Below are 72,089 nucleotides of genomic sequence, written 5' to 3'. Positions count from 1 at the left end.
TTTCCCATTCTAGATAGGAAATGGAAAATTATTTTTGTGGACTTCATCACTGGGCTACCATGAGTACAAGGGAAAGATTTCATCTATGTGATAGTTGAGTGCTTGACAAAGTTTTCTCACTTTTTTGCTATTCCATCCACTTACACAACATCACATGTGGCTGATCTTTTCTTTAGAGAGATATTCAGGTTACATGCGCTACCTAGTTTCATTGTCAGTGATCAAGACAATAAATTCATGAGTACTTTTTGTTAGGAACTATTTAGGTTGTGTGGTACAGATATTACACCTAGAACTAGTTATCATCTATAGATAGATGGGTAGATAAAAATTGTGAATAAATGGGTGGAAGGATATTTGAGGAATTATGTGACTGCACAATAGAGGGCATGGATCAAATGGCTACCTATGAGAGTGTACTATTATAACACCACTAATCATATGTCCATCAAGATGACTCCATTCATGGCACTATATAGTTATGAAGCACCTAGTTTCTTGGATTTGGTTTTGGGAGATAGTAGAGTGCTCAAAGAAAAACACTTCTTGCAGGATAGTCAGGATATTTTGAGGGTGCTCAAGGAGAATATACAACAAGCCCAAAATTAGTAGAAATTGTATGCAAACTAGCACCAGATAAAGCACAATTTTGAGGTTGCGGATATGGTTTACCTATGGCTACAACCATACAGATAATCATCACTCAAGAAAAGCAAAGTAGAGAAATTGAAGCCTAGGTTTTATGGTCCTATTGGGTGTTCATTTTTCACGAGGTCAACGACAAGAATCCATAGTGTAATTCCTCTCTTGAAAAGCAAATCTTTTTAAGGATCCACTCCAAGGTTCAGTGTTTGTCTTGCGACATACCAAAATCCGCTCAGTAGAAGATAAATGTGAATGTTCCTGAGGATGCCTTTGCTAGTTCCAAAAATTCTTTTACCTTGGTATCAAGTAAAATCTATTTACTGTCTCAAAATATCACACCAAAAGAACAATATTTTTATATTTTCTATTTTTCAATGAATGCAACTCTAACAATGCAGCTACTATGAGGTCCTATTCTAACAAGGGTGGTTAGCAAAGAAAATAATGAAATTGAAAGCAAATAACATGAAATCAAATAAATTGAAAGTGAAATTCCTCAATGGACATAAGCTACAGAACACAACACATTGCGAGTTAAACCTTAGAAGAAATCAGTAGGAAACCAATGAAAATAGGAGCAACGCTTCCTAGAATCCACTCATTCAATCGTCGGTGAGAATATGTAACAAATCAAATGATGTTTCACTCTTCATCAAATTGCAAGGCCACAAAAAGTGCACTAATGCGAGACAAAAAGCTATGTAGACACAATTGGGTGATTTCTTCTCAAGCTCGTTACATCAACAAAATTCATATATCTATAGCAAACACCAGAACTAAAAGATCACACAACTAGAAACAATGCAATAAACCTTTGGTTCAATCACAATCTCATGAATAAAATTCACAAAATAATGACACATCCAGGCAAGAATAACTACACTCTGAATGCTAGCACCAAAAGCATAACTTTATTGCATAATAACGACGACCCTTTTTACATTTTACAATGGGTTATTTATAAGAAATCATCTCCTCAATTTGTGTTGAGAGTGAGAGATATCTTGATGCAATAAAATGCTTTTAAAACATTTAAAAAAACTAAATATATACAAACTGACAATCTAACTGGTGCTTAAAGGGACTCCATCCATATTTTATTCATTAATTGGATGCATGAGCCCTTTACATGTCGAAAATAATGAAAGCATGAGAGAGAAAGTAGGAGGAAGCCATTAGTTGAAGTGGAAGTGCATGGAGACACCAAAAATAGAAGCTGGCCCTTCACTAGGCATGTGTCAGAGTTAACTTGCCATTAGAATGCGCTCCCAATGCATGGAAAGTGATATTTTTGAAACTAGCAGTCAACTGTCGGCGCACTTCTAAATTGTAGAGCTACATGAAAATGTGGAGCTGTGGACCTGTAGAGCTGCGGACCTACGTACCTATAGAGCTATGGATCTACAAACCTGTGGACCTGCAGATCTGTAGACCTGTGGACCTGTGGACCTACAGACCTATGGAGCTGCGGACCTACGCAGCTCAATTCGCAAAAAAATCGAAGTTCTCAATTTTGAAAATGGTTTCTGGGTTTTTCTCAAATGAGGTTTTAGATCACTTTTTGTATATGCTCCATGCCCCTTTTTGATGATTTACACCCTCTTTATAGCCAATTAATTTCATAAACTTGCGCTCCCTGTACTTCTTCAATCAAAAAATCTGAAGGCATCTGCACTAAATCTTGCCCCCAATAGCTACATAAGATGAGGAACCTGATTTTCTTTATGTGTCAAACCTCTGTATCTTTGACCTTTGTCTTCTCTCCAGCTGTCGAATCCTTCCCAACGAGAAACCAAGTGATCCAGATTATCCAAGACGATTAAATGTTTGCAACTTTTTCATATTTTTTCACAAATTTTCTAGGCATTTTTAAATGACCTTTTTGGAGGTCTTATACTCAAAATTTCAAGTTGAAACTTTCATCAGTCCCTAAAATTGGGCAGTTGAAGGCTCATTATTTTAGGGACTGAAATTAGATCTTCAGTTCTTCTTTCCAATGGGGTAAGCAGTTCTGAATTCTAAGGCCTGAGTTAAAAGTTATGATCTCGGCAAGTTGAGGATGTAATTTTTACCTACAACATAAGCAAACATTAGTTTGTAGAGTTAACAATGCATAGCAAAAACACACTAGTGATTTAAACAAAACTGGAGGTGAATCTTGAAATCTGCCTAAGTCTGAAATCTGAAGCTCTGAAATCTGGCTAAGTCTGAAATCTTGACGCCCTAAAATTTGGCTAAGTCTGTATTTCTGAAGCCCTGAAATTTCCTAAAATCTTTACCTTATCTCCTTTCTTTTTGATTTTTTTAATGATTTTTCAATTTTTCTTTTTCTTTTTTGTGATTTTTTCAATTTTTTGATTTTTTTGTGATTTTTGAACTCAACTCTAAAATCCTTCTCTTGACTCGAATTGTGAGTCCGGGAGTCGAGAAAAATAGGGGGTCCCTATTCCTAGTTAGGAATGGGGCATGTGTTGTGGACACCACAACAAATAGCCCCGAAAAAGGGAAGAAATGACCAAGGCATTTCTTCATCAGTAAACATTTTTCCAACGTGTGTCAAACACCAATCAAATTTTGAACACCTTGAGCGTATTTCAAAGGACTTTGCAATCAAAATCTTAGAAGCTGAAACCTTCAAACTCAGTGTGTGCATTGTGTATTCATTCCCTTTGATGTGTTAGGATGCAATTAATCAGATTTTTCTGACAACTCAAAGCAATCTTCCACTCCTTTCAGCTCATTCATTGAGAATCTCTACGAAGGCTCTTTATCAATCAATTGTTTGACTAGATGAGAGAATTAGTTCAAGGGCTCTTGGCGAGATGTCATGTTCTTTTAATTTCTAGCCATCTGCATAATTGCTCCATGTCATTCAACATGTTACTTTTGATGAAACAGTATTTTTGAATAAAAGACACTTTGTTTTGCAATGTATCTTTAGCTATTTCAGATCTTTAGAATCCTTCAGACTTAACACTGTATTTTCTTTCTTTCTTTCTTCTTCCTTTTTTTTTTTTTTAGAATTATGTATCCTGACTACACTTAGACTATGTAGTCAGAACATCAGTGTCATTTCTTGGATTTGATCTCTTATGAACATCCCTTGCATTCCTCTTTTAGAACTTTTTAGGAAACTCTCACACCAAAAAATGATCTTAGTAACCTTTCAAGGAGACCCCTCCTGCTTGAACTAGTTGAAGTTTGGATCATTCCTCATCATCTTTGACTTTAATTCAACAAAACCCAAAACAATCAAATTTTAAAATTTTCAAAGTGTTGAGAGCTTGTTGGTCTATGCTTCTTATTTTCAAACTGAAAGTCCCCTAATTCCACAAGAAATGTCTGTTGCTTGGTTGGTGTAAAACACACAATCATCCAAATATTTTGACAAAGAAATACCTCCTCCTAAAATCAGGACAAAAGAGTGGTAAGTAAAATCTTGAGAAAAATCCCAAGTACACCTTACCCCTTAGGACTAACATTACTTTAAAAAAATGAACACACAACTGAAAGCAAATAGCAACACCTAACTAAAAAGACTAAAAAGACCAAGAAGAAAAAAAAAAAAAAAAAAAAAAAAAAAAACTTATTTATAGAAAAACTCAAATAATAACAATGTGGGGCTAGTTATTAGTAGATTTCTCATTATGTGCAATAGTAATGAACCACCCCATATAGTTCTCAAAAATGCTAACTTGTCTTTGTACTCAAAAAAATAAACTTTGGATAATCTTGGATCAAATTTGGGGCACAAATTACACAAAATCAGAAGTTGTGGTAACTCTTTATGGCCATGATTAGGCCACAAACAAGTTCTTTTACCTTTAGCATCATATTCAAATTTAAAATCATCAAACTGAGAGGGATAATGGAAAGATATCACCTGATGCAGCAAGTCCCCCACCATAGGGGTACACTCACACATTGTAATTTCTCCTTCTGGTGGTCTCATCTCATGGTACACCACTTCATGTGCACATGGAAACACTTTAGGTTCCGCTCTAGGCTCCCTTAGACTAGGAAACTCAATTCCCAGCCTCCCTTTCAAATTACAAGATTCATTACTATCATCAACCAAGATGTTTCCTACCTCATGTCCCATAGAATGCTGTTCAAAATCATTCTTTCCCTCCATTGGAATCTCCCAAGCTAACAAGAAATTCGAACAACTTTCTTCTGAATGGAACCCAAATGGATGGATTCTACATGAATCAGTTATTGCATGGTTTGATATATGTGTAGAATACCCACAAATAGACATTTCCTCAGTCAAACTTGAGACCAAATTGAACACTCTATCCATCTCTTCTAATGACAAATCTTGTTTTGAGGGAGATATCTTATCTTTATCTAATGGGGAATCGATATCATAGTAGATAGAAGTGGTATCTTCTTCTTGATGACTTTCTGATTCAAAAATCTCACCAACCTTAGGATCTTTTGCATTTCCATCACCTTTTGCAACTTCATGGATTTTTCGAACTTCAAAATTTCTTGTGTCCTCAAGACCTCTTGGCATATCCGCACTTATTGTGACATCAACACTTGGAAGAATTTCTTCATTGAATAGGAATGCAAACTCCTCTTGACCATCTTCGTCATTTAGTCCTCCTGCAGATTCATCATATGGTTCAAACATCATTGCACTAAACTGCAAAGGTTGTTTATCCATGATTTGGGGAGGCTGATCCAAAACGTTATTGTGCCCATACCCATTTTTACTTGGACTCATTCCAATAATACAATTATTCTTATTGTTGATGTTCCTATAAATGCTAAAATTTCCACTCTAATTTTGAGAATAATTGTTTTGGGTAGAAAGTTGTCTTGGATGATTGCCTTGGTCTCTTGAAGAATTTGACTTTATTTTGATGAGTTCATTGGATAAAAGAGACATCATCTCCTTCATGGCCTTAAGCTCTTTCTAGTTCAACGGATCCAACTACCTTCTGCTCAAAGAAAGTAGTCTTTTGAGACCCATATTCGGAATATATAATTGTTGGCATTGGAGTAGCAGTAACCTGACTTATGAATGTAATAGCCTCTTTGAAAACCTTTTCAATGGTATCAATGTCTCTAGGTGGGAGCCTTCTTAGAAAAATAGAAGTTAATGAATCCATTGTTCCAAAATAGACCTAGATGGCAGCCTCTTGTGGTATAGTGTATGGAAACTCCATTCTTTTATACATCCTATAGAAGCGATGATTAAACTATGAAATAGTCTCATGGGGATCCCTTTTAATTGAGATGAATTGATGATATAGAAGAGCTGGATCAACATAGATTTTGACTTGTTCCACAAAATTTCTCTGGAAAGAGTTTCGATCCCTTATTGATGCTAGTGGTAGATTGAGGTACCAATTGAACGCCATTTCCCCCAAAGTGTAAGGGAAAAGGCGACATACCACATCCATATGTTGAATCTAGTTTCGATTACAAATCTCTTTGAAAATTTTGATATGATCTTCTGCTGTTTGTGATTCTCCATAGATGAACTGCAAGAAAAGCTTTTCAGGATTTTTGGGCAAGTCATGTAATGGTCCAGTTAGGTTCAAAGGTGAACTTTGGGCATTAAAGAAAGACATGGTGCATAATGAGGAAAATGTGTGAAGTGGCATGTAAAGAAAAAAATGATTATGAAATGTGTAATGTGAAAGGGTGGAGTTATTGGAATCCGGTTATCACTGTGATGCTTGTGAAAGTGACTAAGTTGTAACAACTTGTGTTTATTCTAGAAAAGCGCACCTCTAGAGAAGCACAGTTTCTCAAAATAGTGCACCACAAAATTTTGTAGTTCTGTGGAGTTGCGGATCTACAGAGCTACGGACCTACGGATCTGTGGACTTGCGGACCTACGAACCTGCAGATTTGCAAATTTGTAGACCTATGGACCTGCAGAGCTGCGGATTTGCAGAGCTGCTCACTTGAATTTTTGAAAAACTCAAAAAAAATTTTGAACTTGTGCGAAGTGCAGATTATTGCAAGAGTGCAAAACTTTCGAAACTTTATCAAATCTTTCTTGTTTCCAAGAGTAGGTTCTTTGTTTTTAGGCCCTCCTTCTAGCACCACTTCTGTTGGGCATTCATTTTGCAAGAGGTCAATGACAGGAATCCATAGTGTAATTCCTCTCTTGAAAAGAAAATCCTTTTAAGGATCCACTCCAAGGTTTAGTGTTTATCTTGCGACGTACCAAAATTCACTCAGTAGAAGATAAATGTGAATGTTCACAAGGAGGCCTTTGCTGGTTCCAAAAACTCTTTTACCTTGGTATCAAGTAAAATCTGTTTGATGTCTCAAAATATCACACCAAAAGAACAATATTTTTGTATTTTCTGTTTTTCAATGATTGCAACTCTAACAATGCAGCTACTATGAGGTCCTATTCTAACAGGGGGGGTTAGCAAAAAAAATAACAAAACTGAAAGAAAATAACATGAAATCAAATAACTTGACAGTGAAATTCCTAAACGAACATTAGCTACAGAACACAACATGCTGCGAGTTAAACCTTCAAAGAAATCAGTAGGAAACCAATGAAAATAGGAGCAACGCTTCCTAGAATCCACTAATGCAATCATCAGTAAGAATCTGTAACAAATCGAATGATGTTTCACTCTTTATCAAATCACAAGGCCACAAAAAGTGCACTCATGTGAGACAAAAAGCTATGTTGACACAATCGGGGGATTTCTTCTCAAGCTCATTATGTCAACAAAATTCATATATCTGTAGCAAACACCAGAACTAAAAGATCACACAACCAGCAACAATGCAATAAACCTTTGGCTCAATCATAATCTCATGAATAAAATCCACAAAATAATGACATATCCAGGCAAGAATAACTACACTCCAAATGCTAGCACCAAAAGCATAACTTTATTGCATAATAACAACGGCCCTTTTTACATTTTACAATGGGGTATTTATAAGAAATCATCTCCTCAATTTGTGTTGAGAGTGAGAGATATCTTGATGCAATAAAATGTTGTTAAAAAATTTAAACAAACTAAATATATACAAGCTGACAATCTAACTAGTGCTTAGAGGGACTCCATCCATATTTTATTCATTAATTGGATGCATGAGCCCTTTACATGTTCAAAATAATGAAAGCATGAGATAGAAAGTAGGAGGAAGCCATCAGTTGAAGTGAAAGTGCATGGAGACACCAAAAATAGAAGCTGGCCCTTCACTATGCATGTGTTAGAGTTAACTTGCCATCCGAATGTGCTCCCAATGCATGCAAAGTGATATTTTTGAAACTCACAGTCAACTGTCGGCGCACCTCTGAATTGTAGAGCTACATGAAAATGCGGAGCTGCAGCACTGTGGACCTGCATACCTATGGAGTTGTGGAGCTATAGACCTATAGATCTATGGAGCTATGGAGCTGCGGACTTGCAGATCTACGGAGCTGCGGACCTGGGGAGCTCAATTTGCCAAAAAATCAAAGTTCTCAATTTCTAAAATAGTTCTGAGTTTTGGTCAAATGATGTTTTAGATCACTTTTTGTATATGCGCCATGCCCCTTTTTGATGATTTACACCCTCTTTATAGGCAATTACTTTCATAAACTTGGACTCCCTCTGCTTCTTCAATCGAAAAATCTCAAGGCACCTACATTGAATCTTACCCCTAATAGCTACATAAGATGAGGAACCTAATTTGCTTTATGTGTCAAACCTCCATATCTTTGACCTTTGTCTTCTCTCCACCTGTCAAATCCTTCCCGGTGAGAAACCAAGTGATCTAGATTATCTAAGACGATCAAATGTTTACAACATTTTCATATTTTTTCACAAATTTTCTAAGCATTTTTAAATGACCTTTTTGGAGGTCTTCTACTCAAAATTTCAAGTTGAAACTTTCATTGGTCCTTAAATTTGGGTAGCTGAAGGCTCACTATTTTAGGGACTGAAATTAGATCTTTAGTTCTTTCCAATGGTGTAAGTGGTTCTGAATTTTGAGGCCCAAGTTGAAAGTTATGATCCCGACAAGTTGAGGATTTAATTTTTACCTACAAAAGAAGCAAACATTAGTCAGTAGAGTTAACAATGCATAGCAAAAACACACTAGCCATTTAAACAAAAATGGAGGTGAATCTTGAAATCTGGCTAAGTTTGAAATCTAAAGCCCTAAAATTTGGCTAAGTCTGAAATCTTGAAGCCCTAAAATTTGGCTAAATCTGGATTTTTGAAGCCCTAAAATTTCTTAGAATCTTAACCTTATCTCTGGGAGGCCTGAAACCTATCTCAAAAGATTCGTCACATATATTAAAATATATCTTAAGTATAAGTTGATGTATATTCCTTATACTTAAGATATATTTTAATATATTAAGTTGACGTATATTTCCTTATACTTAAGATATATTTTAATATATTAAGTTGACACATATTTAATTCCTTATACTTAAACGATATATTTTAAACCCCTCTAATTGGCTATTCAAGCAAAATTGGAGGTGAAAGGGCAACTTGGCAAGGGCACATGGTGCTTGGGATCACAGCAGCGCGAACACACACGAGGCACCTTGATTGTGGGCATGCACACACTTACAAACTGGGTGCAACATGACATGGCGTGCACTTGCGCGAGGCACGAGTGCGAGGCAGGACGCACAGGCGTGAGGCACGACATAGTGCGACATGCATGCATGAGCATGCAGGTGAGGGCACAGTGTGCGAGCGCGTAGGCGTACAATGCATGGTGTCGCGAGTGCCCAGCGTAGCGCATTGCACTTTTTTTTCAACTCTCCTTTTTTTTTTTTTTGTGATTTTTCAATTTTTAAAATTTTTTTTGTGATTTTTTCAATTTTTTGATTTTTTTGTGATTTTTGAACTCAACTTTAAAATCCTTCTCCTAACTCCAATTGTGAGTCCGAGAGTCGAAAAAAATAGGGGGTCCCTATTCCTAGTGAGGAATGGGGCGTGTGTTGTGGACACCGCAACAGGTCCCTACAGAGTGATTCACAAGGTGGGCAAGGTTGCTTATGAGATTGAGCTTCTAGAGGGTAGTTGGGTACATAATGTGTTTCATGTGTCAAAGCTTAACAAAGCCATCAGTCAGAGAGTTGTGCCTTTAGCAGAATTACCACCATTACATGAGGAGGGAAAGCTCATATTGATTCTTGAGGCTATTCTGGATACTAGGGAAAGGACTCTATGAAGCAAGTTGATTAAAGAATATTTAGTAAAATGGAGATATCTTCTAGAGGAAGATGCTACTTAGGAGAGTGAGCAGGTGCTATAGAAAATAGGATTGAGATTGCTTGAGGACAAGGAATTTCAAGGAGGGTAGACTATAATGACCCCATCTTTTAGCCTTCATGTTCTCCAAAGTCTAAGTGGAGCATAAGAGAAAATTAAATTAGTTTCTTATAAATTCATTAAATAAATTAAAATTAAAAATTAAAAGGTGACTTTATACTTAATTAATTTAATTAATTATTGTATTACAAGAGAGAAGCTTCTATAGTGTGTATTAATTATTGGAAAGGTGGAAGCATCTAGTAATTTAATTTTTTAGAAGCACAATTAATTGTTGTATTGTAAAGGAGCATTTTTTAAGAGTGCATTAATTATAGGAAGGGGGAAGCTTCTAGCACTTGTAATTGATTAATGTTTTAGTTCCTTCCAGAAGGGTGAAGGAAAAGGATAAATATGGGTGAGAGTCTCATTGTTGAGCACCAGATATTTGTGAATGACATTTGATAAGAGCTTGGATGTGTGAATCACATATCTTTCTTTTCAATAGGAGACGTTGATCCTCTCTTGTAACATTCTAGACATCATTCCCTTGGAGTTTGGCCTTTGGAATACATTGCTTGTACTTGATTTCATCATTTTGAGAATTAATATGATTTTAGCATCGGTTCCATCTTCAGTTTGCATTAAAAAATCTATTTCAACAATTGGTTCAGTTTTTGGGCATTTCTAGGGTGCCCATTACATCATCCTATTGGGAGTGGCCTTGTTAGAGGTTTTTTGACATGCTACAATCTAGTAATGCCACCTTGTTAGAGGATTTGGAAAATAGCTATTAAGATAACTTTTTAAGGATATTTGATTCATTTCTACAATTATTAGAGTATAACAATGATATGACTTGATTGCGAATTCAACTGTATTTATTGATTTCACTTCTTTGTTCTAGCTTGAATATTTGATCCTCCTTGATCAAATTGTTCTTTTTAGCTTGGTCAACATGGATACTTTGATATCCTTCCAATTCACTCCCTTCAATTATCTTTTCAATCTCATGCTTCTTCTCATATGCAATGCTCAATTTGACCTTATATTTATATGTTTTACCTTGTCAACTCAGATTGAATACAATTTCATAAAAGTGAAATTCATCCCATGAGTCAGCTAGAACTAAGTAACAAAACTGATATAGAGAAATAATTCATTAGCTGACCCAACTCGGTCAATGCTAACTCATAAATAATTTTCCTTCAGACTTCCTTTGGTAACCGAGTGAGCTCAGTTAACACTCATTCCATGCCAACTTTTCTTTCATAACCAAGTGAGCTCGGTAGATACTGTCTTCCTAAAAACTCCATTTGGTAACTATGTGAGCTCAGTTAACAATAGCTCTAAACTTGGTTAGTACTAAAGCATTTTTCATACACTGCAACTTATTTTGACTCCTAAGTGAGATCGACATAGGCTAATTGTTTGGTATATACTTGACATTTTTGTAAGATCAAAGACAACATACAATTGAATGATTGTAATCAACAATAACTCACCAATAACTAATGCCTTCCCACTTTATTGCATTTCAAACTTCTGTGGATTGTTATTCTTCCTTTCTACAGTCATTGCACATGTCTTTCCTTGCATATCATATCTTAATTTTTTGTATCCATCTTTCATCAATTCCACAATTGTTTCTTTTCTTACATCACCTAAGAGAATTATCATTCAAAATATGTTCATACCCTATTTTGATGCTCCCATTTTGGCATGGGAAAGAAGGATGTTCTTGCATCACATATTCCATTTTACTTATATACCATAGCCAATAAAAATGCTCTGAAATATTGAATTTAATTTTTTAAAATTAGGTAAACAAGGTGTAGGAAGTTAAGCTGGTTGCTTCTCTTGGGAGATGCATCTATTTATGAAATTTCTACCTTCTCGATCAAGAATCTCACTTGAGGCTATTAGACTATGTCAAAACCATGAGGGTATATGTTAGACATGTTCCAACAATCTCCCCCTTAGTGTCACCCATGGGGGTTTGAACCTGCAACCTCACTATGATACCACTTGTAGAGAGTTGAGTTGATTGTTTCTCCCAAAATATGCATCTATTGAAGAAAGCTACCATCCAAGTTAAGGATCTTAGAGAAGGTTTTTATGCCATGTCAAAATCCCTAGGGGATATCTTGGACATGATCCAACACACAGATTCTCATCTATCCATGTCTCTACTATTGTATCTTGGGAGTATGTGTGTGTATGTGTGTGTGTGTGTGAGAGAGACCTAAAAAGTATTTGGTAGATAGCTCTTGGCATTTTCTATTGAGTTCTACAGTATTTTGCAATGGAAGAAATTCAACTTCTAAGAGATATTTCCTTCTATTTTTTATTCATTGATATTCTTATTAATACTCTTTGATAGATTTTAATTAAATATTTATTCAACAGTGTTTTCTTAAAAAGATAAATATTTTGTATATATTTTGAGGATGAACTAGAAATAGAATTCCAACACTTGGTTGGATTCTGATTTAGTGTTGGAATTCGAGTTCCACTACCTGGAATGATTTTAACCATGTCTTGCAATTTTTCCATCCTTGCATTCTGAATTGTTTATAAATCCACATTAGGATAAAAAACATTTGATGGTCAATGTGAAACTATATGTATTTTGTACCTTGAACAAGTGCCTTCTACATTTGAGACATCATCTCTTCAATATTATAGGTCATCTTGGGGGATACTGAGCAAATAACCATTTTGAGCCATCACTACCATTGTTAGTTATCTTGCTTAGGTTTCTTCACAAAATCCAAAACTATCCTTGTGCTCCATACTTGGAGGTGACTAGTACAATATTGGATTAGGATAACCTTCTCTATTCACAACAAATAACTAAGAATTTTATCACTATTGAACTCAAAATTACCACTTCCATCTTCCCAAGAATGAGAATTACATTACTATAGGATCTTACTATCTTGTTATGTGAAGATTAAATCAAGCCAAATTTTTTGTAGCATCTATAAGGTGGATATGGTATCTCATGACTAAAATAGAATTTTTCCAATATAGATAAGTAAAGCAATGCAATTTACTATATGGTTGTCATTACTAGATATTGACAACCCATGTATCAAAGTGCCTTAATTTCATGATAGCTCATATCTTGGATTAATCTAAGTCATATAAATATGAATCAACTAATCTTGTTAGTGTACTCTCTATGTCTCTAATTCACTACTATAATTATGCAATTCCTTTCTTGTGCTCGTGGCTAAATATGTAGCTTACAAGTGTAATTAACTTGTAGATTTGATGTGGTATTCCAACCATAGGCTCTTCACTCTCTCCTCTTTACATACACATAAATCAATGATAAAGATAAACTAGGGGGCTACACAATGGAAACTTTTGTTGAGTTGGGTGAATGGAAGGGAAAATAAAAGTTATAAACTATGTTCCCACCTAGATTTTCTCTAGAGTCATTCATTCATTTAGGATTCAAAAATGAATGTATATTTTCTCTCTTGTTTCACCCTTGTGATCTATGTCTCTATAGTGATACTTTTTCAATGGAATATACATACATACATACATACATACATACATACATACATACATACATACATACATACATACATACATACATACACACACACACACACACATATATATATATATATATATATATATATAGTATTATTTCTTTGATTTGTTTAGATGTCACCCTTATTGAAGATATACTACTATTTTATTATTTTTTAGTATATACAAGATTGAAAAAATGGGTAAAAATGTATTCACTAAAAAACCAAGTACATAACAAAGGCCAAAGGCCCAACACAAAGTTACAAACTCCTATCCTCAAATAGCATCTGATCAATGATCTCACAATACTCAGTGGATAACTCATCCCTACCATTAATATTTCACTTATCCACATTCTCTGAAGCCCACTTAGCCAAACAATTGGTTACTCTATTCCACTCGTGAGGAATATAGCAAAAGGAGACTGAGTCCCCCAACCTACAAAGACAAAGGATTTTTCTGGCTAAAGAAGCAAGTTTCCAACTAGCATTATCCAACCTCTGGTTGTTCAACATGTCCACAACAATCTGTGAGTCAAACTCACAAATGAAATCCTGCCATCCTAACGAGTAGCCAGGCTCAAAAGCAACCTTAATAGCTAGTGCCTCCATCAGGTTGTTAGAATGCTTCCCCTTGTAAATAGAGAGGAGAAAAACTACACCTCCCACATCACTCCTACCAATAGACCCAATACTTGCATGCCCAGGATTCCCCCGAGAAGACCCATCCGTATTGATCTTTAGGAACCCAGTCGAGGGAGGGGACCACCTCTCATCTCTACACACCTGCTGCTTCTCATGTCTTGGTCTACTGTTGGGACTTCCTCCCCCCTGCTATCCCTCTAGTTCAAATTCTTCACAGTAACTTGATCCCTAGGATCAATATTAATAGACATATCACACTTGGCACATATTGTCTCCTAAATCCTATTAAGAATAAACTTTCACAATTGGGGACTACTAAGTTTGGCATCGCCAAAAATCCTACAATTCCTTTCTAGCCAAAGGTTGCAGAGAATGAAGACTGGACCAACCAACTAGGCAACCTATAAGAAAGGAGTCTTCATAGGAGGTCTCCCTAAGCTATCCCAGAATTTGATAAGAGAATTGCCATGAAAGTAGCCATGACCCCAAGCCTACCACCATATATTCCATATCTATCTTGAGAAGGGGCAGAGAAAAAACAAGTGTGAGACACATTCCTCATTATGTAGACAAAGAAAACAAATTGAGGGGCCCTGAAAACCTCATTTGCAGAGATTCTCCCAAGTTAGACACTTCTTCTGAGCCAACACCCATAAGAAAAAGTTACACTTGGGCCACGAGAAGCTACTCCAAACTTTTTACCACTAATGCACTTCATTCTACCCATGAAGGTTCCTGTCAAGGAAAACATAGCCTTGGTCCATTGTAATTTTACCCTTAGGCCTTGGATTCCAAGCTAAGATGTCCCTCTCATTGATAGAACTACAGAACCTACCCTTAAGAACATGAGAGAGGAGAGCCCGGTCCATAACAGATCCACCCATCAGCCACTCCTAGGGTTCCTTCCAGCAAGTTATCTCAACCTGTCCAAGGCACTTAATTGTCTTAAAGTGCTCCACCTTACTCCAACCAGCATTAGAAAAGGTTTGGGAGAGAGGGATAACTTGGGGGAAGCTAGAAATAATAGGAGGATGGTCATCCCATGAGTCCTACCAAAATAGAGTTTCTGAGCCTTTGTTACAAATCCAGAAGAGCCCTTCCTTAAAAATTTGTGCACCCCTCTTGAGAATATTCCAAATACAAGAGCCTTTACCCACCAAAGGAAGCCGTGGCACCTCAGATCCATCAACACCAGGAAAGTACTTGTGGGTAAGAATCTTTGCCCATTCATGATCTTGGTTGTTACACCAATGCCAATATAATTTGCCAACCAAAGCAGTGACAACAAGATTCATCGAACGAAGTCTGAGACCCCCAACATGCTTTGGCCTACACACAGTCTCCCACTTGACTAGACTCCACTTCGAGGATAGAAGGTTGCCAGACCAAAGGAATTGCTGATATAACACATCCAAATCTCTCACAAAACTAGAAGGAGGGATTTGAACCCCACACCTATAAATGGGAAGAGACTGCACCACAGTCTTAAGCAAAACCAATCTCCCAGCGAAAGATAGCCATCTGTAAGTCTAGTGACTAACCTTACTTCTGAATTTATCTAGAATCCCCTGCCAATAATCCCTCCATTGAGTACCCAAGTATAGAGGAACCCCAAGATACATAAAGGGGAGAGAGCCAATTTGGAACCTTAGAATTCTAGCAATCCTATTCTAAATAAGCCTAGGAGTGTTAAGAAAATAGATAGAAGACTTATCATCATTAATTTTTTGACTTGAGGCTTGCAAATAGATATCCAAAGCTTTCCTAATATTAACTGCCTCGCTGATTCGAGCCTTGCCCAGAAGTCCAGTATCATCTACAAATTGGAGATGAGAAAATGAAGGGAGGTCGTTACTCTAGCTCCATCCTTGGATCAGTCCTTGCTGAACCTGAGCTTTTAAAAATTTGCCAAGCCCTTTTGCCATGATAATGAATAAGTAAGGAGATAAAGGGTCACCTTGCCAAAGTCCTTGAGAGTCACTAAATAGCTTAGAAGGTTCTCCATTAATTAGAATATAGAAAGAGGACAAGGTCACGTAGCTAAGAACCCATTCAACCCATTCCACCACAAACCCAAACTTCAAAAGAATTTTTTGTAAGAACTCCCAACTCACCCGGTCATACGCCTTAGCCATGTCAAGTTTTATAAACATGGCTTTCTCCTTAGAATTGGCCATAGAATGGACAACCTCCGTTTCTATCACAACTCCATCCAAAATTTGTCTTCCATCCACAAAGCCACCTTGTTTTGCAGAGATCAAAGGATTGAGGAATGGTTTGAGCCTCTCTGCAATCAGCTTGGTGATTATCTTATAGACCACATTACACAAAGCTATGGTCCTGAACTAATCCAATCTATCAACACCCTCCTTCTTAGGTATAAGGGCCAAGAAGGTCAAGTTCAGAGACTTCAACATCTATTTGTTCTTGTGTGATTCCTAGACCATGTCTAGAAGACCATACTTTATTACCTCTGAGAATTCTTGGAAAAATTCAATTGGAAACCCATCTAGACTAGGGGCCTTACCCTTCTTCATATTAAACACAATTTTCTCCAGTTCTGTAAGTGAGATAGGATATAATAGGGCTTTATTCATTTCAGTAGAGACAAGATGAGAGATACAATCCAAAATGTTTCACTCGTCCTATCCGAATCCGGACTCCTCCCTAGAAAAGAGGTCAGAGAAGTACTTGAGAGCTTCCCTAGAGATAACATCACAAGAATAGGTTTGAATTCCATCTAGTAATACAAGAGAGGAAAGAGATTTCCCATGCCGGCATGCCTTAACTGAGTTGTGGAAGAAAGTAGTGTTCTTATCCCCCTCCTAAAGCCAATCAATATGAGATTTTTTCTTCCAGTAAATCTCCTCTCGAAGCTCCCATTCATCTAGCTATTTAAGGGCTAGGCTCTTAGCTTCACTCATCTCAGAGCTCAACCCATGGTCCCAAATCTACTGAGTATTACTATCTGGCTTGGTTTGAGTGACGATCTTCTGATCATGTAGATAATCGAAACACTATTTGTTCCATCTCTTAAGCCTGTACTTTACATGTTGTAGTCTCTTACTGAAAGTATACATGGTTGTACCATGATTAGGCATTCCCTCGTACCACCAATTAGCCATTAGATCAGATAAAGAGGAATCCTATAACCACATCAACTAGAATTTGAAAGAGGGATTCTTGGTGATCCTGTATGAAAAGATGGAAAGCTTAATAGGCTAGTGATCCGATCTCCTCCAGTCAAGAATTTCAGAACTGGTAACCCACCTGTTGTCCATCCAATAGTAAGAAACCAAAAATCTATTAAGCCTTTCCAAGATAGCCTCTCCACCACATATCTAATTATTCCACGTAAAGACTCAATTATTTGGCTTCACATCAATGATAAATAATAAGCCAATCATATCTCTAAACAGATTAGATGATTGGTCCAACTTTGCTAACCCACCCCTTTTTTCCTCCAGGCTAATTATAGCATTGAAGTCTCTTGCCATAATCCATGGAAGAAGACCTTCCAAGGACTGAATGAATCTAATATGGGCCCATAACTAAACTTTACCTGCAAAGTTTGTTGGAGCATAAATGTTGGATAAGAAACACTTTTCACCATTCTCAAAGTTGGTGGTTGTGAAAGAGATGGATGACTGATTGGAAAACCACCATAAAGGGGAGACTTTCTGAGGGTCCTAGAAGCAAGCCACCCTTCCAGATCTATTCAAGGCACCCACCCCCTGCCAAGAGCCACAGGGCCAAATATACGTAGCACACTTAGCCAAACCATCCAAAGAAAGCTTAGTTTCCTGAATAAAAACCACATCAAGAGACTAAGACTCAATTAATCTACGAACAACCTTTTTTCTAGGGATGTCATTCAACCCCCTTACATTTCATGAAAGCACAATCATTTATGGGGTTGGGAGAAATGAATATCAATGGGACGTACCGACCCAGACTCCACCAAGTTTTCACCCATTATCTTAACTTTCTCCTGATCAACCTTCCTACCACTTTTTATTGGTTTATCAAGAGGCCCCTTTTTGAAAGACTTCTATTGAATGCCTAGAACATGAGAGGCCTTATTACCCTTAACCGGATCAGAGGCTCCTTTAGGTTTGTGAGATACAGTGGACACCTCTATTGGTCCCTGTAAACCTTGAGCTCCACCAAGATCCCCAATAACTTGAACAAGAGGAGGTCCATCATTATCCAAATGCTCACCTTGTAGGTCCCCTATACAAAGAAGCTGATCCTCCCTTTTCATATTATCTTCATGATTCTCCTATTCAATAATGGCCTCTAGGGAAATCTCAACTGGGATACCCGCCTCTTGATCCATGCTCTCAAGAGTATCAAACCTATTAAAGTGTCATTTGTCTGCCTTTCTGCCTAGGTTCTCTTCTTTCCTTTGCCTTTGTTGCGAGATTTAACCTAGGTAAATCCCTCACTGTCAACAGGTCCACTAGAAGCTTTTACCTTTCCTTTGTCCTGCCTAGGGGGAACTGGAGCATCTAGGGATGGATTCTTATATCTGGGGCATCGGCATAGTAGGTGTCCATACTCATGGAAAATTATGCATCCGAATGGGAGACTCTCATAATCCAACTGCTGGATCCAGGAAACAGAGCCCATACAAATCTCCATAGAGTCTGGCAATGGATTATTCAAATCAACTTCAACACATATACGAGCAAAAGAAATTACCTTATGATCCTGTGCCTATGTAGAGGATCCCACAAGTTTTTCGAGAAGCATCAAAATTGAGTGAAGAATATCCTCCCTCCAAAATTCCAAAAGGAAGTCTTGGCAGGAGAACCCGAACTGAAACTTGAGAGGGGATCTCCTTGGTAGAGTTAAAGCCTGTGTGCCAAGGCTTGATGAAAAGCCCCACCTGGTTAAAGAAATAAGGGCCTCCTTTAAAAGCCTTATTCCTATCCGACATGCAAGAGAATATAACCATAAAGTAATTATTAGCTACTAGTAGAATCTCCATATCTCCTTCTGGATTCCACACTCAACAGGCCCAAGTGTCCAACACTAGCAACGAAAGGTTGGGGCCCAAAAATTTGCATATAATAGCACGATTACTCCAGTACTCAACATCCTCTGAAACCTGTTTAGGTTGGACTACGAGAATAGGATGAACCTTGGCTTTCTGTAGACACCCATTAATATTTTGAAGTCGAATTTGTCCATTTGAAGAGGACTCTCCTTCCTTTGATTTGGATTTATCCTTCATACCCTTACTACTGTCCTGCATCCCAAAAACAAACTCTCCCATCTCCAAATCATCACCCGAAGGCCTGGGAGAGGCGAGCCCTAGATCTCTCATTAAGCCCAAGTCTGGGCTTGGCAAACTAGCAAGGGAAAAGGGGCAAAGCCCCCTCAACACCTACCACCGTGAGCTCAAATGCACCACACAACAAGAATGGCCCGACGCCCCACAACAAACCAACTCCCGTGGCCAAAGGCAAGCCTTGACACAACACACCCCAGCAAAAAACCTGCAAACATGATCCACAAACACCCAACGTGCCTAGCACTAGAAAGAGCATGGTGAAATACGTTTGGCTAGGGCATGCAGGCCCTAGTAGACTGAACCAATCCGTCCTACATGGTTTTCCATTCATCGGGTGACTAGTATATACAAGGTACTATTAATGCTTGTATTCTTATATTTGATATAATTTTATAGCCTGAATAATTTCCTATGAAGAAATTCCACACCTAAGAATATGAACCTAGAAAAAAATAAGATCACAATTGATAGATTGTGATCTCAGTTCAAAAGAAAAGGTCATGGAAAATGTTATTGTCATTCTAAAAAATTCAAGGGCTTAAAGAATCAAAGAATTCTAATCATAACAGCTTAGAGACATTGTGGTAACATGATCACATGAAGGGGGAAAGCATTTTCATCCTTTGGTGAATGTAGATTTTGAATAGGTAGAACATGTAGGTGTGAATTTCAAAGAAGAAGGTAATGCTCTGATAGAAGAAGATGATCTCAAGGCAAAGAACATAATTGAAGATGTTGGTATTGGCATAGTTGATAATGTGCCAGAGAACAAGATTGAAGAAGATGTTACTAGCACATCCAATAAAGACAATGATATTACTGCATCTAATGATGATGCTAAAGAGAACCTTGATATACCTATAATTGAAAAAGAATTCAAGCCCTTGTACCAAGGCTCCCAAACAATTCTTCTCTTTTTTGTACTAATTTTTGGTAAACTTCAAGGTTATGAATGGTTTATCTAGTGTACCAATCTCACATATGCTAAGGTATAGTGTCATTTTTTTCATCTTCTATGTTAGCCTACCATTAATGTTCTTTTTATTAACAATTATTTTTCCAAAGGTTGACAGGTGAGTGCTTGTTACCAATATCAAACATTTTACCTTGATCTTACCAATAATTATTGACCATTATGAAAGATATTGTAATTGAGTATCAAACAATACATGCATGTCCCAATGATCATATTATATATCATAAATAACATGAATTTGCAACACAATATCCTAATTGGCACATTAGCAGATATCAATAAGATCAAATAACCAAAAGGGTACCTCGCAAGGCTCTTTAGTGCATTCTCATTCTTCCACATTTGCAATGATTATTCAAGTGCACTAGCTTGGAACAATTTATTGATTACCATACATGAACTAGAAGTCAAGATGATATTATACAAATGTCTACAGATGGTTCTGGATTTAAGGACATAGAAGATAGGTGGCCTTATTTAAAGAAGAACCTCATAATATAAAGTTTTCTTTGGCAGTAGATGGTGTCAATCCATTTGGAGAGATGAGATCTATTTACTTGGTCTAGCCTATTTTTGTTATTAACAATAACATTCCTCCTTGTATGTCCATAAAGAGGGAGAAAATAAAGTTGGCAATTATTGTACTAGGTATTTTTCCATTTCATAGTCATCTAAATTAATTTATAAACACAGTATCAAAATGACCATAATAGTTACATTTTATTTATGTTCATTCAACTAGGTAAGTACTAAGTGAAAGATATGAATGTAACTACATATATTGATCCCTTGATTGATGTGTTGTTGGAGTTATGGAATGGGGTCACTATGTATGATATCTCTAAACCAATTAATGAAAGAAAATTTCAATTACATTCAATGTTTGTATGAACAATACATGATGCCCCTAGACTAACACTTTTTTGTGGTATGTAAAATTGTTAATGCATATTTTTGGTATATAATTTATTACTAACACATTTTCATTCTATGTCTAAGTAGCAATGGAAACTGGATTAATATGAGTGCCATTCATCTGTTATTAATGTAGTAGCAAACTGATGCCATATTTGAAGCCATAGAAAAACTAAATCTCCCACAAGATTTGCTACAAACATAAGAAGACTATATCAAAGAAAAGTGATTTTAGGCTAGAGTTAAAAATGCATGATTTACATATCTCTCTCAAGGTAATTCATGTTCTTCTTTATTTACAATAAATTTGCAAAACATCATGTAATTTTCATTGGTTTATTCTATAATATACTAAAAAGATCATTTTATTATTATTGTTGTATGTTATACCTCTATCTCTCCCACAAAACTTTGACAACATTAGTGTCAAACAAGTTATATATGATCTTAGGAAATACATGAGGTTAGAAGTGTTAGTTATTAGATTTGTTACATATAGATAGTATTTGTGTACCTTGCTCTTCTTTTTCTTTAATTTATTTATAATTTATTGTAAAGTCTCATTAATATGTTTTTGTGTGATGAATATCTTCTAGGTGGTTTTCATCTAAAGAAATTGATAAAGAAGACATAAAGCATTGGAAGAGAAAAATTCTTCAATTTTTGTGTGAAATGCAAAAGTGTCTACCTTCAAAAAATTTCAATGCACAAGAAAACTACCTCATACATCTAGTTGGGGATATTGAATTGTGTCAACTTGTATGAAGTAGGTCAATGTGGATGGCTGAGAGGCACTTGAAAGTTTTGAATGACTTAATTCGATAAAGAGTACATCCTAAGGGCTCTAGGTATACTAGACCATGGTGTAAATTAGTGAATATCTTCTCAAGTTTGCATCAAAGATCCATGTAGATGATATTTGGGATCCCAACTCCATTAACAAATTTGAAGAAGATTATTTGATGGGGAAAGGTAGATTGAGGAAAGTGAGAGGTAATTATACGATTTTATTGTAGTTAATTAATTTTTATCCATTATCAATATAAGTTGTTTCTAACTAGTCTATTTATTTTATATACTTGCTCATGAGTGGGATGCACTTCATTTGTATATTGCAAATAATCATGATTGGATGATGGTATGAATTGTACGATCTCAAAAAAATGGTCTCTCATTAATATGGGAAGGTGTTGCTTCATTGGTTAAAGAAACTCATTGTAATAGAGATTGTAATGTTATGCGAATAGTAAGTGATCTTACAAATGTTTTAAGACATTATAACATCTTGGGTCAAATTACAATGACAATTTGCAATAGTGGTATGATTTGTGGGTGATTTTTATGTTTTTTTTGCAATTGTCCCCGACATCATTGCAATAGAGACATTGAGATCCTAATTATGATGTCAACATGATTATAAAAAAACAAAAACACAACATTAATCATTCCCCATTTGTTTTGATTGATTGTGGACAGTTACATGTGAAAGAGGGTGGAGAGCTCTAAATAAGGGTGGAGACCTTTGAATGTTGGTGGAGAACTCTAAGTTCTGAATTTTGGTGGAGATTTCATTTCTATGCCCTTGTCATTGCTGCATTTTATTTTCATGCCCTTGTGATCTCTACATTTCTTTGCACTTCCCTTGGTAGAGATTAGTGGAGATCTAGGATATCATTGTTGTGCCCTTGTGATCATTGCATTTCATTTTTGTGCCCTTTCTTGTGATCTCTACATTTCATTGCCGTGCCCTTGCAATCTTCATGGTCTTGCTATGTGAATTTTTTGTCATGCCATGTGCTTTCTATGTGATTTTCTTCAAGGTGTGAAGAGGTACCTATGTAACTGTCCTTTTCTTTTCCTTCTAAATATGCATCTCTTTATATTTCCCCCAATAGGTGATTAGAGAAGCTTCTCTTTATGTATGTATATGTATATATATACACACATACACACATATGCATGTATGTATGTATAGAGAAGCTTATCTTTATGAATATGTATGTGTATATATACACACACACATATGTGTGTGTCTATGTATGTATGTAAGTATATATATATAGAGAGAGAGATGTTTTGTTAAGGTTCTTATTACATCTTTTCATAATAGAAAAATCGATCTAGTTGCATACATATTCCATAATCTAAATATTTAAACAATAGAACTCACTCAACCCCTGCTAAGTGACTTACCTCAAAATCTTGCAAACAAAAAATGCTGACTAGGAAAAATGGGAAGAGTTCGCAATAAATTTTACAAAAATGTATCATAGAAAATATTTCTAGAAAGAAATAAGCCATAACCTAGTTAAATTGGTCTAGTTATTGATTAACTAGAATGACTATAAATTCCTATAGAACTGTCATTAGATTAGGTACAATAAAATGAACAATCAGTTGCTCCCAACTAGCAAGTTTTTCTTCTGTGTAAATGCCATAGTCATGAGGCTCATTCCCATGTAGAAGCCTCTTCCGCAATGATATTACCTCTAAAATATGCAAATAATGTTGAAGTGGTTCCAAACCTTAAAATAATCTTATAAGTAATGGCAAAGAAAATGCAGATGCAATACATGTAAAAATTGTATAACTTGTAGTCCTCTAGATATTTGGACTGTAAATTCTCAAAGGCACTTGCAAGTGATTCCAATGTCATAGTACCTTCTACAACACTTTCATTGATTCTATCTAGTGCTCCCATAATATCCTCTATGTTTTCTAGTTGTTGTTTCTCCCATGGAGTCTCTTTGTAAAGACACTCCTTCTCCTTCTAGTATATTGCCACAAACTCTCTCTCATTCCTTCAATTTTGATCAATTTTTTGAATATCTACCTCTACTATATCTAAAATAAACTTTACGTTGTGTTGTAGCTTTGGCATAGGTGTTTGATCCTTGATAGCTTTCACTTCAGTATTCAAGTTTTCAAGATTGGTCAACACCCTCACTTGTGGACATCTCATTTCAAGCACTTATTGTATTGTTTCAACACCTTGTTCTTGCTTCTAAGATAATAGTTTTGCAAGTGCATTTTCTTGTAAAAATTTAATTTTGTTGAAGAATTGTAAACTCTTAGAAAGTACAATGTTGTTTCCTATTAGTAGTGATGACCTTCCCTTTAACAAAATCAAAATGAACAACCATAAATGAATCACAATTTATTACATTTCCTTCATTGTATCCATATCTTCTCTTATTTACCTAAGCTAGACAATAATTTCTATTGGTTCTCATCAACAATTAAAATAATTAGTTCTCTACCACTATCAAACTTATCAATGGGAGAAAGATAGTCCAAATAAGTAATCAATATGAAGTGGGAGTTGTGTCGATGTGGTAGATGGAGATTTAGATGTATGTATGCATGTATGTACATATGTACATATGTATATATGTATTTATTTATAAATATACATGTATAAATACATACATATATGCATACATACATTTATATATCCATCATCCACATGATGGAGATATAAATGTATGTATGTATGCATGCATTTATGTTTGTATGTATGTGTATATGTATATATATACATATTTACATATGTATATGTATATATATGTGTATATATATGTACACATACATATGTGTGTGTGTCTATGTATGCATTTATGTATATATAGAGAGAGAAATATTTTTTAAGGTGCTTATTACATCTTACCATAATAGAAAAATTTATCTAGCTACATACATATTCTAGAATCCAAATAAGAAAACAATAAAACTCACTCAACCCATGCTAAGGGACTTACCTCAAGATCTTGCACAAAAATAATGTAGACTAGGAAAAATGGCCAGAGTTCGCAAGAAATTTTACAAAAATATATCATAGAAGACATTTTTAGAAAGAAACAAGCCATAACCTAGTTAAATTGGTCCAGTTATTGATTAGCTGCGTTGACTAAAAATTCCTGTAGAGATGTCATTAGATTAGGTACAATAAAATCAACAATTAGTTGTTCCCAGCTAGTAGGACCAATATGGTTTTCCAAGGTGATAAAATTGCATATGCAGATGTATGTATATATGTATGTGCATATGTATGTATGTATGTATGTATAAATATAGAGAGATCTTGTGGATTGTAGATTATAAATAAAAAAGAAGAAGAAATGAGATTAACCATTCTCCATTTGTTTTGATCAATTGTGGAGAGTTGCACACAAAAGAGGGTGGAGAGCTCTAAATGTTGGTGGAGATCAGTGGAGATCTAGGATTTCATTGCCATGCCCTTGTGATCTCTGTATATGTATGTATGTATGTATGTATGTATTTATGTATGAATGTATGTATATATATACATATATCTATATATGTATATGTATATATATCTTTATATATACATACATAGTCAACACATATCTGTCTATGTATGTATGTATGTATGTATGTATATAGAGTGATAATTTCTAAGGTGCTTATTACATCTTCACACAACAGAAAAAATGATCCAACTACATCCATATTCAAGAATCCAAATAATAAAACAATGAAACTCATTCAACACATAACATGACCACAAATGCAATGGCAATGCCTATTGGTAAGTAGATTCCTCTTTCTCTGTCTCATTTTTCATGTGTTTATTTCACTTGAACTATTATTTCTTAGGGGTATTTCGTAATATTGGATTCATTTTATGTAGGAGGTGATGAGGAAATTCCTAGGTGTACCCATTTTAGATGTATAGGAACACTAAAGAATTTTGATGAATTTCTCATAAGCAATGAAGATGGACTTCCCCTAAGAGTAGCCCAACTTCCAGGTACTTTAAATATTGATCCTTTCTTAAAGATTTTAGATGTTAATAGGGAATTTAGATGTTGGGGGGCATAAATGAGGTTCCACCTTCACATGGTTGGACTTGATTAGTAGAGAATTTTATATTATTCTCAAAATAAAGTGAAGCTCAACATTAACCTATGATTTCATGATGACTAACTTCATGAATCTGTTGGTTTCAAGAAATGCAAAAGGAGGCTAGAGTTCAATATGCAATCTCAATTCATATGCATACAACATTAGGTGGAGATGAAAAATGTAACAGGTTTGCATTTTTGTTAGAGGTCTTTAATTAGGTATTTTAAGTTATAGACCATCACAAACATTGTAACTTTGAGTCTTATAGGAAAGGGTTATGTCCTCAACATGCAAGCAAATGAAGGCTTTTTATGTGCTGACTTGCTAAGGACATTCTCTCATTCATAGTAGCCAAATTTCTAATGTTCATGATGGTCTATAATTTTAAAAACTTAATTGACCTATTAAATAAATGTAAATATGGTGCATTTTTTCTGCTCCACCTATTGTCCATGCATATGAAACATAGTTGCATGTGCATTCTCGATTTAGAGTGGGAGAATCTTATTTTGGATGTGATAGAAAAATGATGTCACTTTTTCAAGTCTAGAACCTTTTTTTGTTATATTTTGTCACGCATATCCAGATGGATATGAATATTTTATGACACATATCATTTAAGAACATTTTTTTCTTCACATTCCAGGTTCAAATAGGTGATCATATGTTTCTAGATTACTTTCTAGTGGCTCACTTTAAAGTTTGACAAGTTACTACTATATTTATTCTTTGTAGGGAAATAGAAAAATAGGTTTATTACTTTGCATTAACATGTTGAATGAAATAAATTTTGTCAATATCCTCATTTCTAATTAAAACGCATAAGAAAGCTCTTAGTGATGAACTATTGGGTAAGGCCACGCAACTAATTCCCACTTTTCATCATGAACAATTTAGATAAAAAGTGGGAAACAAAATTTGAGGGCCTTTAGTCGAAGTGGAGGCTTTCATCAAATCCTCCACATGGCTTTTCTTAAAGCCATGTGGATGAGGCTTTGAGGGAGGCAACAGGCTTTGCTCAAAGCCTAAGCCATCCATAGGCCTACTAGGGCTTCAAACGAAGCATCAGGCTTCCTTCAAAGCTTTTATGGCTTCATTTGAAGCCTCAACAACTTCATTTGAAGCCCTTAAAACCCCTACCACTATATGAAAAATGACATTTAAAAAGCCATTTTACCATTTTACATTTCATTATCGTGGTGATGGTTTTACAGTAGTGTTTGGAACAAACTTTACGACATTTACAATTGCATTATCATTCTGGGTTTGCATTTTCAACCTCTTTTGAGCATTCAATGTACTATTTATGTTCATTTTTTTATTTTTAATGAATGTATAGTTTTTTTTAATGTTTTCTTAGTTATATTGATAAATTATTAGTAGTTTTTTTTACTATTTAGTTAGTTTTATGAATTTATTTAGCTTTTTTATGGATTCTTTGTTATTTTTAGTATATGATAATTAATTTTATGTTTATATGTTATATTTTAGTTTAAATGTTAGAAAATATTATTAAAATTGTAGTCAATGGAAGAAATAATACGTTTAGTTTGTTTAAAATGCTAGGTAGATAAACAATAAAAACGAAATTATGATTAGATTTAGAAAACTAAAAATGGGATTTGATTTAGAAAACTCATAAAATGATCTAACATGTAGAAAAGCAAGAATAGGAATAGATATAGAAAATAAAAAATGATTTAAAACTCTAGATGAATAATAATAATAAATTATCCTCAATGTCTAGAAAAACTATCTCTCTTCTCTCCTTGAACTCTCTTTCTCTCTCTCCTCTCACTTCTCTCTCCCCACTCTCTCATCTCACTTTCTCTCTCCTCACACTCTCTCCCTCTTCTTATTTTCTCTCTCATCAATTTCTCTCTCTTCTCACTTTCTCCTTACACAAGTTCTCTCCTCGCACTTTCTCCCTCTTCTTTCTTTCTCTATCTTCTTGAACTTGATTTCCTTATTTTCTCTCTCCTCATACTTTCTCTCATTGAACTCTCTCTCTCACCACTTTGTCTCTCCTCACACTCTCTCCCTCTTCTTAATTTCTCTCTCTTCTCTCTCTTCTCTCTCCTCTCACTTCTCTTTCCTTACTTTCTCTCTCCTCATACTTTCTCTCATTGAACTCTCTCTCTCTTTTCTTTCACTTTCATCACACTTTTTCTCTCCTCACACTCTCTCCCTCTTCTTACTTTCTCTCTCCTCACATTTTCTCTCTCCTTGAACTCTCTCTCCTCTCACTTCTCTCCTTTCTCTCTCTCACATCACTTTCTCCCTTCTTGTGCACTTTCTCTCTCCTCATAGTCTCTCTCTCCTTACCATCTCTCTCATCACTTTCCCTCTCCTTACCATCTCTCTCATCACACTTTCTCTTTCCTTTCAAATCTCTCTCCTCTCATTTCTCTCTCCTTTCTTTCTCTCCTTTCAAATCTCTCTCTCCTCTCACTTCTTTCTCCTTTCTCTCTCTCATCACTTTCTCTCTCTTTCCTTTCTATCTCCCTCTTCTTACTTTCTCTCCTCATATTTTCTCTCTCCTTGAACTCTCTCTCCATTTTCTCTCTCATCACTTTCTCTCTCTTCTCACTTTCTCTCTATGTAAACTCTCTCTCTCATCACCTTCTCTCATCACTTTCTCTCTCATCACACTTTCTCTCTCTCCTTACACTCTCTCTCCCTCTTCTTACTTTCTCTCTCTTCTCACTTTCTCTCTCCTCCCACTTTTCTCCTTACTCTCTCTCATTACTTTCTCTCTCCTTACTTTCTCTCTCATCACTCTCTCTTCACTTTCTCTATCTCCTCACTCTCTCCCTCTTCTTTCTTTTTCTGTCATCACTTTCTCTCGCCTCATACTTTCTCTGTCCTTGTACTCTCTCCATCTTCTTACTTTCTCTCTCCTTTCTTTCTTTCTCCTCATGCACTTTCTCTCTTTCCTCACACTCTCTCCCTCTTCTTACTTTCTCTCTTATCACTTTCATTATAGTATGTTAACATTAATTTCCCATTAACATTCTTGTAATATTAAGTTAACATTTAGTTTGCACCTTATACCCATAGATGGCATCCCATGATCAACATCAAGATTAGGGACAAAGAGAGGGTTAGGGATAGGAACATAATTAGGTACATGGATAGGATCAAGCTTAGGGATAGGGACGAGAATAGGGACATGGACAGGGACAAGGATAGGATAAGTCTCAAGTTCAAGCTCAGGCTTAGGCTCAGACTCATGCTCAGGATCAGGCTCAGGCTTAGGGACATGGACAATATTAGGCTCAAGGACAAGGACCACCTATTGGTGCATCATCTGTCCACCCTCATATCCTTGATATGTCTACTATATTTCAATTTTTGACTAGAGAGACTGCTAGACTAAGATCATGCTATTGAGAGATCTCAAGACCATCTATATAGAGGTATATGTCAGCAAATTTTGACTAGTATTGAGGAGCTTGCTGACATAGTTAGATCATAGTCTACATTTACACTATAGTTTGTAGATAGGATTTTTTTGAGCTTAGAGAAGAAATCTTGGTTGGTATATCCTTAGACTATGTTCATGTCCTAGTTTCTAAGGCGATTATTAAATGAGAGTCTTCAAATTTTATGAGGGGAAGAACAAGGTCAGGGCATATCAGGTTACTAGATGTGTTGTGTTGTAGATTGCTTGAATGATATACCCTCAATTCCTAGTAGCACATGGTCATTACCCTAATAATGACCAAATTCCATTATATTTTTCCTAGCAGTTGTATGTAGAGTTCCATTTGGGGCACAACATCAACTATATAGATATTCCAAGATAGTATAGTCAAGAACATGATAGAGTTTGTGATCATGATGTATACCATGAGTCGAATCATGTTGTTCCTCATCATCATGCATTGGTGGGATCTAGTATCCCAGTAGTAATTCCAATGATGGTTGGTACTACAAATAGAGTTTTCATTTCTTGTCAGAGGGAAGAAGTTGATTAGATAAGAAACATTGCATTTGATGCTAGGAGCATTACATTTGACACTCTAGGTAGATATCTTTTGAGTAGATCTAGTCAATGTAGATCATCTTTAGAGGCATCATCAAGTACTAAACTATCGACTAATGAGATCTATAGAGTTGCACATATTCCTACCCCATGAAATATGTGTGGCCTCACTAGAGAGCACAAACATATGGAGATGGCCTTGTATCTTTTAGATGATCTTTTACATGCATAGTCATACATTGGAGATACATGCAAGGGATGCTTTTACATAGTCTCACAAAGACAATTTTATAGAGGCCTATATTTCGAGCATCCCATGACATTCCATCAAGTTATGGACACCAAAGCACACAACACTCTACATAGGACTTTGGCATTGAGCTATCTACATAGCAATTTGGTGCTCAACAGTCTAGCATTGAGCACTCAACTCAACACTTGGCACAACAATTTGTTGTAGCTCCACCTGAGGACAACTTAGGATTTGGTCAAGGCTTTTCTATTTCTATTGATGGAGTTGATGTGCTTGATCACTAGTTATGAGATTTGAGTCACATTCATGTTCCTAGTGAGATAAGATCATACATGAACATGCTATTTCTATTTATTGACTCTATACCAATTCCATCCCAATTTGTTAACCCTTTGCACTCATCACTATTTCAAAGGATTAAGACTATTGGAGATGGAGTTTATGTTGATGACACTCTAGTACATGTCACTGATGACTCTCTTGCTCCTTAGACCTAGATACACCTCGTTTAAGTTTCATTTTTACATATTAACAAATTTCCATGTACAAGTATATAATTATCTACTCCTAATTCCAAATTAATTATATTTTTCTAGACATAGGTAGCAAAGCATGCTTCTTCCAGTGTGGGCTCTGATCGTAGTGGGAGGAGAGATGTTGTCGATGTAACACCTACTACTTTTGGGGGTGCAAATATGATGGATGTGACACCCACTAGTTCTCAAGTAATTTTTAAATAGAAATTTAAATTACTTTGGAATTCACTAAATACATGTGCACCTGTATCATTGCATTTAAATTTAAACATATGTAAATATTTGAAACTAGAAACCATATATATATACATATGTATGTATATACATACATATCTATGTATATATATACATATGTGTGTATATACATACATATGTATATATATATATATATATATATATATATATATACATATAGACATACATGTATGTATATATGTATGTATATATATATATACATACATACATACATACATATGTATGTATGTATGTATGTATATATATATATATATACACATAAATACATATATATATACATACATATATATACAGATATACATATGTATACATACATACATACATACATACGTACGTACATACATACATACATATATATATATATATATATATATATATATATATATATATATATAGATATATATATATATAGACCTAGACATGTCTAACGCATTGTTATATTTTAGTTTACAGGGCTCAATTGATACTCCATAGACACACGATCCTCATGATTCTTGATTAGAGGGTTGCTTTATTCATATGTGTCTAGAGACCTCTAGTTTAGGACACATGCACATGTTTTCTTTATTATTGATCTTATCAAGACATATACATTTATGATTTTATGTGTGTGTGTGTGCGTATTAATCTGTGCACATACATGTTTATGATTCATTTTTTATTAAACACATGATTGGTTTGAAATTATTCAATTGTCATATATGTTTTTCATTTATGGTTAGACATGCATACATGATTGGTTCAATTTATGATTTTTAATATGATATAAACATGTTTCTAGTCTATGGTCCATGTGATATACATGTATTTAGTTTAGGGTTAGATATGTGTGCATGATTGGTTCAATTTATGATTATCTAAATGTGATATGCATGTTTCTAGTTTATGGTCAATGTGATATACATGTATTTAGTTTATGGTTGGATGTACGTGATTGATGAAAATTTATATGTACACAAATAAAATTCTAAACTTCATATAAAATGAACATGTAAGTATTCAATATAAGTCCTAGTAACTTACACATGAAATGAACACATGTACACATGTCTAGACACATATAATTAACATACACTTTTATGTATGAATTGGATTAAATTAAATATCAAATATCTAAGCAAGTGAGCTAGAAATATGAAGTATTAACTATAGCAAGTTAAGGAAATATGAAATATCTCAAAAAGTTCTATAGATATCAAATATATCAAGTGGTTCCATGTGGTTGCACATGCTCATGGAGAACATTTAATTTTCTCTCTTGGTCCTGAGTATCTAATATCCACTTGTGACATTGACCTTTATGTTAAATGGATGTAGAAAAATGGACGTAGCAATAACATGGTGACTATATTGAAGAATTTTATTGTCAAGATGGTAATCAACAAATTGAATTCCATGTTTCACTAATTTTTGTTTCCTAAGATATGTTCCCTCCAAAACAACCAAACATACAGACCATGCATTTAAAATTTAATCTACTATACATATGTATGTAATAAATAAATTCATCATTTAAATATAAACATGCCTAATTTAGTTAATTTAATGCATGTAATTGTAGGAAATAACATTGCATCACTTTCTATAGGTTTAGTTAACTTCATCCTTTCTACAGTGTAAACAAAAAATAGTAACTCACTCCTACATTTCTAGGCTCAGCAATAATTGCAAAGACTTCACTTGTACACACAATTTAAATATCGTACTCATATATTTTGAGCTCTAAAATTTCTTTGTTTATATATATATATATATATATATACTCATTTAAAAAAATTTACTTACCAATTCAAACTAGTCAAAATATATGGTTATAATTAGTAGAAATCAAAGAAATGTCATCAAATTTTTTATCATCATTCAATTATTTGTATCAGTAACAACAAGTGGCACTAAATTCTATAGACCTATGTATCCACAATCTTGATTGATGCATTGATTGTAATTCTCAACAATGCAATAAAAAAAAAACATGAATGGTCACTCATGTACAATGCCCAATTGTGATGATTGGTACTCATAATAGAATGTAAGGATGTGTCTTTTGGTATCCTCTTGGAACCATACATAGTTTTGCTATCTACACCTGATGGCACATATTTAATATACAAAAAAAAAATTATAGACAAAGATATAAATTCACATGTCATGTGTGTATAGCCTAAATTAGATTTCAGAGAAAATATATATACACTGACATGTACATTTACCTGATATCTCCTAAAAGACTCTACATGGTACTATTTGACTCACTCTTGATGTTGCACCCGCTTTATTTGATGTAAAATGTGTCATGTGCATGATTTATACAAATTCCCTTATAATTCATTTGAAACTTCCATAGAGCATGTTTGATACAAGCTCCAACACCATCATGTTCACCTTTTCTACGTCCACTTTCAAGGAAACTCCATACATGTGATATGTTTTTATTACAATGATATCAACAAAGTGCATAAAATGGTTTAGATTATTTGAATTGTGTAGCACACCCATCTAACCAAACATAATTTTTATCAATACTTCTACCTCATTCTTTGATATATGCAAAAACAATCTTGAAATTTTTTTGAACATAATGAATATCATGCTCTTTATCGCCACTTATGTAAAAGTGATATTCATTTTGATGACTCATGCTTCAATTGTGCTTTGAATACCATCCAAATCTAATTGTGTATGACAATAGAACACTTGTACCATAATAGTAACTTGATCTAAAAAATAGTAGTATGATTAAATAGCCTCTTGATGAACAAATCAAATATGAAATATCTAAGCAAGTTCTACAAATATGAAATGCATAGTCAAGTGGTTCCATGTGCTCTAGACACATATAATGAGCACACACATGTATATATGAGATGGATTAAATTAAATATGAATTATGAAACATCTAAGAAAGTGATTTAGAAATATGAAGTATTAAACGTAGCAAGTCCTAGAAATATGAAATATCTAAGAAAGTTCTACAAATATGAAATCATGTCAAGTGGTTCTACATGCTCGTGGAGAACATTTAAAATTCTCTCTTGGTCCTTAGTATCTAATATCCACTTGTGACATCCACCTTTGTGTTTAACTGTGATGTAGGAGCTTTTAATGGCTTTCTAAGCAGGAGCTTTTAGTAGTTTTTTAAACGTTTTTTTCTTAGTCTTTGAAAAATTGGCTTTTATTAATAACCTTGAAATATTACTTCCAATTTCAAATTTTAGTTGGCAATTCATCTTATCTAACTTTTATGAAGCTTCATGAAAAAAATTATTTTTTTCGAGTTGTTTCAAAAATTATCAAAATGGAAAAAAAATAGTTTTATGAAAAAATTGCCAAAAATGGTAATTTTGGATTTGTATTTAAAATTTTAATTTCTCTCATTGTAGGAGGAGGAGGATTTGGAAGAATAAAAAAGAATAATTTGGAATTCTCAAATTTATTTTATACTCTTTCTGTATTATGGTTATGTTAATTATTTGAAGAATTTTGGCTGCACCATCTAGTATTAGAGCATAGAAGGTATGAGAAAAGGAGTTTTTTGTATTTGTGTAGTTGTGAGTTTATGTTTTTCTAGGTTAGGAAGAGGAACTAGTTTCCAAAAATTAAGGTAGATAAGAAAAGATCTAGTTGTGACGAAAGATGAACTCATTTGAAGAGTTAGATTTCTTCATGAAGTATTTGCATAAGAGGAAAGAAGAAAAGAAAATAAAAGAGAAAGAGAGGAAGAGGAAGGAGGAAGAGATGAGAAATTAGAGTTGAAAGAAATGGTAAGAAAATTACAAGAAAGTTGGCAACAATTAAGAAAGCTAATGGAATTAGAAGTGAAAAAATGGTACCTACCAGTCAAGAAGAAGACCACATGGCCTATTCAGAAGATTATTCAGAAGAAGAAAATGAAAGAAGAGACACAAAAAAGAAAGGAAGAGGTAGAAAATGAAATGGTGAGTATACATACAACTATTTTGACATCAACAATTGATGAAGACAAGGTATACACAATTCTAGAAGAGTCTTATTGTCATTTTAAATTACCTAAATATGATGTTTTTTCTAAGCAAGTGGAAATGCATGATGACAATAAGTTTTCTAATGAATATTTTTCATATTTATTTTTAAATGCAGTAGTTCCAAGGTTGCAAAGGTATAATGTTAATTATGGTAATGATCAATATGCTGATATATTATATGTTGAAGACATAAATGATTATGGTACAAAGGCTTATATAGAAGTAGTGGAATTTTTTATTTTAAAGGATGAGAAAATGTTGAGTAGATTGTGGGTTAAGAAAAATAAAAGGAAGAGGGATCCAGTGATAGTTGCAAAGATGAGTGATAAAATGTTGAAAAATTGGAAGACTAGTAAGAAGGAACAAACTTGCATTACTCTGAGTCAATTATATCAAGGTTTGATACAATGGAAGGAAAAGTTCTAAAAAAAAAACTTGTAGGAGCTGCATTCTTTCAACTAGAGGAGAATGATGCAAGAGCTTTTAGTGGCTTTCTAAGCAGGAGCTTTTAGTAGTTTTTTTAAAGCTTTTTCCTTAGTTTTTAGAAAGTTGGTTTTTATTAATAACCTTGAAATATTACTTCCAATTTCAAATGTTAGTTGGTATTTCATCTTATCTTACTTTTACGAAGCTTCACGAAAAAAATCAGCTTTTTTTGAGTTGTTTTAAAAATTATCAAAAGTGGCAAAAAAAAGTTTTATGAAAAAACTGCGAAAAATGGTAATTTTGGATTTGTATTTAAAATTTTAATTTCTCTCATTGTAGGAGGAAGAGGATTTGGAAGAATAATAAAGAAGAATTTGGAATTCTCAAATTTATTTTGTACTCTTTTTGTATTATGTTTATGTCAATTATTTGAGGAATTTTGGTTGCATCAAACTGGATGTAGAGAAATGGACATAGCAATAACATGGTGACTATATTGAAGCACTTTATTGTTAGATTGGTAATCAATAAAGTGAATTCCATGTTTCACTAATTTGTGTTACCTATGATATGTTCCCTCCAAAACAACTAAACCTACAGACCATGCATTTGAAATTTAATTAAATGTACACATATGTATGTAATAAATAAATTCATAATTTAAATATAAACACACATAACTTAATTTAATTTAATGCATGTAACTGTAGGGAATAACATAACAAATAATGGTGCTCAGGAAAAAGGTTGGGGTTATTCAAAAAAAAATTGGACCGTAAAAATGTTATGAGAGCCCATCTGGAAAGACAAGTTGGAAATATCCCTAACAAACTAAAGTAGTATAAGTTGGAACTCCATAAATTAATAAAGGATAGTAGGTACAGAATGGACCAATTTGTTTTTAGCTTGCATCTTGTGGTGGCTAGTTTGGGCAAGAAAATAAATGAGGATTATGTCTCCAAATACAGTTGGGGTGAGGAGTCCAAGAGGGCCAAGGAAAAGAACAAGGCAGAGTATGAGGAAAAAAATTACTAAAGCTTTTGAGATTCTTGATTCTTCCACAGTTGCTATTATCAAGAGTACTATAGAAGTAGGTAAGGAGGTGGAGAAGATCATTAAATATCTATTGTAGGTGCTGGTCATAGTTGTTGGAGTGTTGGTTGTTGGTTTGTGTAGTGTTGCTGGTTCTATTTTTAATTTTTAAGCTTTTGTTTAAAATTTAGGTTCTAAGTCCTAATAAAACCTTGGTGTGTTTTGTTTAAACTTGTGGTTTCAGGTCCTTATAAAACTGGTTTTTTTTTTTTTTTTTAATATACTCTAGGTTTTAGGTCCTTGTAAAACTTGGTAGTGCTTAAATTTGATACTTTTATTTTGTTAAAATGTTTCAGGTCCCTTCAAAACTTGGTTTTACTTTATTCTAAAACATTCCATCACTTTCTTCAAGTTCAGTTAACTTCATCTTTCAGTAGTGCAACATAATAAATAGTAATGCTCTCCTACATTTCCAGGCTCAGTAATAACCACAAAGACTTTTCTTATACACACAATTTAAATATCATAGATATATAAATTGTGAACTCTAAAATTTCTATGACTTTAATATATATATATATATATATATATATATATATATATATATATATACTTTTTAAATTTACTTACCATTTCTAACTAGTCTAGATATATGGCTATAATTAGTAGAAATCAAAGGAATATAATTAAAGTTTTCATCTTCATCTCATTATCTGTATCAGTAACAACAAGTGACACCAAAGTCCACAGACCTACATATCCAAAATCCTGATTGATGCACTTATTATAATTCTTAGCAATGCAATAACAACAAAAACATGAATAGTCTCTCATGTACAATGTCCAATTTGTGATGATTGGTACTCATAATAGAATGCAAGGATCGTGTTTTTTCTATTCTCTTGCAACAATGCATAGTTTTTCTATCCACACCTAAAGAAACATGTTTAATATATACACAAAAACCAATTAGAGACAAATATATATATTCACATTTCATGTGTGAATAATTTAAATTAGATTTAAGAGAAAAGGTATATACATGTGCATGTACATTTACCTGATATCTCCCAAAAGACTCTACATGGTACTATTTGACTCACTCTTGATGATGTGCCAGCTTCATTTGATGCAAAAGGTGTCTTGCACCATTCAACAACATCTTGTGCATTATTTATATGAACTCCCTTATAATTCATTTGATACTTTTGCAGAGTACGTTTGATACAAGCTCCAACACCATCATGTTCACCTTTGCCATGTCCACTTTCAAAGAAACTCCATATATGTGGTATATTTTCATCACAATGATATTGACAAAGTGCATAAAATGGTCAAGATAATTTGAATTGTGTAGCACACTCATTTGACCAAACATAATTTTTATTGATACTTATGCCTCTTTCTTTGATATATGCAAACAATTCTTGAAACAATGTTCTACATAATGAATATCATGTTCTTTATCATCACTTATGTAGAAGTGATATTCTTTTTTGATAACTCGTGCTTCAACTATGCTTTGAATACCATCCAAATCTAAGTGTTTATGATGATAGCACACATATACCATAATAGTAACTTGAAAAATAGTAGTTTGGTTGAATAGCCTTTTGATGAATAAAAGAATAGCTTTTTTTGCAAAGTCAACAACTGATAAAATTGTTCCAAGTGGGAAGTTGTCTCTAATTGTTTGAAATTCTTGTGCTTGCTAGTTTTCAAAATATGCATGAAAAATATTTGGTTGTATCAAGATTTGAAATTTGTCCATAAATGCTCCAATAGTCATCTCCTCTTCAACATATTATAATCCTTTCAATCCTCTCCTAGATTTAGTTTGGTTCATTACATACTTGTAACCCTTGCAAGTTATCATTTTTGTGACATCACTATCTTCATTATTCAAAGGAAAAAGAGCCTTGAATTAGAACATGTGTGACATATTCCTCTAATGCAATAGAATTGACCAACATGGTCATCTATTTTTTCACATAAAATAGATGAGATAAACTCACTTTGTCTACTAGAAAGGGCATTTTTATAACCATAAGTTTCTTCTATAAATGTTTGATAAACTTGATTGATGTAGGAGCATCTTGGGTGTCAAAAAATCTTGCATCAACCAAAAATGTTTTATTTTTAGTCCTATCTATTTTAATAAGGACTAGTAGATAGGGGGGTTACTATTTTTGTGAACTTTCTATTTATAGTAATTTTGTCATATGAGCTTGGAATGTTCTCATTTTCTACATGAAGGTTAATTTTAGAATTATAAGCCTACCATAAAAATATCATTAATCCATCTTAAGTATCAGATAAGTTATTGCATTTTTTGGTAAAATTTTTTGGAGAAAAATCTTTGAACTTAGTTTTGAAGGCCTTAGAAGCCTCAGATGAGGTCCAAAAAGTGGTTATAATAGCCCATCAGAGCAACAATTCAAGAGTTATGGCCTTCCAAAGTTGGGCTACCCAAAACATCTAAAATAATTGTCAAAGATGTATTTGGATGACTTTATATGTTTTTTTAGGGTATGTCAGCCTTAGGTATTAAGTTTGAATGTCTCGAACCTTCCTAGGTGGCATACAATTGCTTATTTAAGAAAGGCCCAAACATTGTCTCAGACAACTTTGGGTGGTAGTTCACATCTTAGTCTTGTAGATTACTGTAATGATGGAACCCATGTGGGTTAGCATGTTGTACTTGTAAATTCTATAATTCTGCATTCGTGGCAATAGTAAGAAGTCCATATTTTTGTTCTCAATTTTTTTTTTTCTCTTTGTTTTTGTAATGGGTTTATGGTATTAAGGGGAGCACAAGTCATCATTGATAGTGGAGATCAAATTGAGTATGGTAATGATAGCAACAACTTTCAAACACTTTGTTTCTCCTAATATAATATGGCTTCAATCTTTTAAATAATGTCTACCAAATCTTTATATCAAGATTTGAACTACAAAATGAGACATACATTTCATGTTGTGTTATGTCCAAGCAATGTTTTATGATGTTCATAAAGGTTAGGTCTAACCCTATGTTTGAGAGCATCTCTAGTATTTGATGAAGGACAAGTATTATAATTCCGAAATGATATTACCAAATTTTTTATTCTATCATCAATCATATCACAACAAGGAGCTCTATACATAATTTCCCAATTTCCTTCGAAAGTGCTATCATCCAAAACCATTCTTCTTTTAATATATTTTGATATGGTTTTTCTACTAAAACTAATATGTGATGAAATTGGAGATATTTGTCTACTTTGGGGTATACTACTACCAAGAATAGATTGCAAGATAACTCTTTTTGTAGTGCTTTTATCTGAGTTTTCTTCGCCATAGATCTCAAACCTTTCTTAATATTTTCAATAATATTAGTTTGCATGTTAGAAAATTTTCTCTTTTTTGATGTTGTGTCTACACCTAGAAATTTTAATGCCTCTTCTAAGTTTTTCAGTAAAAGAACACGAGCAAGTTCTTGAGTTTTTTCAAGTGTTTTCAAAACATCAAATTTACTTGTTATATCTTTTAATATCTTATTCAAACCTATTTTTTTGGAAAGAATTAATGATTTAATATGAACAAGTGATTTCAATTTATCCACATCCATTGTAAGTAAATGATCTAAATTTCTATGACTAATATTTTTGTTTACACTTGTGGCTAGTCTTATGTAATCATCCATACAAATTTGAGAAATTGATCTTGGCCCTTCTTCAAGTTCAATTGGTTCATGTCCTAGATTGTTATGTCCTAGATTGTCATGTCCTAGATTGTAATGACTCATATCTTCTTCAACATGTGTTTTCTTGACTTTTGATTATTTCTTAAGACCTACACATGCATATAAATGAATGAATTTAGAAAATTAATTATAAAATTTCAAATATATACATCCATATGAATTTAGACATGTACATACATTCTCTTCTTTTTTGATAATTTGCTAAAGTTTTCTCATGATTTCTCTATTCTGCATTAGTTGATCTATTTCTTGTAGATTTTATTTGTCTTCCTTGCTATCATCCCATGTTTTGATTTTTAAAAAATTATCATTTTTTTTTGAATTGTCAAGTTGGCTTTCAAAAAACTAACAAAATATTTCAAATTGTCTTGAGTCTTTTTCCTTTATCTTCAAAAAAAAAAATTCCTTGTAATATTTTTTGTATTGATTTAAAAAATGAGCCTACAATTGTTTTTTATATGAAACAAATTAATCTAAAAAAATATTTGGATTGACAAGGGGCTTCGAGTGAAGGCCCTTCTCCTCAAAATGACTACCAAGTGGCTTCATTAGATCCCCATGGCGCCCAAAATGGCTACATAGGGTCTTTGGTCAAAGCTCCTCAACATCCAAAGTAGCCAAGGAGCTTCATTCAAAGCCCTTGTCCACAAAAGGGTTGGCTAGGGGGTTTCAAACGAAGCCTCTTTACTGAATGGGGGGCTTCGAATGAAGCCCCCTAGGTCTACCCACGCGACCAATCTTGGAGGTTAAGAAACAACCCAAGGGGATTCAAATGAAGCCCCTCCCAAAAAGATGTAAACTGCCCTAGAGGCTTCATTCAAAGCCTCTTTTCTCGAAGACCCAAAGATAGGCCTAAAATGAAGTTGTCTTTGCTAAGAGCATCTAAAAAAGGAAATTTATAAGTTTATTCTCAATTTCTTTCAAATTTTCTTCTTTTGATGGAAAGGACCAAGTAAGCTCAAACTCTGAAACTAAGTTTGGAAATGTGTAGTCCTTTCGATAATAGTTCCAATGAATATACTTTTAGCATATATTGTGGTTATTATGACATTCTATTTTTAATTTTATTAAATATACTTTCTTTCATCATTTTAGAAACCTCCATTTGAAATCTTGGGAAAAATATAAAAGTAAAGATTTCTTTTTAAAATATGATCATCAGAGCTATGTGTATTAGCTTTCAAGAAAGTCAACAAGAATTGCATTTCAATATGTATAAATCAAGTTATATTGATTAAAGGCAACCTATGTGTAAATTATCATTTGTGTCACTTTGTCACTAAATAAAACCTATAATTTTTGACAAAATTGAACAAAACTAACAAAAATTTCTAGTTATTGATGTTACTATTCAGGCATTCAAAGAATTTTGTAATTATCCTATTTTTTTCAAAAGTTATGTTGATCAAAACCCCCATAACTTTTTGACACTATCAATTTTCATATAAAGCACTTCTCATAGGAGAGAAAAAAATAGACTTCAAATGAAATTATTATTAAAAAAAAATTGTTAGAAACTAGATAGAAAATTGTAACATCACTAGTTTACATCATCTTCAAATTCTTTACAGGTTTTTAGTAATATGCATTTGAAAATCAAGTTTTTTTTTTTTTAAATATTTACTTTAGTGTCAAATTTGGCCAAAAAATGGGAACCATTACCATGGTCTGACCCTGTCAACATGCCATTATTCTTAGGCTTATTTATATGATTTGCAATGGTAAGTTGACCATACAACTTTGTTTGGTTACATTTATGGAGCTTGAGATTACTTTCCTAGTTTGCACCATGTCTCATTATTTGAGAAACTAGAAATGAATTATACATTAGTAGCTCTTCGAGGATAATTTTTGATCAATATGAGATTTATGTGGTTTAAAATACTGCAAATATAATAATTAAGAATGAGCTTTAGACATTAAAAGCAACATTAATGTATGTTTGCTACACTTTGGTGACATCAATGTAAGGAAACTTGCAACAAAAACTATAACCATTTCCACATAACCCATAATAGATCTAAAATAAATTTTTAATTTAAATTCACATGCAAGAGAATAGACAACATACCCACAAAAATTATGATGCAAGATATACCTTAAGAAACCCTCATTGAGGGAAAACCCCATCCTCCAAAAGCATCCATCACCATGTATTATTTAGCAAAAATACCATTGTAATACAACCATAGAAGCCTTCAAAGCCTTATCCATAACCAAGCAATCCATGTTAATAAGAATGAATCCACACATCCCATGCCATGCTTCCAACCTTCACAAATGCTCCCTTGGCTAACCTATCAAGCCTTATCCTACTCTACTCTTACTTTTTCCCTTTCTGTCTTCTATCTTTTCACATACACAAACTACCATTGTGGCTACTTATATAGTAGCAAGTCCCACAAAACCACCAAGTGGTATTACATAAACCATGTGCTACCTAACCCATTGACTCCACATTTATTATTGAAAATTTAATTCTTTTCTAAAATATTAAATAATTACTTGAAATATTATCACAATGTTATAATAAAACTTATCAAGTATATCCCATGGGAATCTTTACATGTTGCACATCCATCTAGGTGCAACATTACATAATAAAATAAAATAATACAATATAACAATATTATACAATGTGTGCAACACCCATTATCTCAACAATATCCCACTTGTTGTATACATTTCATAGGGTCAATCTGTAGCCACATAAATGAACAAGGGAACAATCCCTCCTAGCACATCCACCATCATGGATCAAAGTACACCATGTGCTCCATCCTAGTACCCACAACAAAATCAAAGTATCTAGCTTCTCATACATGACTGATCTCACCTCCTATTATACCACTACCACCGAACATGCATAAACCATCCTAAGAGAAACCCACCCAACCTATCGCATTAGAAGATCATAAAATCATGTACCAACTAAAATGCCAAGTACAAAAAATTGATTCAAAGGAAATCACATGTATCCATAGTTCTCAAAATATGCATAGCTAAAATAGCACCCACAACAAATTCCAAACCCATCCAACTATCAATACCTTCAAAGGTATACCAAGTAAATGTCACATCATCAACATATCCAATCTATAATTTACAATCACAAGCCTCAAGAGAAATACCTACCACATATATACCAAGAAGCTCCCATTGCAAAAGATAATGTCAAATCTATAACCAATCCACTGGAAACATTTCAAAGAAGTTAATCCACATAGTATCAAGGGCATCCAGAATAGATAAACCAATAACCTATAGAAACAAACCTCATAGAACATATCCAACTGTCTCCCAAGCTCTCCACAACCAATAGAGAAAAGAGATAAAGGAATAACCATGCCATCTCTCACATGACATAGAAGAGCACAAACTAGTGATCAAAATTTCTAACCAATATCAAATTCAATGTAAGAAAAATTGAACATCGAGGAAGATAACTAAGACCAAAGAAAAACCATGCAAATCATAACTTGTATCATGTCCTTCTACACACACCTCTAGATGTAAATTGTACAAGTATGGTCTCCTCCATAAAACTTGAAAAAAAAAGCCACAACAATACCCAAACCATACCATATAACTAATCATGGATGTATGCGTCTCACAAGAAGATCAAACTCATAAACCATACCTAACTCAAGGAATAACCATTCCTAAACCAAGGAATATGTCCAATATAAAACCATCTCCCAAACTCAACCAGCAGAACAAGAACATATGCACATGGAGATAACCAATACTAAACCATCTTTCAACTGAACCCTCTAGAACTAACTCATATACTATAGCTCAAGATCCATATCCATGAAAGATAAGCATAAACATAATGCACCTAAGAGAAACAATAGGCTATACCTCTTAAGTAGAAAAATCACTGAGTAGACCAAGAGTGGGAAATGAGGATGCTCATCAAGATATCCAAGTATCCAACCAAGACTAATCTAAGAACAATCTCCTCTCAAGTCATATCAGGTGATTATCTCCCTTAATTCCTACTAAAACCATCAACCATCCCAACAAATACTTGTCTAATCCAAGAGAAATCAACATCTCCACTATCTCTAAGTATCCATGAGCACATGTAACCAATCAATTCATGCCAAATACAAATGCAACATACAAATATCATGAAGTATCCAAGTTATGATCAATATACTTAATACCAAGAAACTAAACCAATATCAATGTCAAAATTCTATCGATGGCTTCAGGAACATAAACATAACAACATGATCTAACCATCTTAACCAAAGAGATACATGCTCTATATGAACATACTATAACATGTCAAATCTTTAAACACGTATCAAGAGTATACCATGAAATAAAAATGAAACCATCCTCACACCAAGGATTACATGTCAAATGAAAGCATAAATCACACTTTTACCAAGAACCCTATAAGTCCTCAAGATGCAACCATCTCCACACACCATGAAGAAAACCAAATCCACATACCATGGAGTACCATCTCCACACACCATGAAGATAACCAAGAACCCCATGAGTCCTCAAGATCTAACCATCTTCACACAACATGAAGGCAACAAGTGCACCATGGAAATGTCAAAGATGCTTCTATAGCAACAAGATCTAAGAAAAACCTCCAAGATCTATAAACACTCAATAAATATATCAATGCCAAAAAAAATCCCACTCAACCGTGGTACTAATTCATATATGACATCATAAAATCCATCTCCTACATGAAGATCCTCCAAGTCTACACTCACACAACCACAATGTTAGTACCAAGTGAAACCAAGATCTGCAAACCCATAACCAAACCAAGAACTAATCCTATACTATCACAAGATCCCACTAAACCATGTATCCAAGCTATCTATGAAATCATGATGAAAAAGCATCCTTTAACCATGAGAATCAACCAATTAATCAAACCATCAAAGAACTCAAAGTGTAGATCATGAGCTCCTTAAAAGAAACTGAATAACCATGATCCTCAACCAAGAAGATATATACCACCATAACTAAATCAGCAATTCAAACCAATGAACATCAAGAATGTACCTATATATCGAATCATGTCATGCCAAAATATATGGTAGCATGATCATAAAATAGTCAACCACAATCCTCCACCATGACTATACCTGTTAACAATATCTCATCCCTTCTACATGAAGAAAAAAATTAGCAAATCATGTGACTTAGGGCATAGAAAACTCAAATACAAGACACCAATTTGTATATGCATCAATAGTGAAAGATTAATGGGCAAAGATAACCCATAACCAAGCCATAAATGCAACCTATAAGTATAGACCACTTACAATATTGCACAACTTGTAGACCCAACAAGTCATCATACATATCCAAATCCAACACTAATAACAATATCATTATGAGACCAATCTAAAATATGAACAAAGTATACAATGAAATCAAATCTTATATCTCCAAACATATAATATCATAAACTCAGAATGCTACCATACTCAATGTATATCATAAACCATTCAAAAAAATATATCACGAAATGAACCATGCCAAATCTACACAAAAAACTAAACCAATGTGTAAAGCTCTCCAAGAACTTTTCGTAGAGTACTCAAAGTTCAAAATCTGACTCTGTATGCCCAAGTTATGCCATTATCTATGATTAAAATAAATAATATATAACTTTTGGTCTCTTCAAACATTAAAAAAAATCAAAATCATAGAAACAAACCTATGTTAAGTTGTAGTTCTCTAAATTAGCTTTCCATCACCTATAAGAAGTCTAAAATCTAATATCTTGAGAGAAAGTTATGGTCATTTTACTAAGACAATCTTTTTACCATTTTTATTGCGATTTATTTTTATGAAAATTCTAACAAGATTAAATTTGATGCCCATTACAGGCTGAAACTAAAAATCTCTTTCATTTTCTCTAAACATGGACTAACTAGGGCATGTTATATATCAAAATTTATGGAAATGTCAAACCAGATCCAATGGCAAGGTTTATTTTTACCTAGGAAGTCATCTATACAAGCTTGGAAAAACTCTCATTTAAATGAAACATTTAAAAAAAACCTTTTGTCCAATAATTTCACATGCCCAAAATCTACCAATATCCCATCATAACAACAAACCCAGAAGTATCAGATCTACAATAAAAATTCATATTTCTTGCCATTTATTTTATCCTCTTATGCATTCCCAAAAATTCAAACTAGGGTAACAAAAACAAATCTAGGCTTTGATACCACTTGTAAGGAAACTTGCAACAAAAAATATAACTATTTCCACATAACCCATAATAAATCTAAAATAAATATGTAATTGAAATCCACATGCAAGAGAATAGACAACATACCAACAAAAATTGTTACAGAAGATATACCCTCGAAAACCCTCATTGAGGGAAAAACCCAGCCTCCAAAAGCATCCATCACCATGTATTATTTAGTAAAAATATCATTGCAATACAACCATAAAAGTCTTCAAAGCCAAAACCACAACCAAGTAATCCATGTGAATAAGAAGGAATCCATACATCCTATGCCATGGTTCCAACCTTCACAAATGTTCCCTTGGCTAACCTATCAAGCCTTATTCTACTTGACTCTTGATTTTTCCCTTTTTCCCTTTTTTTTCTGTTCACATATAACAACTACTATTGTGGCTACTTATATAGTAGCAAGTCCCACAAAACCACCAAGTGGTATTATATAAACCATGTGCTACCTAATCCATTGACCCCACATTTAATATTGGAAATTTAATTCCTTTTTCCAATATTAAATAATTACATGAAATATTATCACAATGTTATAATACGACGTATCAATTATATCTTAGGGGAATCTTTACATGTTGCACATCCATCTAGGTGCAAAATTACATAATAAAATAAAATAATACAATATAAAAATACTATACAATATGTACAACACCCATTATCTCAACAATTAATGTTAATTTATCTAATAGTAAATCAACACTTAGTCAGTTGGTTATATTTATACCAATCTTATCATTCATTTTGTTGTGTTAATTAAGTAATTCAATTGTTCTTGAACCAAGTAGTTAGAATATAGTGTCAATTGAGCACCTAAATCGGTTTGCATTATTTTCCAAGCTATACAATGCTTACCAAGCTTCAGAGGCAAAGTTTAGTGTAAACCAAATATAGTAGAGGCTACTAAACTATTTAGTGGAAGTGAAGAAGATAGTAGTGTTAATCAAGCTTTGTAGTTTTAACCAAGCTCTACAGTGTCTATCAAGCTCATAGTGTTAATAATGTGAATCTAGTGTTGACCAAGTTTTGTAGTGTCAATCAAGTGATGCAGAAACTATTGAGTTTCTCAGTGTTCACCAATTCACATAGTGTTGACCAAGTTCAAGCTACTTGGAAGTGATTAGTATAGATCAAGCTTTATGTTCAACCGAGTGCCAAATTTTGCTGAGTGTTGATAGTGTTTGTTGTGTATTAGAACATCAACAAGTTTTTCTTTAGAACCTGAGTTACAACAGTTGGGCGGACTTTGTGAATAATGATGAAATTGGTATTGAAGCTGACTCAAATAAGTCATGAGTTGGATTGGTATATATATAATGCATTGTATCATATTCAATTAAGTATGTAGAGAAGTATATGATGAGAAGGAGCATGAATTAAAGAAGGTTATCATGCCCAAAATGTATTGGCAAAAACACAACTACAATTTTTTTTTTATAACCTTAAGAAATTACACAAGGCCAAGAGTTTGGGATACCTATCAGTTATACAAGTATGGTTGCACAAACTTTGAATCCCCTAACTAAAGTGGTACTTTCTAGGTTGGTTGACAGTTCATCTCTAATAGGAAATGACAATCAAGGGAGTATTTCATAGATACAACATCACAATTGGGTGAAAGAGAATCAACTTCTTTTAAGTTCTCAATGTTAGTATATAATAGGGTTTATTAGTTTGCATGTTATAGCATTCAACTAGGCACGTGCTTGAATTATGCTTTCAAGGTAGGGTTGCATTAAAGGGTACAATTATTGAAGATGTAAATGTATAAATGCTATGCACTTTGATTGGGGCCATGGTTAGATCATCAAACGTAGTGAACAATGACTAGTTAACTTACATAATATGCATTATTACATTTCAATTCCCAAACTACAAGTTTTTCACCACTAAAGATCTAGACAGTTCTCCTCTCAGTCCTTAATAACTTTCTCATTAAAATACCACCTCTTATTTTATTTCCTATATAGATATCATTATTTAAAAGTAACATATAATGTGTCCTAGAAAATGCAAATTGATTCAAAGGATGAGGAGAGAGGGGGAAGGAGGAGGTCAGGGAGGTTGGCTAAGTCTCAAGCTAAGAGGAAGTTAAGGGAGGGAGTCTCATAGGAGGAGGAATCAGATTCTGAGGATTTAGGATGCCACAAAAGAAGAATGAAGGAGAAAGCTGTTAATTTTTGTAAGAGAGGTATGGAGGGGGTTGAAGAAGAGATTTCTAATTCCTACAAATCAATCTCGAGTAATGGCAAGGAGAATAAGGAGGTTTCACATGTCTCAGCAATGGTTGTGCCCAGGTATGTGGACCTAATTAAAGATCAATTCTCCAAAATGGTGGACATGATGCCTAATGTAGGTTTTAAAATGGCCACTAACCCCCTTGTTGTATAGGATTCACAGGATAGTAGGGATGGGCATCTAGGTATTTTGGATAAGGTTGGTAATGAGTTGTAGGAGAGAATTCAAGTGATGGAGGAAAGAATGGGATTGTTAACCAATTTTACGGTTAAAATCACTCATGCAAAAGCTACCACTCTATGCCTATTGAGGGAAGCTAATGGGGACCTACCTAGGGAGGACCCCAAGCTACTTTATGACATCCTAGTGGAAGACTAGGTGAATGTCCTCCTAGGGAAGAAGGAGGTCAAGAAATCTTAAGGGTTCCCCCACTTCTTTTTTTTGCATGTTGTTAATCCACTGGTTTATAGACCTTTTTAGTTTTAAGGCTGTCACGCCTTTGTTTTTGTTAGGTGACTTTTGTTGGTTAAAAAACATTTTGTTTAAAGCCTATAGATATCTTTATAATTTTAGTTTAAACTTTTGTTGCTTGTTAATAGGCATTTTTTTTAAAGCTCGTAGTTACTTTTTTCTAGCATTTTTTTTTTTTTTTTTTATATAAGCTTCAGGGGTTAGCTTTGTTCTGATGGTTTTCTGCTAGTAGTCATCAAACTTGTTTGTAATGGGTTATCCCACTTTTTTTGGTTTCTTTTATTTCAAAAACATATAATGTATTCTCATCACACAAGATCCTTGGTGCAATATAAAACATTGGTGACTAATTATTAGGCCTATAACTTAGATGGCATATATTATATCATTTAATTCCTATACTAATGATGACTAAACATGATATAAGTAAGTGTTACTCTAAACTTTGACAAATCTACATAGGAATTGATTATGTATTTAATGATTTGAATAGGTGTTTTTTTTTTGAATAATCATAATATGCTTCAATGCATTTGACATACTAAATGTATCACTAATTTTTTTGAAGAGAATCAAATTATATAATGATGATGATGATGATGATGATGTGTGTGTGTGTGTGTGTGTGTGTGTGTGTGTGTGTGTGTGTGTGTGTGTGTGTGTGTGTAAAATGTAGGATCTATATATGTTGTTAAATATTAGTATTATTTTAATAAACTAATAAATTTGTTGCAATTACTAAAATCAATACTAACTGTACTACTTTCCAAGGACTTAATTCTCTATTCCTCACACTTTTCCTAGCACCTAACCCATAGTTATTACCTAGTTAAATCTATACTCACCAAATAATTCCTAATACTAAGCCCATTCTAAATATCCTTCAACTATCCACTAAATCCCAATGTAACCAAGTAATAATAAAATAACATTTGAAATTCATATACTACACTACAAACTTTTAACTTTTTTTTTTTACTACTTTGCATGTCATTCCCCAATCCCCAAATGCCTAAGGATGTAGGAGCATCCAGAGGTATAAGGGCAATCCTGTGTCACCCAAAAAAATGTACTTAGACTTAGTTTTTGTTTCATGTGTTTTCATTTTTGGACACCCATTTGGGTCAAATAAAGGTTCCAACTCTCACAATTCCACCATCAGTGTTCATGTAAATCCCAAAAAAATAGGACTATGTAATTGAGCCATCATTTTGGTGAACTAGGAAGTGTAAATTGGCTATATGAATGTAATTGTAATTTAGAGCATTCCAAAAAAAGAATCAGGTCAAAAGGCCCCATGGTTTGAGAGTTATTGGAGTTCTTTGGGTTGTGGAGACCTCCTAAGAATGCTTCAAAGTCAGGTTAGGGGCATTAAATGACCTCAAAAAGGGCCAAAAAATGGGGGATGAGAAAAGCTATCCATAGGGCTATATAGCGTTTTGAGAGCTTTCTGAAAATGTAAACGGTTCGTCAATCGGAGCTACGGTTCAAAAGTTATGCCTCCCAGAAGTTCAGTGATCATTTCTGGATTCTTCTAAATTTGTGCCGACTTCTAACGCAACTTCTGGAACCTTCTACTTGGTCGGTGGATGCCTACTAGCACTTTCTAGAATGTACTCCTAGTCCTTAAACCTCCAAGATCTATTTAAGGAGCTTTCTGGCATTGTAAAAGGAGTTCGGAGGGGAGTTTGAGAGGAGGTACTGAAAGGAGAAATTATCTCCACATTTATGCTATTGTAATCCCTTAGGGCATGTTTTGAAGTTTATTTTCTCTGTACTAAATGTACTAGCTTATATTTCAGTTAATACAATTCCCCTTTTCTATTGTGTCCATTCTATTCTTGGGTTGTGTTCCCATCACCTAAGCACTTCGACACATGGGAGAGTGCACTACCCAAGCGCTATGTGCTTCATTCTATGCACTCAAGCCCCTATGCACTTGTGACCCTATGTACTCCTCTCACCCAAGGAAATCATATGAAATCTAAAATCCTTAAAATCTAAGGGAACATATGCATATGAGAGCTGATAGGGAGGCTGATAGGGAGGACCCACCATATCCTTGGGAAGCCCTTGTGGTGCGTAGGGAAGAGAAAGAAAACTTGTGTAGGGAGTCAAGTGACTCTTTAATCTCCCAAAAATACTATGCAAAGGTCTCCATTCTTAGGATAATAGGTTTTGATGTGTGTGTGTGTGTAATTATTTTAAAGAGCTTTCTTATATTACTTTATTTAATGTTAGGTGTATTTGCATGCTTACCTAGGATGTTACATGGGACAAAAAGGTTGCACTTTATTTTTTGAATTCATATTTTCATTTCATATTTTTTTTTCTAGAAGATCTATAGGACATGTATGTTAATTAATAAGAAATTCATAAGGAGTACACTAGGTGATTAATTTATTGCTCTATAATTGGGAGGGGAATCATTTCCCACTTCTCATACAAAATCTAGAGAGTTTGGTATGCATTTCTAGGCTTGTTTAGCTCATTTATACGTGGACTTTTGAGCTATATTTTACCATTTAGTTCATCTTTTTCTACTCACTGAGGTGTGAACATTGTAATGTATATGGCTAGATTAATACATCTTTACAATTCATTTGAACAATAAATTTCATACATGTAGTGTATTTGAAAACAAAGTCAAGTATGAACTAATAGCCCAATTGAATCTATTTAAAATTCACTAATTCAAATCATCTCTTCTACATTGAGAATTTATATGATATTTCTTATTGAGCTAATTACCTTATGGATACTTTTTTTTATGAAAAACATATATGACAATACAATCTACTCAGATTCATTTCTTGATTTGAAAAATAAATGCAATTAAGCATATAATTGATTATTTAAATGAACACACTTATAAATAGACATCACCAACAATGTTACAATTTACATCTCTTAGAACCTCCTATATTTCCATCATGCAATCCTTCATCAAAAAAAGTAAACAAGAAGGAGATCTTCCTTTTTACAACACAACACAACAAAAAAACAATTAACATTTGTCTTTACAATACATTACTTCAAGGATATGAAGGAAGGTTTCATCCTCTCCAACACATTGCACAAGACATATCCTTTTTGCTTCAACAAAGAATGGAGAACCCTATTATCTTCATGCATCCAATTAGCATAAACATACAAAAAAATAACATAAAACCAAGAACCATGGAGGCTCACCTCGCATCCCAAGCTTCTAAGAAGCCATCCACCAAGTTGGGGAAATAAGGCTCAAACAAGTTACACTCAAGCACCAACAATGCATTCAACATATGATTACAACACAATGATCCACCATTAGAATCATGAAACAATGGGTGGAGGTGGGCTCTTCAAGGAGGAGAATTCCATATACAAATACACATATACATTTGCAATCGCATAATTCCTCTTTAAGGCTATCAAAATGCATCCTCCTCAATACATCCCCTCCCATTATAACAAACAAGGCATATGGCTTCAATGGAGCCCATACTCCATGATTTTCAATGTTGATAATAACTAACCCCTTCACCCAAGGAATCTCTTCCCTCTTGGGGGTGAGTGAAGCCTTCATAGCCATTAACATTCATACACACAAAATCAAGAAAAAAATCTACAAGAGAAATCCATCACAACAATGGTGCATACCAATACTCTCAACACAAACACATGACATGAATTCTAACATAATATGAACAAAAAGAAACATCATTGAGCAAGTGCAAATGAGAGTTATAGTATGGGAACCAACCATGGTCCAAGCTAAAGGCAAAATGAAAGTTGTTGCAGAGCTCCTTCCTCCTTAGTCCTTCCTCTTTCCAAAACCTAATTGTCTCTAAACTTAGAGACCGGGTGAACACCCCACTAGTTTATCCATGTCTCCCTAAAAATGATCTCCCACTATCTATTTTGGCAAAAATATCAAGCCACTATCTCTTACAACCTTGTCCCACCCCCCCCCTCCAAGTTTTCCAATTTTAACTTAGTAGAAACATAGAAAAGAACTCATGTGATAACTCAATTTTTGAATTGGTGGAAGAATGCATTGGTAAAGAGCCCCCTTGGATAGCTAAGCATTAACATGGTCAAATTTTATTTTCATAAAAAGGACACTTTGGGACCATATAATGACCCTTTAAAACCATAGTTAAGTTTGATCTCGAATTTCTCTTTGATAGTGACTCATCCTATCCCTTGTCAAGTGGGTTTACTTAATCTTTAATAAAAGGTAATTAGTCTCAAGGTTAAATACTACCATGACCAAAACCCTAGGTGACATGTCATTAACACACAACAATCTACAAGTGTCAAGTGACACATTAAAGCACATTACACATCATCATGGCATGTTTCTAATGCATATATGAGATTAAAATTTTCACACAAATGCAAGCATACATTTACAAAATAAAATACATCACAACAAGGCTTTGAATCTTCCAAAGATTTTCCTTGGCTATACTGTGTCCACATAAGCTTGGGCCTTGTTTCCCCAATAAAATTCCATGGTTCAATTGCCTACACACTAAACTCCAACATCAGTATCCCAATGAAAAATCATATAAAATGCATGTAATAGGTACATGAAAATTTCATATTAAATAATTCTCCATAACATCATAATCAATTTTTAATTTTCTACTCATTTTCATATAACACATTTTACACATTACAATATCGGAATCTACATATCAACATCAATATCTAATCAAATGATCCAACTAAAATTTTGAACCACCTCATAGTCCATTTCCTATCATAACGATGAAATGTTGAATCTATACTATTAAATCAGCCAACACGAAATTTAGTTCTGAATACATATCTTAAGTCAAAATCACTAAAATGTAAACATCACCACTACTATCCTTTGATTCAATTAAATATAGTTTGATTACTAATAGTAACTCGTTATCATTATGAGATAATACATTATAAGGTGTATCAATTATGTCAGGTAATCAAGATGCTTGCATAATCAGATAGTTTTCAAAATAAATCATAGAATAAATCCATTTTATTAGGCCATAAAATCTATCCTAATACTACTTACACAATAATTAGCTCATTATATTACATCATATTGAGTTATATTATGTATACCCTTGTCCCCATTTTGATAACAATTTTCATCTATGACAATAAGAAATATCATAAGGGTGGGTGTTGATTCATCTTTCCATGAGAACCATCTAATTCAATTATCCTAATAGGCCATAAAATATCATGAACCCATCAACATAGTTTCTAAGTTATGACATTTTGATTCTTTATCCCATAGGGTGTTAGTCTATCAACCTAATGTAATTTCGAATAGGGTACTTAGCATAACAATAATTCAAATATATATATATATATATATATCAGTCTTAATAAGATGTTAGGCTCATTATTGACAAGGAAAATGCCAATCATGACATACCTAGATCCCAAAACCTTCTTACAATTGCTCTATCATAAGGTGTATGGTAACAATTTATAATTTTCATTCTATACATAAGAGATAGAAACATGACATCTCATCTCCTTATTCTTCCTAGCTCTAATAATATTTGTGTTGATAAGATTTATAATAGGGTACAGGAGAAGGGGGCTTACAAGTGATATAAGGGACAAAAAAGATTTATCTATCACAGTTAGCTGATCATTGCAATTCATGGAATCCCAACCAGCAAATCATGGTTGTAGATTAGAGAAGCCATTAGTTTATCCTAATAGGTGTATTAGTTGAATCCTTTTAATAGGGTATACTTAACAATCTTTTGCTAAATCTCTTAACTAAGTGTATACTTCATTGTATGTTTGTAAATCCTTTAATAAGGTGCACCTCATAGTCCTTATTGCTCCTAACAAGGAAGATCACCAAAAGGGGTCAGTTGTAATCCTTAATAGATTAAATTTATATTGCAATACTAAAGCTTGTGGGTATCATTCCCACCCTAGTTTTACTTTCTAATTGAAAGGTTTCTAGGCCACCATATCTTGTGTCAAAGTGTTATGAATGCTTTATTTCTTTCATTCTTTTAGGCATACAATTAGATCATGATATTACATGAAGGATTAATTGGTAAAGTAAGATAAAGTTTTATTGGTTCCTAATTCAGCTCTCCCTTCTCAGTAACCTTAGCTACTTTATATTTCCAACCATTGGTATTAGAGCTTTTGTTTCCAACATCAGAAGTTTAACAACTTGAGAAAAGATTAGAGACAATGGAGGCATAAAGGCTAGATAGGGCTATTGACAATAAAAAGTTGGATCTAGAATTGGCCATTTCACAACTCAAGAAATCAAAGGTGAAACTCTCTTAATAATTGAAAGGAAGAAAATATCTTGCTGTACAAATGAATGACAATATCTACACTAAAGAAAGAATTGATGGCGTATGTCTAGAAAGAAATTCAAATGAAGTTGATGAAGCAATCAAAGACCTATTAGAAAAGAATTCCAATCTTCAAGAAGAAGTTAGAAAGGTAAAAAAAGAGAAAGAAATCCAATCATTTTGATTATGTGAAGTCATGAAAGAAAAAGACAAAGCCAAAGAAGAGATAGAATAAGAGAACAATAAAATTCAACAACTATCCCTTCAGTAAGAAAAAATTATTGATCAACTCATTAATGAAAATGAAGAGCTTATGAATCTACAATTAGGGAATGAAAGACGATAGAATGATCTCAACATTGAAAAGAAAACCTATGAAAGACTGATGAAATCTTAGGAAATAATGATGAAATTGAATAGGAAAAGTCAGTATAGACACAAAGGAAAAGACGGAATATGATACATAGAAGAAGGTGAATCATCTCAGCAAGGAGCTCAAAAGAATAAAATACCTACTTTGGTCAAAACACAAACCAGTATCACCCTTTTGTGAAGGAAAAAGCTAATAAAAGTACAATTCTTCACCTTCAATGATACTAAATTGGTATTATTATTTAGAATTTGAAAATGAAGTAAACTAATGAAATGTGTAGAAATTGATCAAGTTTAGGATTATAATTTTTAACAATTATTTGTATTAAGAATTAATATATTTTCATAATTTTATAGATAATTTTTCAGTTGCTAAAAAACATTGAAAATTAGGGGTCTAGTTCCCACAACAAAACTATATGGAAATAAATTTACTTCCCTTTGATCTCAAACTATGTTATAGATGGCATATATATCTAGAACATTCAAAAATAAAAATTATCTTTAGAATTATATTTTCACTTTTATAATCATTCAAAGTTCAACTCACTTGAAATCAATAGTTTTTATCTCCCACTAGATTTTTCAAAACAAATCTATTCTAACCAAAATAAAAATTATACATTCTAGAAGATGACTCTCCCCTCTAGAACATCATATAAGTCTTAAATTTTTATAATATGTTTTACTATTTTTTTCTTTCTCAAAATTGACATCTTTTCAAGTGTTAAAATATGTGCTTGTAGAAATTTTAATTATAATATACTATATCTAATTAAAATACTATAAACTCTATATGAGAATATTCTTGACTTTAGGCTCTATAAAATGGTGTTTATAAGTTATTAAAAATATATCATAAAAAATTGTAAGAGTTATTGAAATGTCAATTTTCTAAAATAATTATATTTCTCTGGTAATTGGATACAAATGAGTATAAAACAATAATTTGATAGACATTTCTAATTGGAAAAGTGTGATACCATATATAACTTAGCCAAAATGAATTTATCTTGATCATATATTTGAACATAATTGATTTTTAGGTAGAAATCCTCAAATTTAACTGTTATAATTAGCCATTCTAAAAGGTGACACAACTTTGTAATTTTACCCACGCAATCATTGTGGTAAGTTAGCTCATACATCAAATGAGTGTTGGATTAATGGAAAAGAAAAATTCAATGGAAAGTGTTACAGTTACAATAAGCATGGTCATAGAGAAAGTGAATGTAAAGATAAACCTAAGTTTGAAGATAAATGTAAGAATTACAAGAAACAAGGACACCAATCTTTAGAGTGCAAAACCAAGTAGTGGAACCCAACAAAAAAAATTGTGAAAGTAATATTTGGATAGGATTATAATACATGGTGTAGATGTCACTACTATAGTGAATTTGGGAACATTGGAGAAAAATGTGTGAAACATCACATGAGGGAAAGAGATACTACAAAAAGGTGTTTTATTTGTATAGAACTTGGACATCTTACCAAGAACTATATGAATATAGGTAGAATTAAAGAAGAAAACAAAGCCAAAGCTGATGATATCAAAAAAAAAGAGAGAGATAGAAATGGGTACCAAAATCTCTAGAGAATGCAACCCAAGATCATGAAGTGAATGACACCCAAGTCAATGAGTTGGGTGGCTCAATCATTCTAGCTTAGTTCCCTATGGAGATCATTAGAACTATGATTCAAAAGAAGTCATCAAATATTAGTTCCAGACATTAAGAAGAAAGATCCACATCAACATTCAAGATGTACATAGATTACTGAGCATGATAAGAAGCATGAGACTTTACCAAGAAAGGTCAGGCTGCATATTGCTTTTGGTTGTAGTCACAAAGTTGGTAGTTCCTATGAAGTTTTTGTGACTCTACCTAGTTGTAGATATCTCCCAAGAATTAGAGACTAAATCAAGTGGTGAACAACCTATCATCGAGAAAGTATGAAGTATGAAGTATGAAGCATTAATGGTGATTGAAAAAGAGGAAATTCATTAAATGGAAGAAATTAATTGCATTATTTCACAAAAAAAATTCATAGCTATTTGTGAAGAGTGCATTTAGATCCCCCAAGCAATTTGAGCATTTGTTCTTGAAGATTTATCATGTTTTTAGAAACCTAATCGAGCAATGGCATCTTCAAGAAGCAAAGTCAAGAAAGGTTTTGAAATGTTGGTTCATGGAGTCAACTGCAAGGCACCAAATTTCTAGTTGAGTCTAGTAATTGCAGAAATGCTTGACCTAGTTGGTGCATAGTCTCAAATTCCACCCAAGGTATTACTCGTGCATGACATCCATTCATTCTACCATTGCTCTATTTAGGAACTTAGAAACCTAGAGATGAATTAAGTGTTTAATGAATTGTGTGTGGATAGTGCATTGAAGCATGAACATCAACATTTTGAAACCAAGGGTTTAACAAGTATTCCACATATTCCAAGAGACTTTCAGGTCAAATGGATTAGATTTATTCTAAGTCATGTTCACAATGGGTAGTTATGGTTGGACCAACCCATTCACATTATGAAGAAAATGATTCATAGAATCATTGGTCTTCCAATGCTAAATAAAACTAAGACAACCAAAAACCTAGGTCAAGTCGAATTGGCTAAGAGGACTCCTACTGAGAGGGATAGAAGAGGCATGAAGCTTAGTGGCATAAGAAAAATGGAGCTGAAGTTCATCATAAATGTGATAGCACAAAAAACTTATAGTTTTAGTTAGTTGAGGAACATTAATTAGTTGAACAATGTATCATGCATAAATCTTGATCTTGCATACAAGGTAGTGAAGAATAATTTATCCTTTGACCTTACCAAGTTGTTGTTGAACCAATTCAACAAGAAAATGGAGAGCATCAAAGTATCAAAGAATAATCCATCTAAGTTCAATTCTCTTTTGACATGTTTATTCTTCTTTGTTCAAATTTTTTTTCTCTTCCAAAGGTATAGTAGTATGGAGGAAGGATGTTCCTATTTTATTTCAAATCAATGAATATATAGCAAAAATGGGTGAGAATTTTGATCACATAATGGATAAGTAATCTGATTAATTCAAAGAGAAGATGCAAAATATGTTTAGGATACTAGGAGTCTTGTAGAAGAATGGGAGAAATTTATTTGTTTCATGGTTGACTATGACAAAGTATACATTCAGGTAGTCAAACCTAGAGTAGCATGGGTTAAGCCTCTAGATTATGAGGTTATTATTGATGCAACTAAGGATGCTATATAAGCTCTATTGAATGAACCTCTGGATCCTAAAACCACCTATTTTAGAACTTATGATGAAGAAAATGAAATAATTGAGATTTAGATCAAGTTACATTAAGCAGTAAACAAAGGAAGGAAGTGAATAGAAAAGTTAATGAAAATCTCAAAACAAGCTAGCTCTACTCTCATGTTGACAAAATGAAAAGGAGATGATATAGAGTATGATGATGAAGATGATGAGGTATAGTAATTTAAATCTAAGAAGGAAGAACTTCCCAAGAAGAAGGGTAAGGTCATCATAACCAGACCTACCAAATCTTCTCCTACTGTATTCACTAGAAGGGCAACCAAATCTAGGAAGAAGTTAAGTGAAGATAAAGCATAGTAGATTATTTTCAAAATATATGCACTTACACATAAAGAAATATTGAAGAAAATGGAAGAAGGAACTGGCATGGAATTTTTCAAAATTTTCAAATATGAGACAAGGAATGATATAGAGAAAAGGCATATTGATGATACTATTATGACTAAGTTGGGAAAACAAAACTATTCACCATATGAGCTTGCATAGAAAATTCTTGATGAGCTTATGAAGGTAGTAAACCTAGATGGGAAAGTGTATAGAAAATTGCCAAGGACATCTTTGAATAAACTTTGAGGCAACTCATGCCAAGTCTCATTGAGAAGGAAGCGAAGGAATCCTTGAAGAAAAATGAGAACAATTTTACTCTCAAGGTAAATGCTTGCATGATATTGCCTAAGGATATTGAATATGTGTTGCAGACAACTACAACTACATAGAAGAACATCTCTTAGTTGCATCAATCTAGTGACTTTTTTGTTCATGTTGATGATAAGGAAGGTGATGATGAGGAAAAAGAAGCAGAAATTAAAGATGATGAAATAGATGATGTCAATCTAGATGATGGGAGGAAGAGCACAAAGCTACTGGAGTAAGCCTTCTAGAGATACAAGGAATTGAGGAAACTGATATAGAGAAAATTGCAGTAGCAGTCATGACTTCATTTCCTCATTCTTTGAGCAAAGCATTATTGCAATTAGGCTTACAGAAATATTATACTAAGTTGGTTGTGGATACCACTACTATACCAAGCACCCAACCAAGCACCAGATCTTTTCTGCTAAGTGTTACAATGATTGATGTACCCAACAGTGCATCTTTTGAGCAATAGGCTCTTCCATCATTAGGATTAACCAAGCAACAACAAGGTATTCCTATTGTTAGTACCATTTCAACATTTTTTTCTAGTCATCAGTTTCTACAATTGTTTCTATTCCAAGTGTATCCATAGCTAGTTCACAAAAAGTTGAGAACCAGTCTCAACTAAGTACTGAAGTCTTAGAGAAAGGTAAACAAATTTTTTTTACCATTTGAAAGGAAAGGGGTAAAGAAGAGGTAGAAGTAGTTGATCTAGATGAGGATATAGTTATTCCAAATTGGGTTATCTCTACGCTTACTCCTAATCAAATTCATACCATGGGTGAACTAATGAAGAAGAGAGCTAAGAAGTAGAATCTTAGAGAAAAGAAGAAGAAAGAAAATCAAGTTCTTGAAGACATAAAAAGAATATTTATTAATGCTCTGAGTATTTAGATTGATGGCAAACAACCCATTATGGACCAATTAGTAGAATTGTCCACAAATATAATGAAGACTTGAATGGACAAGATCAACTACTATAAAGAGTTAAAAGAAATTTTGAAAATAAAGTGTTGAAACAAGTTGCATAGAGAATTGTCATATATTAAGTAGAGTTGTCTAGCATTCTCAATGCACTAGAAGCATATGTTAATAATGTTGTTTCATTATTTGTCAAACTGAGTGACATATCTATCTTCACAAAGGAGATCAAGGATAAATTGTCCAAGATAGATGAAGATATGAATGAAAGTGCACACTACTTGTCACTTGACCCAAGTCATAGTTCTACACATTATTCAAAGACCAAATATTTGACAAATCTATAGGTAGAATTATTGAAGGAAGAGCACAAAATTTGAGCCACACTTCTAAAAATTTAGGGCATCATTCTTCCAAACATGGATGCATTGTAGAAACACATTGCACATGCAAAGACACTCATCCATGTTAACAAATTTCCCATAGTTGAGCATATGATGGAATTATCAACAGAAGTTCAAATTGCATTGCATACAAGCAAGGTATTACATAAGAATTGGGACAAGAAAATGATACTTACTTTGAAGGTACATTCTAAGTTTTTGTCACATTTTGGTATTAATATATAGATATTATACACCTTTGGCATTTATGTCAAAAAAGGGGAGAAATGAATATGCATTATATTAAAAAAGGAGAGAACTAATTTGTAAAGGAGGAAAAATATAATATACTACATTTGTATGTATATAGGAGAGATATATGTATGGGGGAGTAGTATAGTAGTATGCATATGCTTGTACAAATAAGTAGAAGATATCTTTACAAAAGTAATTTTGAAAAATAAGAAAAATAGAGTATGTTACCTAGCCATAGTAGCTAGAAGTCAAACCAAGTTGAAAACACAATATAATGATAAAGGAATTTTTGACTTATAGTTTTGAATGATCAATTTTTTTTTTTGATAAGTGTTATTGTTACTAATTCAAAAGGGGGAGATTGTTGACATTAAGGTTAATTTGTCTATGAGTAACTCAACACTTAGTTAATTGGCTACATTTCTATCATACTCTATAGTTGATCTTGAGCTTATCTATTATAAATATAAGAGTAACTGAGAGGGGAGGGGTGAATTATTTAGTCCAAATAATATATCCTAGATCCCTGAGATGTTAGTACAAAATAATTCTATCAAAACTTGATTATGTTGATGCTTGTTAAATAAAGAAATGTTGTAACTCGCTAAACACTATAATTGCTTAGTAATTACTTAGCATGAAAGTATTAAGATGTTATATGTGATTACCATTACTTTAACTTAGTTGCAAACACAAAAAATATATAGCATGAACACATTAGACACCATGATTTAATGTGGGAACCCAATTTGGGAAAAAGCACCAATTGCAACTAGTTACTATTTTCACTCTTTTAAAGTGAGCCCTATTAGGAGTCAACCTTGTTAAAGGTGTTATAGTTCTGTAATGCACACCCCATTTTGATTAGGAAATGGGGGGCCCCTCCTCTTTTTTGGATTTAGGCCAATTCTGAGGCTTTAAGTTCTCGTCCTAATGTTGGAAAATAAAAAAAGGTCACAAAAAGTCAACAAATCAAAAAACCAAAAAAAATAAAAAAATCATAAAAATATAAAAGCCATAAAAAATAGAAAATTTAAATTTAAAAAAGAAGAAGAAGAAGGTGCAATTTCAAAGAGTGCAATACCCGTCAGTGATGTGCAAGGTGCCCACCTACTTTTCACATCACTTTTATTTGCATTTGTCTCCACAATGAATTGTGCCTTCCACACATCACACTCTCCATGTAGTGTTCTTCGATTCCACACCTACACTAAGGTTCACATCACCCCCAACTTCCATATCTGTGCCCTCCAAGAATTAGAAACCTTGCATGTGAAAGTAAAAGGCGTGCGTTGTTGCCACTCACTCTAGTCTGCAATTGTGCACCCCAAACTCAAACCCTCACAATTGCATAACCTGTCGCACACTTTGCACAAACACCTCCTCACTACCAGACACTCCACATGTTGCACACCATGTGCACCTCCTCATTGCCGCACATTCTATGCCCACTGCTACGTGCCTAGAGGATGCGCACACCACACTATGTGCCCCATGTTGTGTGCACCCTACTATCATGTGCACCGCTCTGCCCTTGCCACACCATGCACACATTGTGCCCACTACTATGCCTCCACTCATCCAAGTGTTATAAAATTAAAAATGTTAAAAACTTAAAAACATTAAAAATTGTAAAACATAGAAAATGAGGAGCACACCTACGCACTCATTCTAGTGTGTTGGCACACACCTTATCTTTTTTTTTTGTTTGATAAATAATCGGGGGTAATTGGATGTTTTCTCATATTTTAGGATATTAATAAGCCTTATTATGATGAACTAATAAACATCTTTTCTTTGTACAAATATAATGGTATCCACATTTGGAGAGAAGATGGCACCTAATGTGATATCCCCATTTCAATATATAAATAAATAAATTATACATAAAGAGTATATAATATTAATAATCAATAATATTATAATTATATTAAGATATAATTTATAATATTATAATAATCATATATTATATAATTTATAATTATATATTATATAATTATAAGTATTAATTATACATATATTTATATGGCATAGATAATTAGTACATATCTGTATGACAATAATATATGATATTATATCTTTATTATATATTAAAGTAATATTTAATTATGATTCATATATAACATATAATCATATATAATACAATAATTTATATAATCATATGTTATTAATATTAATATATATTATTAATATTAACATATATTATTAATATATAATTATATATAACTATTATAATAATATAATAACTACCTTATTAAATATATTAATGAAAAGACACAACCCTATGAAGTGTTGATATATATATGTGAGAATTTCAATCATTAAAGGGGAATTAGATATGAATGATCATGAAAGCTTTTGGGAATAAAGAAGCAAATCAGATGAAAATCTAATGGAATCTATACAAAATGGAGAAAAATTGAAAATGTCCAAAAAGGGGACATTACAAATGGTATCAGAGCAATGATCCTGCCAGGCTGTGTACAATAATGCAAAACAATATACCAAATGAAGAAAAATTAGCATCTCAAACATTAATGGAAGACTTGCAGCCTAACATAACAACAGAGAAGGGAAAACATGTGATTAAATATTGGCCTCTCATAAGCAGTGAATGAGATCAAACAGATGTTGCAGATAAATGCCATCCATGCTTGGGAAAAATTAATATCCAGACATGACTCTAGCATTAAATAGTGATTTATCATATTCAAAAGTATGATTTGATAGTAATTATCAGTGTTTTAGAATGGTGGAAAAACAAACATATAGATTGGAGGTTTCATGTGCTAGGATATAGGCGTCAAAGCATACAGTTATTACTATATCCAAAGATATTTATCTGCAAGATATACAACTAGAGATCAAATTAATATTTGTAGTTGGAATTTGGTATGCAATAGTTTATTTAAGGTCATCACAATTCATTTAGTAAGAATCAAATTACTTACATCAAAAATCACGGACAGTTCTGTAGTTTTTGGAAAAGAATATCAAATAGTACAGAACATCACTGAAAGATGAGCAACATTTCAAAAAAAAACATGTTGTCCTCCAGAGAATTTTTTAGAGAAATTGAAGGGGGTCAATGACAACAGAGATCTTGAAATGCTGAAACTACATTAATAACTATTAAAATCTGGGTCATTTTTAGAGATTTTAGGCATTCTGGAGGCTGTCGGCTTCACAAGAATGTATAAAAAAGATGAAAACATGCTATCTAATTATGAGAAATGGTTTGAGGGAAAATTTAGATATGAAAAATATCATTTGCTGCTCGAAAATAGCCCCAAATCTAAGGCTAAAATACAAAAACGTGATTCTGCTCTTGGACAACAACGTATAAAATTTTATTTTCTAATTTTCCAAATCTTTACGGTGAAGATGCTTTGCTCACTATAACGATGCATGCCTCGACCTCCATAATGCAATGGCTTTGGATTGGGAGAAACCATCTCATATAGAGATATAATAAGGGTTTCAATTGAGTTACACAGCCAACAACCAACAAAATAGAAGATAAGAGAATAATTCCTCAATGATAGAGAGAAATAGTTTACGTATTAAAACCAATCCAAATAAACACAGTAAAGCAACTCAAAACTATAAAGTTCGATAGCTGGCAATTTTTTTTATAGAAGTCACTGAGAAGATATCTTTACGTTGGGAAAGCTATATGTGATGGATTGTAAAGAGTTTCGGACAATGCATATTTGATAAACCTAATTACCACCCACCTATTATCCACATAGCAATGAATATGGACCTTAGACAATATGCCAAAGCAAGGCAATACTAGGAAGGTACAAGCACAATGTATTCAGGTATGTAGGAACATGTTAAATTAAAATAATACATCAATAATTGTTGAACAAAGTTTATAGCACCTACAATATATGAAGGATAAAGGATTGAGCACACACCGACCTATAAGGTATGGAAAACATTATTTTTAAGTTGTTTTCATTTATTAAAATATTTAAGATATTAGTATAATTTTATGAGTGTGGTAAGTATTTAATAAATATTATAACTTACAATATACATGATAATTAATTATATATATGTATGTATAATTACATTTGATGACATTTAATAATTTGATATAATGATTGTAAGATTAAATATGGTAAAAAGCTAAGTTGATGTATTATTGTTTTTAAATAAGCAAGAGTTAAATTTCTAACAGCCTAATTAACCTTCTTATTTGTATCTCAATACATACTATAAAAGAGCTATGTGCCTTGATTTTTCCTTCAAGAATATTATTATAGGAAAGTGGATATTGTTTAAATTCAGAGAAAGTTTGGCACTCCATTAGAGGCAGCATTGGATGAGGAGCTAAGATGATTTATATTCAAAGGAAGATTTTACTAATTGAATAATTTGTAATTGAACCTATCTAACATGTGGTTGGGAGTGATTTGGGGAAGCTAATTTTGGTTGGCAAGGAAAGCACGTGAAAAGATTAAAGGAGATATTGTTAGAAGAAAATTCTTTGAATTAAAGCCTCCATATCGACTTGGCTTTGCCACCATATAACGATCTTGAAGTTGGTATGATGAGACTCATCGCCTACCAAGCAAGAGTTAAATGAGGTAAAATATATGTTTCCTTCATATATTATTGTTAATGTTCTTGTTATTATTGACACATTTTGTTATTTTGATAGTTTAAATACTTACTATCAATGGTTCTAATCAAATAATTACAGGGAAATGACATTGAATTTTAGGTTGACAATAACCAAAGAATGTTGTTAAAAGGTCATCATCTTCCAAGATAAGGTAAGGTCTACGGTGGAATGGGCTAGGTGACATCATGCAAGGTACCGGATAAAGCCTATGGGTACCAGGTAAGGCCTCGGTAACGGGATATCTTAGGGTACATCATACAAGGGCACTATCTTGGAGATGATGGTCGGAGAGAGATAACAATAATGAGGGAGAACAGCGAGGCCCATTGATTGGGTAATAGGGCACCCCATTATGGTTTCTCCTCCCATAATTGAATGATAAGTATCTAATATTTCAAAGATAATTCTTTAAAAGAATTCATATTGGAAAATAGTTCATAGAATCACCTTAAGATCATGATTCTCCAAGTTGAGATAAGGCCTGTAGTGGAATGGATTGGGGGACATCACGCGAGGTATTGGATAAAGCCTACAAGTATCGGGTAAGGCCTCAGTGATGGGACATCTCAAGGTACATCATACAAAGGCACCTTCTTGTAAATGATGATTGGAGGAAGGTAATGATAATGAGGGAGAATGGTGAGGCCCATTGGTTGGGTAATAGGGCACCCTATTATGGTTCCTCCTCCCATATTTAGAAAATGATGAGTTAATAAATGGATTAAGACTATAAACACCCTATTAGGGGATTGATTTATATATAATGTGTGCTAATGATTTTTTTGGTTGCAGGTTCACAATTAAAGAAATGCATAATGTGTGTCTTATGTGTTTGCATCGTGTTTTCTCTATGTCTTCATCTGTCTACATCATGTCTACTTCATGTTTTCATGATCTATCTACATCGTGTATGCTTTGTGTTTTCATTCAATGTATATTTCACAAATATTTTTGGTATTTTAAATGCAAGTATGTTTTATGTCTATGACAAAGCTTGCTTATGAATGATTTGCTTGAGGACAAGCAAATTCGAGAGGGGATTGGTGTGATATCCCCAATTTAGTACATAAATAAATAAATTATACATAAAGAATATATAATATTAATAATCAATAATATTATAATTATATTAATATATAATTTATAATATTATAATAATCATATATTATATAATTTATAATTATATATTATATAATTATAAGTATTAACTATACATATAAATCTATCTATGAGTTAGATATTTGTATGACATAGATAATTAGTACATATCTATATGAAAATAATATATGATATTATATCTTTATTATATATTAAAGTAATATTTAATTATGATTCATATATAACATATAATCATATATAATACAATAATATATAATATATAGTCATATATTATTATGGTAATATATAATCATATATTATTAATATTAACATATATTATTAATATATAATTATATATAACTATTTTAATAATATAATAACTACCTTATTAAATATATTAATGAAAAGTCGCAACCCTATGAAGTGTTGATATATATATATATATATGTGTGTGTGTGTGTGTGTGTGTGTGTGTGTGTGTGAGAATTTTAATCGTTAAAGGGGAATCAAATATGAATGATCATGAAAGCTTTTGGGAATAAAGAAGCAAATTAGATGAAAATCTAATGGAAGGTATACAAAATGGAGAAAAATTGAAAATTCCAAAAAGGGGACATTACACCTAAGCCCACGGTCTTCAAATTTCAAGGGTTCCCACCCAAATCAAGATTCTAGGACAACTACACAGAGATAAAAGACACTTATTTGGAACACACAAACTTGGGAGAATTTCTTAGAATCTGCAACAAGCCTATAGAGAGATCAACTCTAGTTTCTACTTTGATTCAATCAAGGTTGGTGAGTGTAGCTTTGCACCCAAAGTCATGTTAGGAATAAGGTGTCTCAACCTTGTATAATTCCTATTCTTATTATTTGTTTTGTAAATTTTATTTCTTGCAAATAATGTTGATGTGTCGACATCTTGAACTGTGTGTAAGGAGATCATGACTAAAATGGTTATGACGGATTCCTATGACACATAAGAGCTATGTTAGGAAGATTCAATGACAGGTGAAGACATGTGGCAACTAAGATATTTGAGTACTGTACACTCTACCCCAATAGTGGGGTTCCCAAAAAAATTTTTAGGGTTGCTATTTTCTTGGAGAATGATAAAAACCTAATACAGTTTACCTTTGGGAGTAGCCCTAAAGTGAAGCACATGTTATAAGCATTTTTAGGGTTGGGAAGAGATGCGATACGAAAAGGGTGTATTGTTGGTATTGTGAGTAGCTACTAGAGTCTTCTGTTGTTGATGTTGAACTTGCATTGCAAGTGTATTGTAATCTTGTGTTGAAGATAATACATTGTGCAGGTTCTGAAGGGGTGGGTTTGTTTTACTGAAAGGTTTTTGTTCACCGAAAAATCCTTGTGTTATGTGTTCCTTTCTTTGTCTATTTTCTGTATGCATGGTTGGCTGCAATATTATTGTTTACATGATATTGAATCTATAAGTGAAGAAGATTTTAATAAGATTTGTATCATACTTTCTTTATGAGATTAGTGTGGGAAGCTATTTTCGCACCTGAGTTTCCTTACAAGTGGTATCAGAGCTTGATCAACTCTTGATCCTAGTTGTTGGGTAGGGTTTTTTGAGCTAATCTCAAGTTGAGTGGGAGTCTTGTGCAGAGCATTTTGAATCTTATTTACAGATTGAGATGGCAAGTTCATCATATGGAAGAATGGAGGTGGAGAAATTTAATGGCACTAATTTTGAGTTGTGGAAACTCAAGATGGAAGACATGTTGGAAGATCATGACCTATGGGAAGCGACTACAAGTGCTACAAGACTAGCAACTATAGCTCAAGCAGATTGGGATATCAAAGACCGCAAAGCTAAGGGTCTCATAAGACTCTATTTAATCGATGCAGTCCTTCTGAATGTTCTAGATGAGAAAACTGCATATAGTTTGTGGGAGAGACTTGGGGCCATGTATCAGGCCAAATCTTTAGTGAACAAGTTGTTCCTAAGGAAGAAGTTGTATTTTGATGGGGACATAACCCACGAACAGAATGGACACAACAAAAAAGGGAAATTGTATTAACTGAGAAAATAAGCAAGTACAAACAGTACAGAGAAAATAAACTTCAAGACATGCCCTAAGGGCTTACAATAGCATAAATCTGGAGATAATTTCTCCTTTCAGTACCTCCTCTCAAAATCCACTCCGAACTACCTTTTACAATGCCATAAATCTCCTTAAATAGATCCCAGAGGGTTAAGGACTAGGAGTACATTCTAGAAAGTGCTAGTAGGCATCCACCGACCAAATAGAAGGTTCCAGAAGCTGCTTTAGAAGTCAGTGCAAATCTAGAAGAATCCAGAAATGGTAACTGAACATCCGGGAGGCATAACTTTTGAACCATAGCTCTGATTGATGAACCGTTTACATTTCTAGAAAGCTCTCGAAGTGCTCTATAGCCCTATGGACTAGCTTCATTTTCCCCCCATTTTTTGGCCCTTTTGGAGGTCATTTAATGCCCCTAACCTAACTTTGAAGCATTCTTAGGAGGTCTCCAAAACTCAAAAAACTGCAATCACTTTCAAACCATGGGGCCTTTTGACCTAATTTTTTTGGAATGCTCTAAATTACAATTACATTCATCTAGCCAATTTACACCTCCTAGTTCACCAAAATGATGGCCCAATTACATGCTCCTATTTTTTTGAGATTTTCTAGCACACTGATAGTGGAACTGTGAGCAGCCTTATTAGGAAAACTAGCTCCTGAAATCAAATCTATCTGATGACTGATTTGCTTTGCTGGTGGTAATCCATCTGGAACATTATCAGAGATAATATCTCCAAACTCCCCTAGTAAATCTAAAACTTCAACTCGTATTTAATTACTACCTTCTTTATCTTTCCTAGGAATCAAAGCATAGCACATATGCTGATGTTTCATGCCATCTAAAAACTTCCTTCCATCAACAAGACAAATCCTAGCATTGCTACATAACTTTTCACCTTCCTTTTTCATGGGATTCAATTTGTGGTGAACTCCATCCTTTGTCAGAGAGTATGTGTTTGCACGTCCATCATGTACTGCATGTCTATCAAACTGCCATGGTCTACCCAACAATAGATGGAAAACATCCATCAAAATAACATCACAGAGAACTTCATCATGGTAACTCCTAGTTTTGAATTTTACTAAACATTTTTCACTTACCAGGACCTTATGATCATCTTTTACCCAAGTAATCTGATAGGGCAAGGGATGTTTCTCCCTCTTGAGCTTTAGCTTAGAGACCATCTCTTCTGATACCAAGTTATCAGTGCTACCACCATCAATGATCACATCACAACATTTATCCTCACACTTGCATCTGGTACGGAAAAAAATCCTCCATTGTCCTGGTTCAATCTCACCACTTAGTAGGACTCTTTCATTTACCAAGGTCTCTCCTCTTTCTACATCCTCTGAATGTGATGATTGTGCATCGTCATCCACATGAGCAACCCTAGCTTGGCCCTCAGCTCTCCTATCTATCCTTCCTTGTCATTGAGGGCATTCAAAGGCATGATGACCTTCTTCATTGCAATGGAAACAGGTACCATGGAAGCCTCCTCTTCATTTTCCACGTCCTCTACCTCTTCCTCTCTGATTTCCAAAGTCTTGATCATGGAAGCGGTTGAAACCCTCATTCCTCTGGTTCCTGCTAGTACCCACATCTTCATTTTTCTTTTGGGTTTCATTGCGGCCTCTAGATGATCTACCGCTTCCCTTTCCTCCTTGACCGCACCCTCTTTTTCTTCCTTCAAACCTTTTATTTAGCTTCTCTTCAACTTGTAGGGCAAACTGGTATGCCTCTTCAATGCTGGTCATTCTTACCAGACTTAATTCCTCCTGAATGCTAGGTCGCAACCCACTGATATAACGAGCAACCTTCTCCTTATTTGCTTCTGCATGCCTTGCTCTAATCAAGAGTCGGTAAAATTCCTCTGTATATTCTTGGACTGATCTTCTTGTTTGCTTTAGCCCATGCATCTTCTTAAACAAATCAAGCTCGTAGTCCACAGGAATGAACTACTTCTTCAATTTGTCCACCATGCGATCCCATCTTGTGATCTTCTCCTTTCCTCTTCCGTTTCTTTCCAACTGAACCTCTCTCCACCAAATTTTTGCATGGCCTTTCAGTTTGGCCTTTTCAAACTTAACCCTACCTAGGTCCCTTATATCCTCATACTCAAAGTATTCTTCCATTTCATTGATCCAATCGATCAACTCATCTAGTTTCAGATTTTCTAAAAATACACCCACTTCAATTGTGGATCTTTTCCCAAACTTAGTAATGGCCCTAAAAAGCCTTTCCTTTGCATGATTTAGAACTTCCCCGTCAAATTCCTCTTCTAGTCCCATTACTTCTTCTTCATTGTCATCCTCACTGTTGTCACCTGCGACAACATTTTCTCCTCTACGGAGCTCCTCTTGCAATGCCTGTACCTACCTTTGGAGGGCTCTAACCTCCTCAGGATTAATAGCTCTGGCTCTTCCACCACGCTCTCTTCATGGAGGCATCTTCTTAACTCAAACCCACAACCACACAGTCCTGGTGCAAACTACTTCACAGTCGGCGTTCTGTCTACACACTCAAGAAGACCAGCTCTGATACCACTTGATGGGGAAACAACCCAAGAACAGAATGGAGACAATAGAAAAGGGAAATTGTATTAACTGAGAAAATAAGAAAGTACAAACAGTACAAAGAAAATAAACTTCAAGACATGCCCTAAGGTCTTACAATAGCATAAATCTGGAGGTAATTTCTCCTTTCAGTACCTCCTCTCAAAATCCACTCCGAACTGCCTTTTA

This window comes from Cupressus sempervirens, chromosome 3, assembly GCF_028749045.1.
Source record: "Cupressus sempervirens isolate cs-2001-9-10 chromosome 3, ASM2874904v1, whole genome shotgun sequence".
NCBI lineage: Eukaryota > Viridiplantae > Streptophyta > Pinopsida > Cupressales > Cupressaceae > Cupressus > Cupressus sempervirens.
Note: the sequence above shows the minus strand (reverse complement) of the source record.